Genomic DNA, 72,089 nt, shown 5'->3' with positions numbered 1-72,089 from the left:
ATCCTGTACCCCGAGTGTCAGCGTCATTATCCTGTACCCCGAGTGTCAGTGTCATTATCCTGTACCCCAAGTGTCAGCGTCATTATCCTGTACCCCGAGTGTCAGCGTCATTATCCTGTACCCCGAGTGTCAGCATCATTATCCTGTACCCCAAGTGTCACTATCCTGTACCCCAAGTGTCAGTGTCATTATTCTGTACCCCCAGTGTCAGTGTCATTATCCTGTACCCGGAGTGTCAGCATCATTATCCTGTACCCCAAGTGTCAGTGTCATTATCCTGTACCCTGAGTGTCAGTGTCATTATCCTGTACCCCGAGTGTCAGCGTCATTATCCTGTACCCCCAGTGTCAGCGTCATTATCCTGTACCCCGAGTGTCAGCGTCATTATCCTGTACCCCGAGTGTCAGCGTCATTATCCTGTACCCCGAATGTCAGCGTCATTATCCTGTACCCCAAGTGTCAGCGTCATTATCCTGTACCCCGAGTGTCAGCGTCATTATCCTGTACCCCAAGTGTCAGCGTCATTATCCTGTACCCCAAGTGTCAGTGTCATTATCCTGTACCCCGAGTGTCAGCGTCATTATCCTTTACCCCAAGTGTCGGCGTCATTATCCTGTACCCCAAGTGTCAGTGTCATTATCGTGTACCCCAAGTGTCAGCATCATTATCCTGTACCCCAAGTGTCAGTGTCATTATCCTGTACCCCGAGTGTCAGTGTCATTATCCTGTACCCCAAGTGTCAGTGTTCCATACCGGCTATGAGTCTCTCATGGATTTTTCGCACACTTACCTCCCCTTTCTCTGTTTTTACGGTGGCTTTGCCCCCTTCCTTACTGGTTAGTGTGCCCTTCACATAGGATTCCTTGGTATCCACCACAAACACAGACGTCTTTGCATCAAACGGTTTGTTCTGGGCCTCAATCCTCTCCTTCTCATTTTTCCTGAGGAAGTGAGCCGCCACCCCAAAAACCGCCATCTCCGCATCCGAACTCATGGTTGCGGTTTACAGGAGACTGCTTAGTGATGAAGCAGGTATGTGAATCCCTGAGTGAAGAATTAAGAGGAAGGAGATGAGCACATCACATACTGCTCTATGGGCTGGAAGTTATTAGGTGTGCATCAACATCTGGCCTTCAGAAGAGGTTGTCTACAAAGAGTGCTCCCTACTGACCATGGGCTTTGTCTGGTATTGCCAAATTCACTTGGATGAAGCTGAACTATAATACCAGACACAGCCCAATAACCCCAGTCGCTAGTCTCCACTAGGTGTCCGAGGCTTTGGTGCCTTGGGCCACCGGGGCTGTTTGCCCCAGTCCACTTAATGGCCCAGTGCAGTAACTGGATGGCACAGAATAAAACCTAGCATTGATCTATGGAGAAGCTGAGCAGGTCTGCATGATAGATATTGTCTGGGAGACTAATGGCCGATCTCTATGGTCAGGCAAACAATGGCGAAAACTGTAATTGACCAAAGAGAGCAGAGGCCGGGTGTCATATTCCAGGGCAAGAGGAATATATGGCTGAAAGCGATCAGATGTGAGCTCCATCCATCCAGCCACCTCAGACTGAAAAGTCCCTTCCCATATCTTCTTAGATTGGCAGAACCAGAGAAGAAATAATCCTCTGAAGTCTGCCCGCTCGGAATGTGTCAGCTGTCAGGGGTCGGCTATCCTCCAGGCCCCTACCCATTCAGCTGGCTTTAATAAAAATTCCCAACCCATACCCAACGCACACATGTCTATAGTCATATACATCTATAGTCATATACATCTATAGTCATACACATCTATAGTCACACACATCTATAGTCACACACATCTATAGTCACACACATCTATAGTCACACATCTATAGTCACACATCTATAGTCACACATCTATAGTCACACATATGTTCTCATGTGCACCTCCCTCCTCTACAAATATCAGCTGTTTGTCCTGAGGAAACAGGATATCATCCTATATCTTACCTCTGATGATTTCAGTTGAGAAGAGGACTGGGCAATCCTGAGAATATAAAGAGAATAATTAAGAGATACAATGTATCCCAGATTATATCATGGAGTCCTGGAGGGATTCAATGTATCCCAGGGTATGTAGCAGCATCCTAGAGAGATACAGTGTATCCCATAGTATATAATGGAGTGCTACGGAGATGCAATGTATCCCAGAGTATACAGGTGAAACTCGAAACATTAGAATATCGTGCAAGTTCATTTATTTCAGTAATGCAATTTAAAATTAGAATTTTGCGAAAATGTTCAATATTCTTGGCTCAAAGTGTCAGCCTGTAGTCAGCTAATTAATCCGTACCCCCTGAGCAAAGGGGACCTCAGATTCTGACTTTGGGGTTTCATAAGCTGTAAGCCATAATAATCCAGATTATACAAAATAAAGGCTTAAAATTCCTTGCTTTGCCTATAATGACTCTATCTCATATGTTAGCTTCACCTTTTAGGTTGCATTACTGAAATAAACAAACTTTGCACGATATTCAAATTTTTGGAGTTTCACCTGTACATGGAGTCCTAGAGAGATACAATGTATCCCAGAGTATATAACAGCATCCTAGAGAGATACAATGTATCCCAGAGTATATAACAGCATCCTAGAGAGATACAATGTATCCCAGAGTATATAACAGCATCCTAGAGAGATACAATGTATCCCAGAGTATATAACAGCATCCTAGAGAGATACAATGTATTCCAGGGTATATAACAGCATCCTAGAGAGATACAATGTATTCCATGGTATATAACAGCATCCTAGAGAGATACAATGTATCCCAGGGTATATGACAGCATCCTAGAAAGATACAATGTATCCCAGAGTATATAACAGCATCCTAGAGAGATACAATGTATCCCAGAGTATATAACAGCCTCCTAGAGAGATACAATGTATCCCAGGGTATATGACAGCATCCTAGAGAGATACAATGTATCCCAGAGTATATAACAGCATCCTAGAGAGATACAATGTATCCCAGGGTATATAACAGCATCCTAGAGAGATACAATGTATCCCAGAGTATATAACAGCATCCTAGAGAGATACAATGTATCCCAGAGTATATAACAGCATCCTAGAGAGATACAATGTATTCCAGGGTATATAACAGCATCCTAGAGAGATACAATGTATTCCAGGGTATATAACAGCATCCTAGAGAGATACAATGTATTCCAGGGTATATAACAGCATCCTAGAGAGATACAATGTATTCCAGGGTATATAACAGCATCCTAGAGAGATACAATGTATTCCAGGGTATATGACAGCATCCTAGAGAGATACAATGTATTCCAGAGTATGTAACAGCATCCTAGAGAGATACAATGTATCCCAGAGTATATAACAGCATCCTAGAGAGATACAATGTATCCCAGAGTATATAACAGCATCCTAGAGAGATACAATGTATCCCAGAGTATATAACAGCATCCTAGAGAGATACAATGTATCCCAGAGTATATAACAGCATCCTAGAGAGATACAATGTATTCCAGGGTATATAACAGCATCCTAGAGAGATACAATGTATTCCATGGTATATAACAGCATCCTAGAGAGATACAATGTATCCCAGGGTATATGACAGCATCCTAGAAAGATACAATGTATCCCAGAGTATATAACAGCATCCTAGAGAGATACAATGTATCCCAGAGTATATAACAGCCTCCTAGAGAGATACAATGTATCCCAGGGTATATGACAGCATCCTAGAGAGATACAATGTATCCCAGAGTATATAACAGCATCCTAGAGAGATACAATGTATTCCAGGGTATATAACAGCATCCTAGAGAGATACAATGTATTCCAGGGTATATAACAGCATCCTAGAGAGATACAATGTATTCCAGGGTATATAACAGCATCCTAGAGAGATACAATGTATTCCAGGGTATATAACAGCATCCTAGAGAGATACAATGTATCCCAGAGTATATAACAGCATCCTAGAGAGATACAATGTATCCCAGAGTATATAACAGCATCCTAGAGAGATACAATGTATCCCAGAGTATATAACAGCATCCTAGAGAGATACAATGTATCCCAGAGTATATAATAGCATCCTAGAGAGATACAATGTATTCCAGAGTATATAACAGCATCCTAGAGAGATACAATGTATCCCAGAGTATATAACAGCATCCTAGAGAGATACAATGTATCCCAGGGTATATGACAGCATCCTAGAGAGATACAATGTATCCCAGGGTATATAACAGCATCCTAGAGAGATACAATGTATTCCAGGGTATATAACAGCATCCTAGAGAGATACAATGTATTCCAGGGTATATAACAGCATCCTAGAGAGATACAATGTATTCCAGGGTATATAACAGCATCCTAGAGAGATACAATGTATTCCAGGGTATATAACAGCATCCTAGAGAGATACAATGTATTCCAGGGTATATGACAGCATCCTAGAGAGATACAATGTATTCCAGAGTATGTAACAGCATCCTAGAGAGATACAATGTATCCCAGAGTATATAACAGCATCCTAGAGAGATACAATGTATTCCAGGGTATATAACAGCATCCTAGAGAGATACAATGTATTCCAGGGTATATGACAGCATCCTAGAGAGATACAATGTATTCCAGGGTATATAACAGCATCCTAGAGGGATACAATGCATTCCAGAGTATATAACAGCATCCTAGACAGATACAATGTATGCCATAGTATATAACAGCATTCTAGAGGGACACAATGTATTCCAGAGGATATAATGGAGTCTTAGAGAGATACAATGTATCACAGGGTATATAACAGCATCCTAGAGAGATACAATGTATTCCAGGGTATATAACAGCATCCTAGAGAGATACAATGTATTCCATGGTATATAACAGCATCCTAGAGAGATACAATGTATCCCAGGGTATATCATGGAGTCCTACAGAGATACAATGTATCCCAGAGTATATAATGGAGTCCTACAGAGATACAATGTATCCCAGAGTATATGGCAGCATCCTAGAGAGATACAATGTATCCCAGAGTATATGGCAGCATCCTAGAGAGATACAATGTATCCCAGAATATATCATGGAGTCCTAGAGAGATACAATGTATCCCAAAGTAAATAATGGAGTCCTACAGAGATAAAATGTATCCCAGAGTATATAACAGCATCCTAGAGGGATACAATGTATCCAAGAGTATATAACAGCCTCCTAGAGAGATACAATGTATCCCAGAGTATATAATGGAGTCATACAGAGATACAATGTATCCCAGAGTATATAACAGCCTCCTAGAGATATACAATGTATCCCAGAGTATATAACAGCCTCCTAGAGAGATACAATGTATCCCAGAGTATATAATGGAGTCCTACAGAGATACAATGTATCCCAGGGTATATGGCAGCATCCTAGAGAGATACAATGTATGCCATAGTAAAATACAGCATCCGAGAGGTATCCGGCATCTCTCCTGCTCATCACCTACCTGGATGTCAGTACAGGAAGGACACGGAGCGCTGACATGAGCCTCTGATCTTTTTATAAGTGAGGGGCTTTGTGATATGATAGGGATCATCCTCCCCCCATTCTTAAAAAGGTCAAAACAATTTAGGCCCCGTTCCCCATCGCCATCCCTTGTGAATGTTATACAGCCCGGTTATATTTAGAAATGATTTTTTTCATGGCCCTATCTGAAGTTATCCCCTAAAAATAATTCCACAAGGTGAACCTCAAGGGAGAGCGACGATTGTGCCCTTTGCAAGACCGTCGTGGCGAATCCTTGTGTTGAATCTGGGCCCATAGTCTACATAGTTGTGTAACCAGATACATTACAATTATGTGGAGCACAAGGCGGCGGACCTCCTCAGCCCCGGGACTCCGCAAACGACTCTGTGCAGCCCAGAAAAAGGGCGTCTGGACTCCAGGGCTTCATCTGTGGAGGAGCCTTGATCACACATCCAGGTCAGAGGCTGCTGTTGTGCCGGGCGACGCTTATCAGCCACTTATCTCTGAGCCACTAACTAATTCTCTACTAATTATTAGTGATGGGACACTGCTTCAGTCTGTCATCATCCACAGCAGGGTTCAGTCCGGTGGGGAAAGTAGTGCTGCCTGCTTGTCTGGGACTGTATCACACATCCAGAGCTTAGATACACAGCTTAGCAGCACAATATCACACAATAGGCTTAGATACATGGTTCAGAAGACAGTATCACATGGGAGGCTTAGATACACAGCTCAGCAGACAGTATCACACAGGATAGGATTAGATACACAGCTCAGCAGTCAGTATCACACAGGATAGGATTAGATACACAGCTCAGCAGGCAGTATCACACAGGATAGGATTAGATACACAGCTCAGCAGACAGTATCACACAGGACAGGATTAGATACACAGCTCAGCAGACAGTATCACACAGGATAGGATTAGATACACAGCTCAGCAGACTGTATCACACAGGATAGGATTAGATACACAGCTCAGCAGGCAGTATCACACAGGATAGGATTAGATACACAGCTCAGCAGACAGTATCACACAGGATAGGATTAGATACACAGCTCAGCAGACAGTATCACACAGGAGAGGATTAGATACACAGCTCAGCAGGCAGTATCACACAGGATAGGATTAGATACACAGCTCAGCAGGCAGTATCACACAGGATAGGATTAGATACACAGCTCAGCAGGCAGTATCACACAGGATAGGATTAGATACACAGCTCAGCAGACTGTATCACACAGGGTAGGATTAGATACACAGCTCAGCAGACAGTATCACACAGGATAGGATTAGATACACAGCAGACTGTATCACACAGGATAGGATTAGATACACAGCTCAGCAGACAGTATCACACAGGATAGGATTAGATACACAGCAGACTGTATCACACAGGATCCGTTGGTGCGGCGCTCATTAGGGGCAGGTGCTGATTAGTGCTATGAGGAGGTGGCAGGGTGTGAAGGAAGCGAGGTTAACCGCTGGGTACAGGGCTCGGGACCTCCGACCTTGTATTGATAGGCGCCTGTAAACATATCTGTTGTGAAGAGCTCACGTTGCAGCAGGCGGCAGAGCGCGGCGAGGAGCAGAGGGCTGGTAAATCCATTAGCACCCAATTTAATATGTGCAGGTTCAATATGATGAGTGTTGTGTGAGGAATGATCTGATCCTGGAGGTCGAGGATGGTGAGAGGCAAAGAAGGGTCCATCAACCCCTGCAGCTGAGATACACCGAGTGTCAGCTCTGAGGTCTCCTACGTGAAATCAGCAGACAGTATCATACATTATAGGATTAGATACACAGCTCAGCAGACAGTATCACACAGGATAGGATTAGATACACAGCTCAGCAGACAGTATCACACAGGATAGGATTAGATACACAGCTCAGCAGACAGTATCACACAGGATAGGATTAGATACACATCTCAGCAGACTGTATCACACAGGATAGGATTAGATACACAGCTCAGCAGACAGTATCACACAGGATAGGATTAGATACACAGCTCAGCAGACAGTATCACACAGGACAGGATTAGATACACAGCTCAGCAGACAGTATCACACAGGAGAGGATTAGATACACAGCTCAGCAGACAGTATCACACAGGATAGGATTAGATACACAGCTCAGCAGACAGTATCACACAGGACAGGATTAGATACACAGCTCAGCAGACAGTATCACACAGGACAGGATTAGATATACAGCTCAGCAGACAGTATCACACAGGACAGGATTAGATACAGGACTCAGCAGACAGTATTACACAGGACAGGATTAGATACACAGCTCAGCAGACAGTATCACACAGGGGAGGATTAGATACACAGGTCAGCAGACAGTATCACACAGGATAGGATTAGATACACAGCTCAGCAGACAGTATCACACAGGAGAGGATTAGATACACAGCTCAGCAGACTGTATCACACAGGATAGGATTAGATACACAGCTCAGCAGACAGTATCACACAGGATAGGATTAGATACACAGCTCAGCAGGCAGTATCACACAGGATAGGATTAGATACACCGCTCAGCAGACAGTATCACACAGGATAGGATTAGATACACAGCTCAGCAGGCAGTATCACACAGGACAGGATTAGATACACAGCTCAGCAGGCAGTATCACACAGGATAGGATTAGATACACAGCTCAGCAGGCAGTATCACACAGGATAGGATTAGATACACAGCTCAGCAGGCAGTATCACACAGGGTAGGATTAGATACACAGCTCAGCAGACAGTATCACACAGGATAGGATTAGATACACAGCTCAGCAGACAGTATCACACAGGATAGGATTAGATACACAGCTCAGCAGACAGTATCACACAGGATAGGATTAGATACACAGCTCAGCAGACAGTATCACACAGGATAGGATTAGATACACATCTCAGCAGACTGTATCACACAGGATAGGATTAGATACACAGCTCAGCAGACAGTATCACACAGGATAGGATTAGATACACAGCTCAGCAGACAGTATCACACAGGACAGGATTAGATACACAGCTCAGCAGACAGTATCACACAGGAGAGGATTAGATACACAGCTCAGCAGACAGTATCACACAGGATAGGATTAGATACACAGCTCAGCAGACAGTATCACACAGGATAGGATTAGATACACAGCTCAGCAGGCAGTATTACACAGGACAGGATTAGATACACAGCTCAGCAGACAGTATCACACAGGGGAGGATTAGATACACAGGTCAGCAGACAGTATCACACAGGATAGGATTAGATACACAGCTCAGCAGACAGTATCACACAGGAGAGGATTAGATACACAGCTCAGCAGACTGTATCACACAGGATAGGATTAGATACACAGCTCAGCAGACAGTATCACACAGGATAGGATTAGATACACAGCTCAGCAGGCAGTATCACACAGGATAGGATTAGATACACCGCTCAGCAGACAGTATCACACAGGATAGGATTAGATACACAGCTCAGCAGACAGTATCACACAGGATAGGATTAGATACACAGCTCAGCAGGCAGTATCACACAGGACAGGATTAGATACACAGCTCAGCAGGCAGTATCACACAGGATAGGATTAGATACACAGCTCAGCAGGCAGTATCACACAGGATAGGATTAGATACACAGCTCAGCAGGCAGTATCACACAGGGTAGGATTAGATACACAGCTCAGCAGACAGTATCACACAGGATAGGATTAGATACACAGCTCAGCAGACAGTATCACACAGGATAGGATTAGATACACAGCTCAGCAGACAGTATCACACAGGATAGGATTAGATACACAGCTCAGCAGACAGTATCACACAGGGTAGGATTAGATACACAGCTCAGCAGACAGTATCACACAGGATAGGATTAGATACACAGCTCAGCAGGCAATATCACACAGGAGAGGATTAGATACACAGCTCAGCAGACTGTATCACACAGGAGAGGATTAGATACACAGCTCAGCAGACAGTATCACACAGGATTAGATACACAGCTCAGCAGACAGTATCACACAGGATAGGATTAGATACACAGCCCAGCAGACAGTATCACACAGGATAGGATTAGATACACAGCTCAGCAGACAGTATCACACAGGACAGGATTAGATACACAGCTCAGCAGACAGTATCATACATTATAGGATTAGATACACAGCTCAGCAGACAGTATCACACAGGGTAGGATTAGATACACAGCTCAGCAAACAGTATCACACAGGAGAGGATTAGATACACAGCTCAGCAGGATTAGATACAGTAGACTGTATCACACATAAGTAATAGTATTAATGCTGGAGTGCTGTAGAGCATCTTTTCTTATGGCTCTTAAAGGGAACCTGTCACCGGGATTTTGGGTATAGAGCTGAGGACATGGGCTGCTAGATGGCCGCTAGCACATCCGCAATACCCAGTCCCCATAACTCTGTGTGCTTTTATTGTGTAAAAAACAAAACGATTTGAAACATATGCAAATTACCCTGAGATGAGTCCTGTAGGTGAGATGATTCAGGGACAGGACTCATCTCAGGATAATTTGCATATGTATCAAATCGTTTTTTTTACACAATAAAAGCACACAGAGCTATGGGGACTGGATATTGCGGATGTGCTAGCGGCCACCTAGCAGCCCATGTCCTCAGCTCTATACACAAAATCCAGGTGACAGGTTCCCTTTAAAGGGACACCAACCTTTTTAATATTATTTTGGCTGTTTATTAACCCATTAAGAGGTCTGCCCCCCTTCCACCCCCCCCTGCTATCTAGAAATGATTGATTCATACTGTGACGGGGCGCCATCCTGAATACATTAGCAGGACCCTAAGAGAAGGAGCTGCAGCCACCATGGGAAGCCGTAAATCTCAGTGGACCTCCAGGACCTGAGGACCCTTACTACTTACCCTGACACTGTTTCAAGCACTGTCCGCTTTCCATCTTTTCATTTCTATTTTTATTATATTTTACTAATATTGCCACCTGGACAGTCAAAATGCAACAGAAAAATTGAAGCAGTAATATAGTTCTTTAGTGAAAGGTGTGATCCAGTGATTGATGTGAAATAAATGAGAATCAGGCATCATATAGAACACATGACAACATCCTTCTTACAAAGCTAGAACCAGCCCTGTACCTCACATGGATCCAGAGATCTCCCCATTCATTGCTCAGCTAGATTTATATCAAGATGGCAGCTCAGGGGTGTGTCCTTTCTGCTGCAGCTTTCTCTCTATGAGAACTCAGGGGCATGTCCTGCTCAGAAGAAATAGAGGGAAGTTTTTATTATTATTATTATTATTATTATTATTATTATTATTATTATTATGGAGAGCGCCTAGTATGCATATTATGTGTGTGGAGAATTGTAGACAAGGCAATGTTCCTCTGGGTTTCTGGGAAAGATATATTTTTCATAGATTTTTCCCAAAAACCCAGAAGAGCATTGATTGGCTTACGGCATCCTCCATAAGGAGAAATAGTTCCCCAACTAAGGCCTCTCAGGCCTTAGTTTTCATTGCTTAGCTCTGCTAAAGGGTAGTTACCCAGAACAGGCTGTGTTCCTGGTATGAGACACTCAGTATTTTTTTCTGTTGGGAATGGATACTAGCTTACATATTTCTTTGCCAGAGAAACATTATATGAGATGCAGGCACATCAATAAATCAAAAATGTTATTAGAAAAAAAGGACTGGATTGAACAGTTTGAGGCTACCACCAGGGGAAAATCATATTATGAAAAAGCACTGACTGAACAGTTTGAGGCTACCACCAAAAACTTAGTGGAATCAAATATTAAGAGAACATTGATATATATAAGAGATACATATAAGAGATGAGCAAATCAACTCTATCAATTTTGAATAAATCCTGAGTTTTCCCAAACAAATTTGGATTTTAACTTAAGATGAGCAAACTTCTTCAAATTTGTTTCTGGTCCAATTTTATCAAACTTTTTCAAAAGTTCAAACATGGACTTATTAAACAGGCTCCAATTAACCTAAAACTGGTTATTTACACCTTTTAGCCTACAAAGACACATTTTTTCTAAAAAGCCTGTGCAAGTAAACATAAGTCTAAAAGAGTAAATAGCTAAGCCAGCCTCACATCTGCAACCAACACTTTCCAGAGAAAAGCCCATATATATATATATATATATATATATATATATATAAATATATAAATAAATAAACTTTTCTAGTTGAGAGGCCTTGGGGGTACCTCTAAGGGGTACAATTTCTATTATGGAGACCAGTGATACATGATGACTATTGTAGGCTAGAAAACACTCCTCTTGGTTTCTGGGGAAAATATATGCAAATTAATATGTCTAAAATCATCTGGCATCAGAAAGAATTACCTTTCTTATCTTTTTTGTCAGACAGTTTTCTTCTTTTAGTATTTGAAGGTACACGGTTTGCACTTTGAAGGACACCATCCCACTCCTCAAAATCCACTTTCCTCACTATATAATGGATCCACTGGAGCCTCTTCCACATACCCGATGTTCTGGTCTACGGCTGTTCTCCACATATCATATACGAATTACAGCAGCTTAATACTATTATAATATTTTATATATTTCCCTTCTCCTTTTTTTTTTTCCCTTCTCTTCTTCTTTCTGGTGTTAACTCCTGGCTTCCCAGGCTCTTTTCCACATAACATTTTTATGTATGAATTTTTAAGTATTTTTTATGGTACTTTCTATGGTGGTATAAGAATTAAATATATAATTCATTATATTTACACTGATAATATGGATTTAAAAGTTATTATTTATAGTGTTTATTCGCCAATAAATCACAGTATAGAATATTATTTTTCCTTTTTAGGTATCATTTTATGTTATTTGATGATACATTATTATTTATTTATTGTTGATTCTTTATTTGCTATCGCATTGTATTTCATTTTGTCTCGGACTATACATATTGTGTCCTTATTTGTGGACTTTGGTGAATGCTGTGTTTGTGTTTGGTTTTACTCTTACCAGCACATGGTTTATTGTATACAATAAAAAATAAAATGTATGTATGTCTATGTAGTCTAATAAAATTGCTATATTGATTTGATACTTTATGGCTATGCACATTATTACAGTCTCTGGGCCTTGTGGCTTTGTTTTTGTGTCTCAAACTGATTTGCTCATCTATTTATATTCATACACACCTCCTTGTGCTCCATAGATTAATTTTCCCATTTTTCCCCACTAAGTTTTTGGTGGCAGCCTCAAACTGTTCAATCAATACTTTTTCATAATAAGATCTTTTATCTATTGCTGTGCTTGTATCCCTACATAATGCTTCTCTGGAAAAGAAACATGCAAACTAGTCTTCTTTCCAAAAAGAAGGTAAAACTGTATAATATCAGGAATCTAGCTCTTTCTTGGTACTGATCCTTTAACAGAGCTGAACAAAGAACCTTTGCTTGGCTGCCTGAGAGGCCTTGGTTGGGGTACTATTTCTTCTCATGGAGGGCGCCGAGTATGCATGCATGGGCAGTATTGTAAGCCAGTCAACGTTCCTCTGGATTTATAGGAAAAATATATGAAAATATGCTGACACCAGATAGGCTTAGAAAAGCTCAGAAAAATCATATGTACCCAAAAATAGTACTAATAAAACTGGCACCTTATCCCCTAGTTTCCAAAATGGGGTCACTTCTTGGGAGTTTCTACTGTAAGGGTGCATCAGGGGGCTTCAAATGGGACATGGCATCTAAAACCATGTGGAGTTCCTTTTCTTCTGCACCCTGCCGTGTGCCCATACAGCAGTTTATGACCACATGTGGGGTGTTTCTGTAAACCGCAGAATCTGGGTAATAAATATTGAGTTTTGTTTGGCTGTTAACCATCGATGTGTTAAAGAAAAAATTGGATTAAAATGGAAAATCTGCCAAAAAAGTGAAATTTAAAAATTCGATCTCCATTTTCCTTTAATTCTTGTGGAACCCATAAAGGGTTAACAAAGTTTGTAAAATCAGTTTTGAGTAACTTGAGGGGTGTAGTTTCTACAATGGGGTCATTTATGGGGGTATCCACTATGTAGGCCCCACAAAGTGACTTCAGACCTGAACTGGTCCTTATAAAGTGGGTTTTGGCAATTTTCTTAAAAATTTGAAGAATTTCTTCTAAACTTCTAAGCCTTCTAACGTCCTAAAAAAATAAAATGACATTTCCAAAATGATGCCAACATAAAGTAGACATATGGGGAATGTTAAGTAATAAATAATTTATGAGGTATCACTTTCTGTTTTAAAAGCAGAGAAATTGAAATTGAGAAAATTGCAAATTTTTCAAATTTTTGGGTAAATTTGGGATTTTTTCATAAATAAAGGTGAAATATTTTGACTCAAATTTATGACGAAGTACAATGTGTCACGAGAAAACAGTCTCTGAATGACTTGGATAAATAAAGGTGTTCCAAAGTTATTACGACATGAAGTGAGATATGTTAGTTTTGCAAAATTAGGCCTGGTCAGGAAGGGGGCAAATGGCCCAGATGGGAAGTGGTTAAGAGCAGGTGGCATTGCATTGACTTTGTTATTCTGTTATATGCACTTTTTGCAGTGTTTTGTATTGAATTATTGGATTTGTATCTGTATAACTTTCTGTTTGTAGGAGAGAAGATAAGAAGAATGTGCATTACGAGCCAGAAACGGGCAATTGAGTTTATAAGATGTTTCTCTGGAAGCTCTGAATAGCTGTGTGCGAATGTGTTATTGAGTTACGGAAAAGCTGGGTACTTATATGACAGAAAGGAAAGTGTGTGTGCATACTAACAATAAGGCATATTAACAGCACGGAAAAAGTGAATGCATAAACTTTGGCGCTAATTATGTGGAGAGAAACCGCTTAGAAATATAATGTTTTATGTGTGTTATGGATTGTGCAGGGGTGTTATTTATTGTATCGGAGCTTCAAAGACTGCAGATGTGTGTGGCACAGGCCCTTTACGTCTGTCTGTTTCTATGTCTGTTCAATTACATGTTGAATGTTATGTTTGTTACTCAATATATGTGGGCCGTTGATCTGTCCTCATACAGTGCTAAGTGGACAATGACTGGTGGAGAGAGGATCACACAGCCCAACCAGGAGGGGCGGGAGGAGAAAAGGTGGACAACACAGACCCAAACCCCTGCTGCTCATTCTTTAACTACAAGTCTGATGTGTACACACCCGATACGGCACATACACTCAGTGATGTCAGGTGTATTGTGAAGAGAGATATATATATATTTGTTCTTATGGAAAACTACAAAGTTTTTAACTAATGATATAACATAGGGAAACTGGGTACATCGCCAAACAAAATACCAAAGGATATAAAGCAGGCATCCTCAATGCCCTGCTGTAGGCTGATCGGGCATGCTGGGAGCTGTAGTTTTGCAACAGATGGAGGGCCACAGTTTGAGGATGCCTCATATAAAGTATGAACCAATATACAAGATATTCCTGAATAAATGTGTATTAATAATCGGGTTAATAGCCAAGGTTATATAATGATCAAGAAGCATTTAAGAAGATCCTAAATAAATAAACTCTTGTTATCGTAGAACAGAGAGTACTGGCTTACTTGGATGAGAGGCCAAGTCAGGATTTGGGGGGGTACTATCTCACCTTGGGGAGAGTGCCTAAATCGACGTGAGGAGACTGATAGGCCATACAGATTCGGAAGAAAGGGATGCAAATGAACTCTTACCAAGCTAACCCAGTTATGCCAGTACTTTCTGCTCTGCAGTGATGAGGGGCAATCACCCTGAAACAGCTGTCTGCAGATTAGGTGCCGGCTTATTTAATATCCGAGTCATGTCTCAAGGCCTATTTAAAGGGTCGAACATTGACTTATAGGATAGCTGCCTTGCATCTGGTGAATCAGAGGTAGAGCTTGGCAAGAGCTGATTTGCATCCTTTTCATCCCAGAATTCCAGAGGAGCATGTATGGCCTATAAGCCTCCTCACGCCAATTAAGGAACTCTCTCCCGAAGATGAGATAGTAACTCCCAAATCCTGACTTGGCCTCACCCAGTTAGGCCAGTACGCTCTGCTCTGCACTAATGAGGGGCAATCACCCTGAAACAGCTGTCTGTAGATGAGGTGCTGGCTTATTTTATATCAGAGGAAAAAGGAAGAATCCATGGCCTCAACCTCAACCTCCAAGCCTCCCAAGATCAAGAGAAATGCGAAAGAAGGAAGAAAGGCCATGGAAGAGGCCCACCAGGACCCTTCAGCCTCCACATTATCGGCTACTGACCCGGCGGCACCCGCTCCTCTAAAGCAACAGGAGGGCAAGAAGCCCAGCCCCGGCTCCCCACCCCTAGAGCCATGAATGAGACAGACCGTTGTCCTGAAGCTGAAGCAAGTGGACGGGAGAGTGCCGGACATGAGCCAGCATGTGTTTGGCAAGAAGATAGTCCTCGAATAGGGATTCGCAAAGCCAGAAGTGGTGAGCATCCATTTGTTCTTCGCAGGGATGTTCTGGATCACTTTTGCCTTCGTGGCCATCTGAAAAAGGTACTGGGAGGTGCACCATGGTGAGGGATCCCACCCACATCTTTGATGGAAAAGGCTTCTGGACTGGAAAGTGGTCTGTCATCCTCCGCCTCAACAAAGACCCTTCAGACCCGGATGGTGCACAGCACCTGCCACAGTCATTCTCCTTGGGAAAATCCTCGGCCCTCATCTACTACCCCGATATGCCGCAGGTCTGCATAAAATGCATCAAGAAGGGCCACCAGATGGAGGACGCCTGTAGGATCTGTCATGTGGCAGGGCACAACTTCAAGGAGTTCCCCAAGAAGTCTCCCACGTCTACAAGGACTGCCCGAGGAGGGAACGCACCTGGGCAGCCATCGCAGCCAGGGCTCCAGCCAGCTGGACCCCTAACCCAGCCTCAATTCCGCCAGTGACCAAACCCAGCTAGGAAGGAGGGTAAACCACCAAGGAAGTAGGGTAAGCAGACACCTGCCCTAGGCCACGATCCCGTGCCCTCCCCTCCCCACCCATCCTCCTCCTGCCCCATCATCACCACCACTGAGGATATCCATATCCATCTGCCCATTACCTCAGTGGCACCTTCAACCGCCCCCAGCTCAACCCACTCCATTGACACCACTGTAAGAGCATTAACCCCTCTTCCAGCTGCTTCAGCCCTCTCTATGGAGAAATTTCCCCCTCTTGCATCCCCAGGTGTCAGCCTTAGAAAAGGGATGAGAAAAGAGAGGGACAGCCCCGTCGCTGACCACTCCAAGAAGAAGATGGTCGAGAAAGTGGAAGTTCCCCTGACTGACAAAGAAGAGGAAGAAATGGAGCAGCAAGTGAAGGAACAGGCGGTCGCCAACGGGGCCCTCGAGCAGCAAGGCCCCCGGACCACCGAAACCCTCGATGAGACCAACGTGAAGGAACCGGCGACCATCTTTCAAACCCCACGCTGCAAGACCTCCAGACCGCCAAACTCTTCGACGAGCTCGACATCAAGTGCCAGCTATTGCAGAGGCCACCCACAGACAGCGGTCAAGAAAAAGAGAAGCCGCCGGACGACCGGAGTGGTAACTGAGTTGTATCGTGTCCGCTAACCTATTTCTCTGTCTTACATGATCGCAAATTTTAACCTTTTTTCCATTGATGTTAGGAGCATTAGGGATGGGTCCAGATGTCAGATTGTACTAACCTTTCTTGGTCTCTCAGGTCACCGACGTGTACATGTTGCAGGAGTGTGCTTTGCCCCCCTCTAGGTCTCACAACCATCTGGCCAGGCAGTGGTCCATCTCTCTCCTGAACATGGACTACAAAATCCTCGCCAAGGTGCTAGTCAACCGTCTGTAGGTTGTCATCGGTGGAATCGTACACCCAGATCAGACCTGCGGCATTCCTGGCCGCAGGAACGCAGACAGTCTCGCTCTCATGAGAGACATGGTACAATACATTAAAGACCGCCATGTACACGCGGCCCTGGTCAGCCTTGATCAGGAGAAGGCCTTTGACCGAGTGTGTCATGAATTCATGGGCAGGGCTTTGCACAAGCTGGGTCTGGGCAGGAGTTTCTGTTTGTTTTTTAACCTGATGCACCTTGACATTTGAAGCACAGTGTTGGTGAACGGCTGGAAGACTGACCCCTTTCCAGTGCGCTCTGGGGTCAGACAAGGCTGCCCTTTCTCACCTCTCCTTTTTGTTTGTGTTATAGAATCCTTCGCAGAGTCTATCCGGCAGAATGGAGGAGAGATCAGAGGGATCACCGCACCAGGACCTGGACACAAAGAGGTCAAGTGCTCGCTGTACATGAACATCGTGACTGTCTTCTGCTCTGACCGGCGTTCAGTGACTGCACTCGTCCAGACCTGCGAGGAGTTCGGACAAGCTTCAGGGGTCGAAGTCAACTGTGGCAAGTCAGAAGCCATGCTCTTCGGGGACTGGCAAATGGCCTCTTTTGCCCCCTTCCCATTTACCATCAAATCGGACTTCATCAAAATCCTCGGAGCCTGGTTCGGGAAGGAAGGAGCAGCCCTCATGTCTTGGGAAGAACGCTTGGCCAAGGTCAATCAAAGAATCGGACTGTGGAGCCTCAAACAGCTCACGATTGAAGGCAAAGCACTCGTCCTGCGTAATAAAGTTCTGCCTGTGCTCCAGTACACCACACAGGCATGGCCTCCTCTTGCCACCATTTCCAGGGCTATCACGACAGTGTTTCGCTTCGTCTGGGGATCCAAGGTGGAAAGAAGGAAGCGAGCCATCATGTACAAAGAGCCCCGCAAGGGCGGAAAGAGCATTCCAAACCTGCCCACTTTAATGCGGATCTCCTTTGTTTGTGACAGCGTTCTTCGGACTCTGAGAACAGCCAATGACTCTCCTGCCCCTCTGGAGGGGCCTGGGCTGGGACAAGTGGGACAGCTCCCTCCCTTACAACTAGCACGCTCCCTGGTATTATGGAGATATCGTCAAGTTTGTGAGCCAACATCATCTGGAGAGGTCTCAAGCCCAACTTGTGGAAACCAAAGACTATCCACAAGCACATCAGAGCAAAGGATGCGGTGGAGTAAATTCCAGGGATCCATGATGACACCGTAGAGACAGTTTGGACTAATGTGTCGCCAGAAAGGTTAACCAACGGGCACAAGGACTTGTCATGGATGGCCGTACAGGGAGGACTGCCATTTCGGTCATTCATGCACGCCCGCAACCTGTGCAAAACCCGGTACTGCCCCAGGTGTCCCTTCATGGAGGAAACATCGTACCACTTGTTTTGGGAGTGCCCCCTTGCGCAGGGCCTGTTGGATGCCCTGGAACATGAACTCAATGACTCTGCCCAGAAACAGCCTGTAATGCACTTTGGCGCTGTACTGACTATTTCCTGGGATTCATACTGTAGGAGCCATCCAGGAGGCCTGGCGCCTTATAAACTGCTTTAAGGATGCTAAATGGTTTGCCAGGAATCGGCTCATTCTCAGGAGGGAGAATAAGTCCGTCCTTGACTGCTGCAGATTTATCCACAGTCTGCTGCGGGATTACAACATCTTGGACGTTGACGACAAAGAAGAGGACTAAAACCCCTCTCCTTCCTCCTCCCTCCTACCCCCAGTTTGTTTCTGTCTTCTCAATAAAGCTGAGGACATGTGATTTCCCCTCCCTACCCCTCCTTCCCAACCCCCTCCCCTCATCAATGTCTAAATGCTTTGTTGGAAGGTTTTGTGATTGAATAGGTATGCTAGTGTAGCATCCATTGTGATGTATAGTGTAGGTTAGTCTGTGCGCTACATAACAATGCCATGCTCGCAAAGATTACTGTAAGTAATTTATTAAGTGCTGACTCGTGGCCTGTGCTACGTCACAGTACTAAATATCTGTAAAGAATAAATCAAGGCAACTTGACTTACTGTAGATTTCTTGAAAACGTTTCACTCGTTCTTCCAACGAGCTTTCTGAATTCTGAATCTCAGAATTGAGAAAGCTCGTTGGAAGAACGAGTGAAAAGTTTTCAAGAAATCTACAGTAAGTCCAGTTGCCTTGATTTATTCTTTACAGATATATACCATGACCTGGATAAATGAGAACCTTCACAGACATGTCACAGTACTAAGGTATGCATGTATAGCGATTGTAATAAAGGTGTTTTCAATAAAAAAATCAGAGTCATGTCTTATGGCCTACTGAACATTGATTTCCAGGACAGCTGCCTTACATCTGGTGGCATCAGCGGCAGAGCTTAGTAAGAGCTCATTTTCATTCCTTTCTTCCTCGAGTTTTCTTTTTTTTTTTTTCTTGAGAAGCCCAGTGGTGCCATGGTGGTTTCCTCTTAAACACTTAGGGGCAGTATTCTTTAAAGAATAGTGTTGATAGCTGAAGTAGAGTAGGTCACTTATGCTGTAGATACCTTTATGGAATTTGCTTAGAAACTAAGGTATACCACAGTGTAATAGCCTTTGCATATATTTATACATATTTTTCACTTCAAGACAGATTGAGATGAATTAAAGTGGAAGAATCAGGGGTGGAATGTAAAGCGTTAATGTTTTTAATTGGTTCTTCCCCTTTAGGCTACATGCACACGACCGTATGTGTTTTGGGGTCCGCCCAAAAAAAACTGATGATGTTCGTATGCCACCAGTTTTTTTTTTGTGGATCCATTGTAACAATCCCTCAAACGGACAAGAATAGGACATTTTCAATTTTTTTTGCGGGGCTACGGAATGGATATACTGATGCAGATAGCACACTGTGTGCTGTCCGCATTTTTTGCGGACCCATTCAAATGAGAGCGTCCGCATCCTATCCGCAAAAGATAAGGAAACAAACAACATTCGTGTGCATGTAGCCTTAACTTCATTAAGTTATTTAACTATACCTGGCCACTTTTCTGCAGCATGAGGTAACTGTACATGCGTACTGACCTTTTAGGTAGGGCTAGGAGGGGCCAGGAGACTAGAAACCTTACTAGCTATATAACAAAGAGCTCAGCTCCATTGAAGACATCATCAGGGTAAGATGTCTTGCTACCATCACCTCTCTTTGCATTATATGGACGTTGGCCGAGTGTCATGTTGGGCACTGGTCGATGGAGCCTGCCCATCTGTCTGATGACTTGATGACTTCTACTTTCTTTGTATATAACTTTTATCTATTAGTAAACTCTTTGTGCACCTAAGTTGTGCTAAGTTTATTTTTCCCCCAAACCTCTGGTCCCACGATAATACACACACTGTCTGGGGGCCCTTAAAGTGGCATCACAATGTGTAGGGACTTATACTGTACTGACCTCATAATGGGGAATCATAAAGTGTGGGGGGCACATATGGGTCCATCAAACCGTGTGTGTGGTATTTACGTGGCCATTATATTATGTTGAGGACACTAAGAGGCGAAAGCACTAAAGATGGATCCTACCGGGTACAGGAAAGGCACAAAGGGCCACTGTTACTATGTGGGAGGACTGGGTGGGGTTGAGTGGATAGGGATTGAGTGGGGTTAGAGGCTTAGCATAATTTAAAAACATTTCTGCTGTGCTTTATGCATGCCACTGGCACTTTCTCTTTAATTTCTATAAGTTTGCAGGTATCTGACAAAAAGAATAATGAGGATAAACATGGCTGTAAGCTGTCCTGAAATTTCAGAAACAGTCCCTACAAATTTACGATGTCTGGGGCCAAAAAAGGGGTGGTGTTTTTGTAAACCCGACCAATAAATGGGTCCTGTTTGAAGTGTTCCCAGGGTCAAGGCCTGTTTGTTCAAAATATACCAGCTGTAAAGTAGGTAAGTATGGAGTAAGACGAGGAGGATGATAATATTAAAAGTATGATGAAGGAGATGAAGAGGAGGATGATAACATGGAAGATTATGAGAAGTATAATGATGATGATGTGAAGGAGGAGGAAGAAAAGTATGGTGATGATGAAGAGGAGGATAATAACATTGAAGATAATGAAAAGTATAATGATGATGTGGAGGAGGAGGATGAGAAGTATGATGATCAGAAGACAGAGTATGAGAAGCATGATGATGATGAAGAGGAGGATGATAACATGGAAGATGATGAGAAGAATAATGCTGATGATGTGGAGAAGGAGGAGGATGAGATGTATGATGATGAAGAGGATAATGAGAAGCATGATAATGGTGAGGAGGAGCAAAAGAAGTATGATGACGAGGGATGAGAAGTATGAGGATAAGAAGAAGTATGAGGAATATGATGAGAAGCAGAAGCAATGAGGAGGAGGGGAAATATGACGATGGGGAGGAGGAGAAGTATCATAATAATTAGAGATGAGCGAATCGAAGTTGACGAAGTGGAATTCGATCCGAATTTCAGGAAAAATTTGATTTGCACCGAAGTCGATCTTTCTCGTGCTTTGTGGTAAAGAATAAAAATTTTTCCTAAAATGGCTGCTGCACGTTTGAGGACATGGAGAAAGGAACTCAGAGAAGGCGGGATTACCCATAATGCCATGCATGCAACCAATCAGCAGCCAGCCAGTCCTGTGATGTCACAGCCCAATAAATAGCGTCAGCCATCTTAGATTCTGCCATTTACCAGTGTACTTAATGCAGGGAGAGACGTCTGCAGGCACTAGGGACTAGGAATGTATCAGTGCCGGATCCGACATTCAAAATACCGGAGTGAGCAGACCGGTAAAAATGTGAAAAAATATAGAAACTGATCCATTTGTCTGTATGACAAACGGACAGACGGATCTGTTCTTTAAATGCATTTGTGAGACAGATCCGCATCAGTCTACAAATGTTGTCCGGTTGCATGCAGATTGCCTGATCCGGCAAGCAGTTTCAGCGACGGAACTGCTTGCCGGATCACTTTGCCACGAGTGTGAAAGTACCCTTACCTCCAGCGTGAAATCACACATACAATGGGAGGAGGAAGAAGGCTGTGAGTCCCACTTATCACTGACTTATGTGACGCAGGCTACACAGGTGCACCTAGGTACTACTCAACCTGGAGTTGCCACACCTCCAGAGACACATATACAAACAAACTAACAGAACAGAGTGGCCACAAAAGGCAGAAAAATGCTTAAAACCCGAAATGCTGTTGCTCATTTTAAGCTGCACCGCTGACTGGCAAATATATTTTTAGTTTGCCACTAATACAAAGCAAAAATGGATTTAGAACAGATAACAGCACCACTGAGGGACCACAACCCTACGTACCTCCCCGAAGCGGCCAGGAAAGCCGACGAATATATGGATGCCCGCAGGCAACTGAAACCTGTACCAGCTAGAACAGTAGTAAGACCCATCGTGAGGACTACCTACCCCACCGGCCCAGCAGCACCACCTCAGCAGCTTCCACCCCCAGCTACCCCACAATAGCGGTTCCGGCAATCCAACCCCGGACAGTGCCACCAGTGCCAGAAACTGGGGCACTGCAAGAGAGACTGCCCGCAACTCTGAGACCGACCACCATGGATCTGGCCAGGCCCACCACCACCACCACCCCGAGCAGCAGCACACTATTACCAGAGACACCAGCCCCAACCGTAGAACAGTGGGAAGTGCTACATGAAGCCAATCCACTCCAGGCAGAGACAGATAATCCCCAACACCACCCGCAGACGGTCTTTTTGGAGGGAAAAGCAGCACAAGGGCTCCGCGACTTGGGAGCCACCATAACACTGGCAAAGAGCCACCTAGTGCCCAACCATGCCAGAATCAAAAAAACTGTGGCCGTAAGGGTAGCCATGGGAGCAGTATACCGGCTACCCACAGCAAGGGTACATTTGCATTGGGGAGCGGGGTCTGGAAATGTGAAAGTGGGGTTAATGCCGCAACTACTGGCAGATGTTTTGTTGGGGAACGATCTGGGCAAGCTCACCTCCGCTTTTGAGCCCCAGACCACCGCCATTGGAGAAGCACACCCAGTTGTCACTCGGCAACAGGCCCGCACCCATTACCACAAGCACACCCGGAGGTTCAGGTAAGAGATCCATCCTCTTCCTTAGAGTGTGTCCCCTGGGCTCCCCCTAGTGAATTTGAAGCAGAGGTGATCACTGACCCCACATTACAAGTATATAGAGATAAGGTCACCTCTGACCAACCCGTGGCGGATAGGAAGAGATTTGCATGGGACAAGACATTTTTATACCGGGAGTCTGAGAATAGAGTAGGCTGGTCAGACCCAATTATCATTAGGCAGCTGGTGGTACCGCAGCGGTACCACTCAATGTTGCTCCAGATAGCACATGATAATTCCACTATCCGGACATTTAGGGGTCAGTCGCACCCGGTATTGATTGACCGAGAGTTTCTTCTGTCCAGGAATCAGTCAAGAAGTTAGGAAGTACTGCATTACCTGTGACACATGCCAGAGAGTAGGGAAGAGGGGGGACCACTGGAAAGCCAAGTTACACCCCTTACCCATAACTGAGGAACCGTTCGGCCAAGTAGTGGTGGATATAGTGGGTTCCTTAACCAAGCCTAGCCCCTCTGGCAAGAGATTTATCTTGATAGTGGTGGACTACGCTACCAGATATCCAGAGGCGATGACTCTAACTAATATCCATGCTGAAATGGTAGCAGAGGCTCTCATGCGGATTTTCTCCAGGATGGGGTTACCCAAGGAGATTATCTTGGATCGGGTACTTAGTTCACCGCATTAAGCCAATAGTTAGTGCCCCCTACCATCCCCAGACCAATGGCCTATGCAAAAGATTTAATGAAACGCTGAAACAGAAGCTCTGAACCTTCGCCGAGACCCATCAGGTGCGATTCCTGCCCTATCTCCTCTTTGCATACCGAGAGGTGCCGCAGGAATCCACAGGGTTCGCCCCATTTGAGTTGTTAATTGGGAGGTGGGTGTGAAGTCCCCTAGATCTTATCAAGGAACATTGGGAGGGAGGCTATAGCACAGATGGTACCCCCATCATACCATATGTGCTGGAGTTTCGGGACCGACTGGAAGAATTAACCAGGTTGGTACGGGAAAACCTTCAGGAGGCCCAGACTTGTCAGTGCACATGGTATGATCGGGGAGCGAGGAACCATAGCTTTCAGGTCAGTCACCAAGTTTTGGTCTTAAAACTGGTCCGACATGATAGGCTACAGGCTGCCTGGCAAGGCCCTTACAAAGTGTTGGAACAGAGATGTGACACCACCTATATATTCGGTCCATGTGCAGGGTCAGGGGGGCAACGCATGCTCCATGTGAACATGATGAAGCCCTACCAGGAGCGCTCCGAGGAGGTGACTGCTATATGTGCACCCACATCTGAGGAGTTTGACAGTCTTCCCCTTTCAGACCTCCTGGGGGACAGAAGTTTATCTAGTGACATAGAGGAGTTCAAACTAAGAGATCGGTTGAGCCCACAGGAGCGTATTGAGGTACAACAACTGTTCAAAGAGACCCAAGCCACCTTCTCTAATGCACCTGGTTACACTCCTCTGGCCACTCATCGAGTAGAGACACCAGGTCAACCCTCACTGTGGGGAAGGACCACCTACCGCCTCCCTGAGGCGGTACGGGAAAACATGCCTAAGGAGATCAACAAGATGCTTCAACTGGGGGTGATTGAGCCGTTGGACAGCCCCTGGGCCTCCCCAGTAGTCCTCGTACCCAAGCGGGACAGTACGACCTGCTTCTGCGTGGACTACCGGAGGTTAAACAAAAAGACAGTGTCCGACGCCTACCCTATGCTGAGGATAGACGAACTGCTGGATCGGATGGCCAGGAGACAATACCTCACTACCATTGATCTCTGTAAGGGGTATTGGCAGATCCATTTGGCCCCAGATGCCATACCTAAGTCTGCCTTTCTCACCCCATTCGGTTTATACCAATTTAAGGTAATGCCGTTTGGAATGATGAAACGCTATGGCTACCTTACAAAGGATGGTGGACCGGCTCCTAGATGGGTCCCAGGGCTACACCTGTGCCTACTTAGATGACATTGCCATCTTTAGCAATATCTGGCAGGAGCACCTGGCCCATATAGGAGCGGTTCTAGACAGGATTAGGGAAGCAGGCTTAATGCTGAAGCCTGGCAAATGCAACATAGGAATGGCCAAGGTCCAGTACCTTGGGCATCGAGTAGGCTGTGGGAAGCAGAAGCCTGAGCCTGCTAAAGTAGAGGCTGTAGCCCAGTGGCCAACCCCCAGAACCAAGACATAGGTTTTAGCTTTTCTAGGGATGGCCGGGTATTATAGAAAGTTTGTTCCCAACTATAGGGCCCTGGCCAAACCCCTTACTGATCTTACCTGGAAAAACCTTCCCCACCAAGTAACCTGGACCCCTAAGTGTGAGCAGGCATTCCAACAATTGAAAAATGCACTTATAAATGTACCTGTCTTGGCAGCTCCCGATCCAACCAATCGTTCCTTGTTCACACAGACGCTTATATGTTTGGATTTGGGGCAGTACTGAGCCAAGTTGGGGCCGATGGCCGGAGAACATCCCATGGCTTACATAAGTCGGAAGCTGTTACCCAGAGAAGTAAGCTACGCCGCCATCGAGAAGGAGTGCCTGGCTGTGGTGTGGGCCGTGAAAAAGTTACAACCCTACTTGTATGGATAGCCCTTTTCTTTGCTCACAGATCACAACACGCTGGTCTGGCTAAACCGGGTGGCTGGGGAAAATGCCCGGCTGCTACGCTGGAGTTTGGCGTTGCAGCCATTTGACTTCAACATCCAGTACCTCCCGGGAAAACAAAACGGAAACGCTGACAGGTTGTCTAGACAAACTGACTTTGAAAAATGATCCGTGAGCAACCCTTGACACCCCCAAGCAGATCCGTGATGGATCAGACTGTGTATGCCCGCTTGTGGGCAAGGGGGAGCAGCGTAGCGGATTGAGTTTGGCTACAATGGATGTTTCAAATGGACTATTGATTAGATTTCTTCTCAGGCTGAGGGGAGGGGATGTGTGGGCTGTAACCAGTCTGTGATTGAAGAATGGATAATTTTCTGGAGGTGTCTCCCTTGCATGGGAGAGTGGCATAAAAGTAGGGTATGTGGCAATGAACAGTGTCCTGGTCCTGATACTGTGTGTCGTCCAGTTATTGGGAAGCGTGATGGGATATTCGTGGATGGTTTTATTTACTACTGATGCTGTGCTTCCTGTGCTAATAACCTGATCCTGATGTAACCCTTGGAATACCGGCGGAGAAAGCCAATGTCGCACTAGCACTCATCTCTAATAAGAATGATAAGTAGAACGTTGATGATGTGAAGGATGATGATTATACGAATTATGATGTGGAGGATTATGGTAGCCATACCAAGTTCAGCAGAGATACATTGAGGGAAGTGCATTAGTAGGCAGATTTCTCATCCTGGATTCTTCGAGAGCTGGGTGAGCATGTTTTCATATTGTTCAGCCATATTGTCCTTTTTTATTAACTGCTTTCAGCATGTCGTATAATTACTGCCCGACAATCAGCAGATATGAGTTCTTCCTTTCAGCATGATCCACTAATGACTTTATAATTGGTACAGACGGATGTGCTAGTGATAACTGCTTGACCCTGGTTTATAGACTCTTAGAAAAGTTGTGTATCATAGTTGGCTGTAAATCTCCCTGTGACAGGTGAAATGTTCTCTTTGGTTTGGCATCGATCCCAGGGAGACAGCCTGACACTAAACAAATTCTCCATGCAGCCGATCTCTTGACAGGTCTAGAGGCCGGAGACCGACGACTTTACCAGATGTCCCTGAAACAGCAGGATTAAAGGGGTTGTCTCTTTTCCTGTATTGATGACCTATCCTCACTATAGGTCATCAATATCAGATCAGCGGGGGACTGACGAGTGGCATCCCACCGATAAGCTTCCTGCTTCAGTGGGAAGGACCCTCCATCTGCTCCTTCCCATTGAAGTGAATGGGGGTGAAGCAGCTGTTATTACACTGTTCATCACTACGATGTTGATGTCAGGAGAGGTCATCAATATATTAAACCAGCTAACCCCTTTAATGGCACTTAAAGGGAACCTGTCAGCTTAAACACCAGCATGTTTTAGAGTAGGAGAAGCTGAGAAAATTGGTTTTATAGTACCAGATTCAGCATAAGGACCCTTCCATGTGCACAGGATTTGTGCAGCCGAGCCTCAAAAGATAGGACATGTCAATGGGTCCGTACCGAGATGTGGGGTGCACAAAGCAGGTGTCCAACTGCAAAACAGACATGGTCGTGTGAATGGACCCTACCTTGTATTTCAGTCATTAAATTAAATGAGACTGGTAGTAGCAGCAGTATAGTTGGTGTAGGGGTGGTAGTAGCAGCAGTACAGTATGGAACTTTATGAACAAGGAAGGAGACTTACGGCTGCATTGGGGCAGTAGTAGCAAGCAGAAGAAGTACAGCATCTGTAGGAGTGGTAGTAGCAGCAGTACAACATGGATTATCATGGACAAGGCAGGAGATGTGCAGCATTGTAGGCATAGTGGTAGCAAGCAGCAGCAGTACAGCATGGAACATAATTGACAAGGCAAGAGATGTGTGGCTTTTTAGAAGTGGTAGTAGTGACAGTACAGTATGGAACATGATGGAAAGGGCAGTAGGTGTACAGCTGTGTAGCGGTAGAACTAGCAGCTGTAGTACAGTATGAAACACAATGCACAGGGCAAGAGTTGTGTGGCTGTGTAGTGGTAGTAGTAATGGCAACAGCAGTACAGTATGGAACATGACGGACAGGGCATGAGATGTGTGGCTGTGTAGGTGGTTAGTAGGACAATGCTGCTGTCAGTGTGGAGGGGCTGGTTAGTGGGACAATGCTGCTGTCGGGGGGGTTTGTAGAACAATGCTGCTGTCAGTGGAGTCGGGACTAGTTAGTAGGACAATGCTGCAGTCAGAGGGGGTGGTTAGTAGAACAATGCTGCTGTCAGTGTGGAGGGGCTGGTTAGTGGGACAATGCTGCTGTCAGTGGAGGCAGGGCTGGTTAGTAGGACAATGCTGCTGTCAGTGTGGGGGGGCTGGTTAGTGGGACAATGCTGCTGTCGGGGGGTTTGTCGGGCAATGCTGCTGTCAGTGGAGTCAGGGCTAGTTAGTAGGACAATGCTGCAGTCAGAGGGGGTGGTTAGTAGGACAATGCTGCTGTCAGTGTGGAGGGGCTGGTTAGTGGGACAATGCTGCTGTCAGTGGAGGCGGGGCTGGTTAGTAGGACAATGCTGCTGTAGGAGGGGTGGTTAGGAGGTCAATGGTGCTGTCAGTGTGGGGGGGTTGGTTAGTGGGGCAATGCTGCTGTCAGGGGGGTTAGTAGGATAATGCTGCTGTCAGTGGAGGCAGGGCTGTTTAGTAGGACAATACTGCTGCTGGGGGGGTTAGTAGGACAATGGTGCTGTCAGTGTGGGGGGGCTGGTTAGTGGGACAATGCTGCTGTCAGGGGGGGTTAGTAGGATAATGCTGCTGTCAGTGGAGGTGGGGCTGGTAAGTAGGACAATACTGCTGCAGTACCACTTGTAACCGCCATGCTTCAGAACCACATTGTACTACCACTTGTAACCTCCAGGCTTCAGAACTACATTGTACTGCCACTTGTAACCTCCACACTTCAGAACCACATTGTACTACCACTTCTAACCTCCATGCTTCAGAACCACATTGTAGTACCACTTGTAACCGCCATGCTTCAGAACCACATTGTACTACCACTTTTAACCTCCAGGCTTCAGAACCACATTGTACTACCACTTGTAACCGCCATGCTTCAGAACTACATTGTAGTACCACTTGTAACCTTCACACTTCAGAACCACATTGTAGTACCACTTGTAACCTTCACACTTCAGAACCACATTGTAGTACCACTTGTAACCGCCATGCTTCAGAACCACATTGTAGTACCACTTGTAACCTTCACACTTCAGAACTACATTGTACTACCACTTGTAACCTCCATGCTTTAGAGCCACATTGTAGTACCACTTGTAACCGCCATGCTTCGGAGCCACATTGTAGTACCACTTGTAACCGCCATGCTTCGGAGCCACATTGTACTACCACTTTTAACCTCCAGGCTTCAGAACCACATTGTACTACCACTTGTAACCGCCATGCTTCAGAACTACATTGTACTACCACTTGTAACCGCCATGCTTTGGAGCCACATTGTAGTACCACTTGTAACCGCCATGCTTCGGAGCCACATTGTAGTGACTAGAGAAGACAATCCATCATTTAGCAGGTTTTCCAGACTGAGATTGCACATGTGGGAGTATTAATAGTAATTATATAACATCACCCAGCTTCCCCATAATCCTGAATGGCAATTGTAGTGAAATTGAAACGTATATTTATACCCAATATACCCTGGTGGGTGGTCATATGATGGCATAAGTCTTTAAAGGGTTAATAGAGCAGTTCTCCTTACCTCTGGCTCTAGTCCAGGCGATGTCATTAATTATATCGCCACCTGATGCTCATGTCCCAGCTCTGGGCACAGAAGGTCACCACCAGGTCAGCATCTCCGTCCTAGCGTCATACAGCAGCCCCAGGGGAGAGTTCATCATTGTTTCCCACCGCCAACCAACCCGGGGACAGTAGACGAGCCTCCACTATAGCGCCAATACTAACCATAGTATACACTGCCTGGTGATCTGTGTCATCCCGTAAGGTGCCCGAACAACAATGCTATACAGTGATACCACCAGCATACATTGCAAGCTACATAGTAGTACCACACAATACCACTGTATAGTGAGAATATAATAATGCCATATACTGTAGTGTATCCTACCATATAGTAAGCAAGTAATACCGCTATATACCAGGGGCGGACTGGCCATTCGGGCACTCGTGCATGGACCGACGGCTCGCGGCCACTAAGGGACCCGCTCACTCCTTAAAACGGGTACAACGAATACTTTTATTAGGGGTTAAAAAAATAATGCCCCCATAGTGTTCCGCAGCCAACAACAAAAAAGAAACTCATCCACTTGGATCGCGGTGCGACAGTCTCTTCTCTCTTCATTGAGCAGGACCTGCTGAAGGACCTGCGATGTGCATGGTGACGTAACCACGTGGGAGAGTGCAGTGACGTCATCGCGCACATCGCTGGTCCTGTACAGAATCTATAAGAGATTGCTGCAGCGCGAGCAAGGTTAGTGTTTTTTAATTATTTTTTGTAAAATAAACAAAACAAAAACAGCGATGGGCCATTATGGGGGCATTATTTAAACCATGGGGGAAATTATTTAAGATGGGGGCATTAAAAAAATTATTACTACACTATGGTGGACATTATTCCAGGTGGGGACCTACATTGGGGGCATTATTAAAGCTGGGGGCACTATAAAATAATTATTTACACTGTGGGAAACATTATTTTAGTTGGGAGCCGACCACCCTGTGGGTTTTCTCAGAAAGGTGGGTCTAGAAATAACTGCCAATCAAACTAATCGATTTTTCACGTACGTTTTTAATGGACATGAAAAACTGATGCAAAACAGTCATTAAAAACGGACACAGACTTAACAGACTTTTTTTTCACTGTCGTGTGCATGTAGCCTAAAGGAGAGCATGGCGTGCTGTCCAAGGACCCTGGGGAGCCGCAAACTCATGTGACTGGACTGGTCTGAGAGAAAAGCTGACCCTGCCCCCTTCCCGACTGGCAGTGAAATGCCCGGCCTGTCAGTCTTCAAGTAAGGGATTCCCCCCTCCCCCAATCATGGTTCCGTCCAGTCTCACAGTTCTCTGCTTCTCTGCTCCCCCCTCCTCCTGTCACCCCACTAGTGTCCCTGCTCCCTCCTCCTCCTTGTCACCCCACTAGTAACCCTGCTCCCACTCTTCCTGTCACCCCACTAGAGACCCTGCTCCCACTCCTCCTGTCACCCCACTAGAGACCCTGCTCCCACTCCTCCTGTCACCCCACTAGAGACCCTGCTCCCCCCTTCTATCACCCCACTAGTAACCCTGCTCCCCCCTCCTCCTGTCACCCCACTAGTAACCCTGCTTCCCCCTCCTCCTGTCACCCCACTAGTAACCCTGCTCCCCCCTCAGCCTGTCACCCCACTAGTAACCCTGCTCCCCCTCCTCCTGTCACCCCACTAGTAACCCTGCTCCCTCCTCCTCCTGTCACCCCACTAGAGACCCTGATCCCCCTCCTCCTGTCACCCCACTAGAGACCCTGATCCCCCTCCTCCTGTCACCCCACTAGTGACCATGCTCCCCCCTCCTCCTGTCACCCCATTAGTAACACTGCTCCCCCCTCCTCCTTTCACCCCACTAGTAACCCTGATCCCCCTCCTCCTATCACCCCACTAGAGACCCTGCTCCCCCCTTCTATCACCCCACTAGTAACCCTGCTCCCCCCTCCTCCTGTCACCCCACTAGTAACCCTGCTTCCCCCTCCTCCTGTCACCCCACTAGTAACACTGCTCCCCCCTCCTCCTGTCACCCCATTAGTAACACTGCTCCCCCCTCCTCCTGTCACCCCACTAGTAACCCTGTTTTCCCCTCCTCCTGTCACCCCACTAGTAACCCTGCTCCCCCCTTCTATCACCCCACTAGTAACCCTGCTCCCCCCTCCTCCTGTCACCCCACTAGTAACCCTGCTCCCCCTCCTCCTGTCACCCCACTAGTAACCCTGCTCCGCCCTCCTCCTGTCACCCCATTAGTAACACTGCTCCCCCTCCTCCTGTCACCCCACTAGTAACCCTGCTCTCCCCTCCTCCTGTCACCCCACTAGTAACCCTGCTCCCCCCTCCTCCTGACCCCACTAGTAACACTGCTCCCCCCTCCTCCTGTCACCCCATTAGTAACACTGCTCCCCCCTCCTCCTGTCACCCCACTAGTAACCCTGTTTTCCCCTCCTCCTGTCACCCCACTAGTAACCCTGCTCCCCCCTTCTATCACCCCACTAGTAACCCTGCTCCCCCCTCCTCCTGTCACCCCACTAGTAACCCTGCTCCCCCTCCTCCTGTCACCCCACTAGTAACCCTGCTCTGCCCTCCTCCTGTCACCCCATTAGTAACACTGCTCCCCCTCCTCCTGTCACCCCACTAGTAACCCTGCTCTCCCCTCCTCCTGTCACCCCACTAGTAACCCTGCTCCCCCCTCCTCCTGACCCCACTAGTAACCCTGCTCCCCCCTTCTATCACCCCACTAGTAACCCTGCTCCCCCTCCTCCTGTCACCCCACTAGTAACCCTGCTCCCCCTCCTCCTCCTGTCACCCCACTAGTAACCCTGCTCCCCCCTTCTATCACCCCACTAGTAACCCTGCTCCCCCCTCCTCCTGTCACCCCACTAGTAACCCTGCTCCCCCTTCTCCTGTCACCCCACTAGTAACCCTGCTCCCCCTCCTCCTGTCACCCCACTAGTGACCCTGCTCCCCCCTTCTCCTTTCACCCCACTAGTAACCCTGCTCCGCCCTCCTCCTGTCACCCCATTAGTAACACTGCTCCCCCTCCTCCTGTCACCCCACTAGTAACCCTGCTCCCCCTCCTCCTCCTGTCACCCCACTAGTAACCCTGCTCCCCCCTTCTATCACCCCACTAGTAACCCTGCTCCCCCCTCCTCCTGTCACCCCATTAGTAACCCTGCTCCGCCCTCCTCCTGTCACCCCATTAGTAACACTGCTCCCCCTCCTCCTGTCACCCCACTAGTGACCCTGCTCCCCCCTCCTCCTATCATCCCACTAGAGACCCTGCTCCCCCTCCTCCTGTCACCCCATTAGTAACCCTGCTCCGCCCTCCTCCTGTCACCCCATTAGTAACACTGCTCCCCCTCCTCCTGTCACCCCACTAGTGACCCTGCTCCCCCCTTCTCCTTTCACCCCCACTAGTAACCCTGCTCCGCCCTCCTCCTGTCACCCCATTAGTAACACTGCTCCCCCTCCTCCTGTCACCCCACTAGTAACCCTGCTCCGCCCTCCTCCTGTCACCCCATTAGTAACACTGCTCCCCCTCCTCCTGTCCCCCACTAGTAACCCTGCTCCCCTCCACCTGTCACCCCACTAGTAACCCTGCTCCCCCTCCTCCTGTCACCCGCACTAGTAAACCCTGCTCCCCTCCTCCTGTCACCCCACTAGTAACACCCTGCTCCCCTCCTCCTGTCACCCCACTTAGTACCCTGCTCCACCTCCTCCTGTCACCCCCACTAGTAACCCTGCTACCACTCCTCCTGTCACCCCACTAGTCACCCTGCTCCCCCTCCTCCTGTCACCCCACTAGTAACCCTGCTCCCCACTCCTCCTGTCACCCCACTAGTAACCCTGCTCCCCCTTCTATCACCCCACTAGTAACCCTGCTCCCCCTCCTCCTGTCACGCCACTAGTAACCCTGCTCCCCCCACTAGTAACACTGCTGGGTAAGTAATTCAGCCATATAATACTGTCACATAGTGAGCAAATAACATAATACATAAAGTAACTGAATAGAATTCTCTATATAATAATGTTACTATGAATATCTAGATTCATGGTGGTCTCGCCTCTCTGCAGTGCCCCTTTAGTACACCCTAGGGCCAGCCCTGCCTCACACCCCTTTAGGCTACATGCACCCAAGCGTTGTGTGCTTTACGGTCCGCAAATTGCGGATCTGCAAAACGTGGATGGCGCCCGTGTGCGTTCTGCAATTTGCGGAACGGCACAGACAGCCATTAATATAACTGCCTATTCTTGTCTGCCTATTCTTCAGGACCACGGAACAGAGCAACGGATGCGGAGAGCACACGGAGTGCTGTCCGCATCTTTTGCGGCCCAATTGAAGTCAATGGGTCCGTATCCAAAAATGGGTCCGCATCCAAAAACTGCGGATCGGATGAGGACCAAAACAACGGTCGTGTGTATGTAGCCTTAGCCTGTGACATACTGAGCGGTATGCGCTGTCTGAGGGGGAGAAGGAGCCGCCATCATGGATGATGTGAGGCTATTACAAGCATCTCCCTGGTCAGCACTTCTCCTCCTCAGCACGACATATGGTCAGCGGAGCCGCGGCCGCCCCCTCATCACGTCTTATATTAAGGGAAAGACACTTATCACCTCCAGATCACCACCAAAGCGGGAGGGAACCCGACCCCCCTCTATATATAATCACCCACGTACCGCTCTGCCGCCAGGGATGATGGGAGTAGTATGTGTGAGATTATAAACTCATGGATGAGGGCTGATGGGGGTTATGTGTGAAATAGGAAGATCAGAGTCTGAGGGATGATGGGAGTATTAGGCCCCTTTCACACGAACGAGTTTTCCGCGCGGGTGCAATGAGTGACGTGAACGCATAGCACCCGCACTGAATGCTGACCCATTCATTTCAATGGGTCTGTGTACATGAGCGTTGTTTTTCACGCATCAGTTCTGCGTTGCGTGAAAATTGCAGCATGTTCTATATTCTGCGTTTTTCACGCAGCCCTGGCCCCATAGAAGTGAATGGGGCTGTGTGAAAAACGCATCGCATCCGCAAGCAAGTGTGGGTGCGATGCGTTTTTCACTGATGGTTGCTAGGAGATGTTGTTTGTAAACCTTCCGTTTTTTACCACGCGCGTGAAAAACGCATCAAAATGCATTGCACCCGCGCGGAAAAAACTGAACAACTGAACGCAATCGCAGACAAAACTGACTGAACTCGCTTGCAAAATGGTGCGAGTTTCACTGAACGCACCCTGAACGCATCCGGACCTAATCCGTCACGCTCGTGTGAAAGAGGCCTTATGTGTGAGATTATAAACTCATGGGCGAGGGGTGATGTGTGATATAGGGAGATTAGAGAGTGAGCTCCTCGGGACAGGGATGATGGGAGTCATACATTGTGAGATCAGAGCAGTAGATTGTGAGCTCCTGGGGTCAGGGATGATGGGAGTGATACATTATGTATGAGATAGGGAGATTACAGTGCAAGGTCCTGGGATCTGGAATGATGGGAGTGATACATTATGTGTGAGATAGGGAGAGTAGAGTGAGAACTACTGGGGCAAGGAGGATGGGAGTCATACACTTTGAGATCAGAGCAGTAGATTTTGAGCTCCTGTGGTCAGGGATGATGGGAGTAATATCTAGTGTGTGAGATGTAGAGATTAAAGTGTGCACTCCTGCAGAGAGTGATGATGGGAGTGATACGAATGTAGCAGAGTTAACACACACTTCTAGTGAACGCGTTATGACGCTCCTGCAGAGAGTGATGATGGGAGTTATACTTTGTGTGAGATTACCACCGGTCAGATTTGTCCTTTGGGTTTGTGAAGAGCAGGGTGACAACTGACAACCCGTCTGGGAGCTGCGGCCATATTAGAGGTCACGGTGTGTAATAATGTCATCACTGTCGTCTCACAGCTTCACCGCAGCCCGCCGTGTACCTGACCCTGTGACCCGTCATTAGCGCTGAGTGAAGCGGGCGCAGGGGGTCACATATTATTAGTGTATAGGCATGTATAGGGCGTGCCCCTCATATGTAAGTGATGGGGCCGCCCTGACACCTCTCTGATATGAGTGCCCAGCTGGTGGGAGCAGTAAACACTGAGCGGACAGCGCTGTATACGGCCTGCGGGGGGCGCACCACCTGTAAATGTCATCACTGGCCTCCTCATTAACTCATTACATGCCAGGGCTTCCCAGATGGCTTCAATTCTGACAAATATTGGGGGCTCCCCAGTTATCATTACACCCCTGCCCCTATAGCGGTGGCTTCACGTAACGTTTTTGTCATCTGTTTAACGTACAGTACAGACCAAAAGTTTGGACGCACCTTCTCATTCAAAGAGTTTTCTTTATTTTCATGACTATGGAAATTGTAGATTCACACTGAAGGCATCAAAACTATGAATTATCACATGTGGAATTATATACATAACAAAGAAACTGGCTGACATGCGGACCACCCCAGGAAAGGAAGAGCAAGAGTCACCTCTGCTGCGGAGGATAAGTTCATCCGAGTCACCAGCCTCAGAAATTGCAGGTTAACAGCAGCTCAGATTAGAGACCAGGTCAATGCCACACAGAGTTCTAGCAGCAGACACATCTCTAGAACAACTGTTAAGAGTAGACTGTGTGAATCAGGCCTTCATGGTAGAAGATCTGCTAGGAAACCACTGCTAAGGACAGGCAACAAGCAGAAGAGACTTGTTTGGGCTAAAGAACACAAGGAATGGACTGTATATGTTGGGAAAATGGGATAGAAAAGCGTAGCACACTGCAATTTTCCTACGAGGCTACACGTAAGAGGGACTCTGTCTGTAGATAGGGACCAGTGTTTAAAAGGAGAGACTAACGGTCTGTAAATAGGCACCAGTGTTTTCTAGGAGGGACTCTGCCAGACCGTAGATAAGGACCAGTGTTTAGCAGGAGGGACTCTGCCAGTCTGTAGATAGGGACCAGTGTTTAGCAGGAGGGACTCTGCCAGACCGTAGATAAGGACCAGTGTTTAGCAGGAGGGACTCTGCCAGTCTGTAGATAGGGACCAGTGTTTAAAAGGAGAGACTAACGGTCTGTAAATAGGCACCAGTGTTTTCTAGGAGGGACTCTGCCAGACCGTAGATAAGGACCAGTGTTTAGCAGGAGGGACTCTGCCAGTCTGTAGATAGGGACCAGTGTTTAGCAGGAAGGACTCTGCCAGTCTGTAGATAGGGACCAGTGTTTAGCAGGAGGGACTCTGACAGTTTGTAGATAGGGACCAGTGTTTAGCAGGAGGGACTCTGCCAGTCTGTAGATAGGGACCAGTGTTTAGCAGGAAGGACTCTGCCAGTCTGTAGATAGAGACCAGTGTTTAGTAGGAGAGACTCTGCCAGTCTGCAGATAGGGACCAGTGTTTAGCAGGAGGGACTCTGCCAGTCTGTAGATAGGGACCAGTGTTTAGTAGGAGAGACTCTGCCAGTCTGCAGATAGGGACCAGTGTTTAGCAGGAAGGACTCTGCCAGATGACAGATAGGGACCTGTGTTAGGTAGGAGAGACTATGCCATTCTTCAGATAGGGACCAGTGTTTAAAAGGAGAGACTAACGGTCTGTAAATAGGCACCAGTGTTTTCTAGGAGGGACTCTGCCAGACCGTAGATAAGGACCAGTGTTTAGCAGGAGGGACTCTGCCAGTCTGTAGATAGGGACCAGTGTTTAGCAGGAAGGACTCTGCCAGTCTGTAGATAGGGACCAGTGTTTAGCAGGAGGGACTCTGACAGTTTGTAGATAGGGACCAGTGTTTAGCAGGAGGGACTCTGCCAGTCTGTAGATAGGGACCAGTGTTTAGCAGGAAGGACTCTGCCAGTCTGTAGATAGAGACCAGTGTTTAGTAGGAGAGACTCTGCCAGTCTGCAGATAGGGACCAGTGTTTAGCAGGAGGGACTCTGCCAGTCTGTAGATAGGGACCAGTGTTTAGTAGGAGAGACTCTGCCAGTCTGCAGATAGGGACCAGTGTTTAGCAGGAAGGACTCTGCCAGATGACAGATAGGGACCTGTGTTAGGTAGGAGAGACTATGCCATTCTTCAGATAGGGACCAGTGTTTAAAAGGAGAGACTAACGGTCTGTAAATAGGCACCAGTGTTTTGTAGGAGGGAGTCTGCCAGACCGTAGATAAGGACCATTGTTTAGTAGGAGAGACTCTGCCAGTCTGTAGATAGGGACCAGTGTTTAGCAGGAAGGACTCTGCCAGTCTGTAGATAGGGACCAGTGTTTAGCAGGAGGGACTCTGCCAGTCTGTAGATAGGGACCAGTGTTTAGCAGGAAGGACTCTGCCAGTCTGTAGATAGGGACCAGTGTTTAGCAGGAGGGACTCTGCCAGTCTGTAGATAGGGACCAGTGTTTAGCAGGAGGGACTCTGCCAGTCTGTAGATAGGGACCAGTGTTTAGCAGGAAGGACTCTGCCAGTCTGTAGATAGGGACCAGTGTTTAGCAGGAGGGACTCTGCCAGTCTGTAGATAGGGACCAGTATTTTGTAGGAGGGAGTCTGCCAGACCGTAGATAAGGACCATTGTTTAGTAGGAGAGACTCTGCCAGTCTGTAATAGGGACCAGTGTTTAGCAGAAGGGACTCTGCCAGTCTGTAGATAGGGACCAGTGTTTAGCAGGAAGGACTCTGCCAGTCTGTAGATAGGGACCAGTGTTTAGCAGGAGGGACTCTGACAGTTTGTAGATAGGGACCAGTGTTTAGCAGGAGGGACTCTGCCAGTCTGTAGATAGGGACCAGTGTTTAGCAGGAAGGACTCTGCCAGTCTGTAGATAGGGACCAGTGTTTAGTAGGAGAGACTCTGCCAGTCTGCAGATAGGGACCAGTGTTTAGCAGGAGGGACTCTGCCAGTCTGTAGATAGGGACCAGTGTTTAGTAGGAGAGACTCTGCCAGTCTGCAGATAGGGACCAGTGTTTAGCAGGAAGGACTCTGCCAGATGACAGATAGGGACCTGTGTTAGGTAGGAGAGGACTATGCCATTCTTCAGATAGGGACCAGTGTTTAAAAGGAGAGACTAACGGTCTGTAAATAGGCACCAGTGTTTTGTAGGAGGGAGTCTGCCAGACCGTAGATAAGGACCATTGTTTAGTAGGAGAGACTCTGCCAGTCTGTAGATAGGGACCAGTGTTTAGCAGGAAGGACTCTGCCAGTCTGTAGATAGGGACCAGTGTTTAGCAGGAGGGACTCTGCCAGTCTGTAGATAGGGACCAGTGTTTAGCAGGAAGGACTCTGCCAGTCTGTAGATAGGGACCAGTGTTTAGCAGGAGGGACTCTGCCAGTCTGTAGATAGGGACCAGTGTTTAGCAGGAGGGACTCTGCCAGTCTGTAGATAGGGACCAGTGTTTAGCAGGAAGGACTCTGCCAGTCTGTAGATAGGGACCAGTGTTTAGCAGGAGGGACTCTGCCAGTCTGTAGATAGGGACCAGTATTTTGTAGGAGGGAGTCTGCCAGACCGTAGATAAGGACCATTGTTTAGTAGGAGAGACTCTGCCAGTCTGTAATAGGGACCAGTGTTTAGCAGAAGGGACTCTGCCAGTCTGTAGATAGGGACCAGTGTTTAGCAGGAAGGACTCTGCCAGTCTGTAGATAGGGACCAGTGTTTAGCAGGAGGGACTCTGACAGTTTGTAGATAGGGACCAGTGTTTAGCAGGAGGGACTCTGCCAGTCTGTAGATAGGGACCAGTGTTTAGCAGGAAGGACTCTGCCAGTCTGTAGATAGGGACCAGTGTTTAGTAGGAGAGACTCTGCCAGTCTGCAGATAGGGACCAGTGTTTAGCAGGAGGGACTCTGCCAGTCTGTAGATAGGGACCAGTGTTTAGTAGGAGAGACTCTGCCAGTCTGCAGATAGGGACCAGTGTTTAGCAGGAAGGACTCTGCCAGATGACAGATAGGGACCTGTGTTAGGTAGGAGAGACTATGCCATTCTTCAGATAGGGACCAGTGTTTAAAAGGAGAGACTAACGGTCTGTAAATAGGCACCAGTGTTTTGTAGGAGGGAGTCTGCCAGACCGTAGATAAGGACCATTGTTTAGTAGGAGAGACTCTGCCAGTCTGTAGATAGGGACCAGTGTTTAGCAGGAGGGACTCTGCCAGTCTGTAGATAGGGACCAGTGTTTAGCAGGAGGGACTCTGCCAGTCTGTAGATAGGGACCAGTGTTTAGCAGGAGGGACTCTGCCAGTCTGTAGATAGGGACCAGTGTTTAGCAGGAGGGACTCTGCCAGTCTGTAGATAGGGACCAGTGTTTAGCAGGAGGGACTCTGCCAGTCTGTAGATAGGGACCAGTGTTTAGCAGGAGGGACTCTGCCAGTCTGTAGATAGGGACCAGTGTTTAGCAGGAGGGACTCTGCCAGTCTGTAGATAGGGACCAGTGTTTAGCAGGAGGGACTCTGCCAGTCTGTAGATAGGGACCAGTGTTTAGTAGGAGAGACTCTGCCAGTCTGCAGATAGGGACCAGTGTTTAGCAGGAGGGACTCTGCCAGTCTGTAGATAGGGACCAGTGTTTAGTAGGAGAGACTCTGCCAGTCTGTAGATAGGGACCAGTGTTTAGTAGGAGAGACTCTGCCAGTCTGTAGATAGGGACCAGTGTTTAGTAGGAGAGACTCTGCCAGTCTGTAGATAGGGACCAGTGTTTAGTAGGAGAGACTCTGCCAGTCTGTAGATAGGGACCAGTGTTTAGTAGGAGAGACTGTGCCAATCTGCAGATAGGGACCAGTGTTATAGAATAGATGTTCCTGTAGTATAAGGTGTGTGGATCTCATGTCTGATCACATGTCATTATACCAGTGATGTCATCAGCAGGGGGCGGGGCTGTGACTACCTCTCAGACACAACATACAGGCAGGTTGTCGGCAGTAATAGATGAATAGATGTTCCTGTAGTATAAAGAGTGTGGATCTCATGTCTGATCACATGTCAGTATATCAGTGATGTCATCAGCAGGGGGCGGGGCTGTGACTACCTCTCAGACATGATATACAGGCAGGTTGTCAGCAGTAATAGATGTTCCTGTAGTATAAGGTGTGTGGATCTCATGTCTGATCACATGTCATTATATCAGTGATGTCATCAGCAGGGGGCGGGGCTGTGACTACCTCTCAGACATGATATACAGGCAGGTTGTCAGCAGTAATAGATGTTCCTGTAGTATAAGGTGTGTGGATCTCATGTCTGATCACATGTCATTATATCAGTGATGTCATCAGCAGGGGGCGGGGCTGTGACTACCTCTCAGACATGATATACAGGCAGATTGTCAGCAGTAATAAATGAATACTATAATGTAAGGTGTATAACAGACGCTGTTGTCCTCAGGGTACAGGACGCGTTTCATTCCCTTCGAGGTTTCGTCTCATGAAGTTGAGTGACGATTCTCGGGTTACAGATAGGAAATGTCAGCTCTGCGGCCTCCAGATGCTCCACATTCTCCATGCACTTTCATTGTTCCTCCGACCCCATGACAACAATGGTGAGTTGTGTTATCAGAAGATCTGACAACTCTGCCATAACCAGAGGATTTCTCAGTATCTTTGAGCAGAAGACATACAGGACACATTGCAGTCTGCGCCACACAGCGTGATTATGTGAGGAGGAATCTGGGAGAAGACAAGGATATTATCCTCAAGCTGCCCCTGGTACTTACTGTAGTGCCACCCTTCCCAGGACTTACAGCAGTGCCACCCTCTGCAGTACTTATGTAATGTCCGACAGCGGCAAAGGGTCCCTTTAAGAAATATTCGTGACGCCAGTTGCAGTGAAACAACAACGGAACAGAGTCGCTTTAAGAAATGGTGTTGGTTGTGGTACCCAAGTGTAGGAATGGCCGAGTGGTATAGGGTGGCCTACAATGTCCCTTACTGTTTTGTATGTGTCACGGTGCTCCTACATGGATACACTGGACCCAAGGCATTGTCTTCCGAAGCAGCAAATAAGGGGGGTGGTTATCTTGAGGCTGAAGAATAAATTGAGTCCAGACCTTGTGATGAGGTTCAATAACAGCTTTATTTGTGCAACGGTTCAACTTCTGGGGTATCCCTCGCCCCTTAGGAGGTTTCTACGAAATATTTCCCTCTTATAGAGCAAGTTAACGTGACGCCAGCTGCGGTTAAGCAGCGGAAGCTCAAGGTTTCCTTTGTAGATGGTAATGTTGGTACCCAGAGGTAGGATTGCCAGAGTGGTGCAGGGTGGCCTGCAATCTCTGTAGATGTTATGCACACGTCTCACAGTGTTCCTACCTGGATATCCGTGGATCCCAGACGTGATGTGGTCCGAAGCAGTGCAAAAGGGGCAGGTGAACTTCGATGGTGGATGAGTAGAATAAATGGAGTCCAGACTTTGTAGTAACGTTGAACAGTTGCTTTTACTTGGCATGAATTGGCAATCCAAACAGCTTCTAAACAGTATCTTGGTCATCAGCAGGTATTGGTTTAACTTTGGCAGACAAATACTTCTCTGCAACAATATTAGCTCTGCTATGTGGTAGCTCTCTCAGCTCTGCTATGCTTGGCTGGATAATAAGGAAACTCTTCCTCTTCTGCTGGAACTTAAGTTAGCTGTGATCTGTAGTCCTGTCTCTTACTTATAGTCCTAGGAACTTCTTGTCCTGTATCTACAGTACCTCAAGATTCGGCTCAGCTTGGGCAAAGGCAATGTGAACCCAGAAGGGGTCAAGCAACCATGTAGATATCGCAGGCAGGGCCTGCAGGCCTAGCAGAGCAGGCAGTGCTCTGCTAGCCAGCACACAACCTCTCCCTAAGGAGGGTAGACTAGACATGACCTGTCCCCAAGGAGGGGGAAAGCTGAATTGCCACTAACTTCTCCCTAACACAGAACTCCTCCCTCTAGCTACAGAGGACTTGAAGGAAGCAGAAGGTTCCTCTCCAGAGAAACTAATACTGTCAATGTTGACGCCATCTGCTGGTGGACCAGGTTATTACACTTGAACATAACAGTTTCAGGAATATGACATAAAATACATTAGACATTATACGTTAACACATAGGAAATGGTAGCAAGGTGTCAAAAGAAGTGGTAATGGCACCCCGGGTCATTTCACATGGCATAAACGTCTCTCCAAGTGGGTTACAGACTTTGTCTTGGTTCCAGCAGGCTTTAACATTAAAACTCTGGCAGGCAAACTCGTCTCTGTCTGTCTCTTAATTATGCCAAGGAACTCTCCTCCTGGCTCCTGAGGCTCTGAGCTGTGGCCTCCACATCCAGCAGAGCTGATGGTGCTCTGGCTGGCTTGGCTTGCCCCGGGCACGTCCAGCAGAGACCTGCCAGCACTTGCTTCCTTCCCCTAGCAGCCCACTTCTCCACAGAGGGGGGGTTAGAATGTAATAGAAGGTTCTATTCTACCTAAATGCAGCTCTGCCATGTTTGCTGCCACCTGCTGGTGAACCAGGCATATTACATTTGAACATAACAGTTACATAGAAATTGAAATGTACATTGTGAAGGACTTGGAATAAATGCACAAGATGACATGACGTTAACCAATAAAAACAGTAGCGGGTGCAGAAGGGGTAATGCCACTCTGGGGCGTTACACTTACAGCAGTGCCACCCTCCCCGGTACTTACAGCAGTGCCCCCCTCCTTGGTGCTTACAGCAGTGCCCCCCTCCTCAGTGCTTACAGCAGTGCCACCCTCCCCGGTACTTACAGCAGTGCCCCCCTCCTCAGTGCTTACAGCAGTGCCCCCCTCCTCGGTGCTTACAGCAGTGCCCCCCTCCTCGGTACTTACAGCAGTGCTCCCCTCCTCGGTGCTTACAGCAGTGCCCCCCTCCTCAGTGCTTACAGCAGTGCCACCCTCCTCGGAGCTTACAGCAGTGCCACCCTCCTCGGAGCTTACAGCAGTGCCACCCTCCTTGGTGTTTACAGCATTGCCACGCTCCCCTGTAGTTACAGTAGTGGCATCCTCCACGGTACTTGCAGCAGTGCTCCCCTCCCTGGTACTTACAGCAGTGCCACTCTCCCCGATACTTACAGCAGTGCCACCCTCCCCGGTATTTACAGCAGTGCCATCATTGTTGATGCTTACAGCAGTGCCACCATCCCCTGTAGTTATAGCAGTGCCATCCTCCATGGTACTTGCAGCAGTGCTACCCTCTCTGGTACTTACAACAGTGCCATCCTCCCCAGTACTTACAGCAGTGCCACCATCCTTGATGCTTATGGCAGTGCCATCCCCCCAGTGGGGAGGGTGGCACTGATGTAACAGTACCAGGGGCAGCTCGATTCTAACTACTAGTACTTAAAGGGAACCTGTCATGTGGATATTTGATTATAATCTAACTAATTATATACAATCATTAACTACTACAAAGTACCTTAGATGTATTCACTGACTGGTGTGACAGATGGTTACCTCATAATATACACACAAAGATGCCACATGCTAATGAGCTGATTTGAGTCCAGCGTGATGTCAGTGAGTCCAGCGTATATTTAATCAGAGCTATAGCCCCTCCCCTGCCCACCTGCTGCTGGTTCCTATGGAAACAAACTGTCATTCAGCTGCAGGTGGGCGGGGAGAGTCAGGAGCTCATGAATATTCATGACTCATCATTATCAGCTGGAGCTTTTCAATACAAGATGTTGGCAGATTGACTGGGTCAATTAAAGAAAGTGACCCAGCATTTTGCTAAGAGAATCAGTCACTTATTTATGTTGCCCTTAGTTAGGACACCATAAAACTGGTGACAGGTTCCCTTTAAAGCAGCCTCCATCCAGTATATACCATCCCTGACCCCAGTACTTACAGAAGCTTTATGGAGTTGTGACCTGCAGCAGTCCTATGCAACAGCACAGATCATGGAGTTGCGACCTGCAGTTCTATGTAACACCATAGATCATTCAGTATTTGTGACCTGCAGTCCTATGTAACAGCACAGATCATGGAGTTGTGATCTACAGTCCTATGTAACACCACAGATTATTTAGTAGTTGTGACCTGCAGTCCTATGTAACAGCACAGATCATAGAGTTGTGACCTGCAGTCCTATGTAATACCACAGATCATGTAGTTGTCACCTGCAGTCCTATGTAACACCACAGATCATGTAGTTGTCACCTGCAGTCCGAAGTAAAACCTCAGTTAACGTAGTAGTTGTATTCTGCAGCCCTATGTAACACCACAAATCATGTAGTTGTAACCTGCAGTCCTATGTAACACCACATATAAGACAGTGATAACTCTGTGAGTACAGATAAATCAGTAGTTATGACATGCAGTCCTATGTAACACTACAGATAATGCAGTAGTTGTGACTTGCAGTCCTATGTAACATCACAGATCATGTAGTTGTAAGCTGCTGTCCTATGTAACGCCACAGATCATGCAGTGGTTGTGACCTGCAGTCCTATGTAACACCACAGATCATGCAGTAGTTGTGACCTGCAGTCCTATGTAACACCACAGATCATGCAGTAGTTGTGACCTGCAGTCCTATGTAACAGCATGGATCATGGAGCTGTGACCTGCAGTCCTATGTAACATTTAGTTTACTGTGGTGTAGTAACAGTATTGCTGGTGTTTTGCACCGTTCTCCATTGACCCGTAGCTGTGAGGTATAAGACATCTTGGGGGGCGGGGGGTCCCTCAGGGGATATTTTTAGGCGCAGCTTTCGTCCACAGTTGTCAGGACTTGGGTTACGCGCTGGGATCTTGGCCTCCGTCCTCGGGAGATTATCCCGGATATATTTTTAATAAATTGTCTTATGTTTCCTATTTGTGAGACAGAACATTCCGGAGACTCTCATGTCTATATATGAGCAGGCTGAGAATAGCGCCGGGGCCCCGGCCGACAACTCTCCGTACAAATAACAGGGGACAGCGGCCGTGGGAGCCACATCACGGCAAACGCTGCCACAGACCTGTGTACCTCAGGGGAGAGCAGACAATGGTAGAGCAGGGGAGAGGGAGGATCTGCTGATAGCAGCCAATCAGGTGACAGCTAACATTATCCAATCAGAACCTGAGAAATAAGAGCTGGAGTCTGATTGGTTGCTATGGGATAGATGAGGAATAAGAGCTGGAGTCTGATTGGTTGCTATGGGATAAATGAGGAATAAGATATGGAGTCTGATTGGTTGCTATGGGATAAATGAGGATTAAGAGCTGGAGTCTGATTGGTTGCTATGGGATAAATGAGTAATAAAAGCTGGAGTCTGATTGGTTGCTTTCTAGGTGAATAAAAGATAAAACTGTGATCTGATTGGTTCCTGTGTGGCTATGGAGAAATAAACTGAATTGTGTCTGGTTGCTATGGGAGCGCCTGAGAAATAAAAGCTGGATTCTGATTGGATGCTTTGGTGCCAATAAGACACACTGGAATCTGACTGGGTGCAGTGGGCGACGTCTCCACCTTCTGTCTTCCCACAACTACTACAGCAGTGATCTCCAACTTCTGTGAAACTACAACTCCCAGCCTGCACATCCTGAGAGTTGTAGTTGCACAAGTGGAGTTTTCTATGTAAGAACACTGTACTACAAGTTGGGGTGTATGTACGCCCATCCTATTACCAAAACGAGCGCAAGCTCTGCAGGAGAATAGAGCTGATCCGTGACAGTGCTGCAGCGCCCTCTGATGGCAGGATCTGTAAATGACACAAGGCACAATGTACCAAATCATCTGAAGGGTTAATATAAAATAATCCAACGCTCATTGCGTTAATATTCACCCCCTGTCAGCTGTTGGGGGGCACTGTCGGTGTGAGCGGCCTTCAGGCTGTATAGCCGTGCTAAGTCCCCGATGTCCGGCAGGGCGGTATAACACACGCGTGTGTATATTTATACAAATAGGCGACAACTCGATTAAAGGAGCCGCCATCCGTTTTTACACATTAAGTTTATTTCAGGGACACTAGCCGCCGCAGCGTGAAGGGTGCTCTACACGGCAGGACCAAACAAATTAGCGGCAGGGGTCTGCGATCAGGGATAACACCGATCGCAGACATTTAACCCCTCAGATGCCTTGGTCTATTGCAACCACAAGATCTGTGGCGGGTTTTTCTGGGAGTGCTGCGCTCTTGGAATCCAAATGGCTCCCACACGGGACGATCAGGTGGATGTTCCTTCCTTGTGGTAGCCTCAGTTCCTCGGAAGGATCCAAACAGGGAATACGTGCGTGCACATTTCCGACACGGTATTATCACTAATGCTTCCTTCTTTCCTCCGCAGAGAGATGGCTGCAACGTGGGAAAGCTGTGGGACGCAGTTCATGCTTAAAGTCTCTCGCTTCATCTTCGTTCTTCTGCCATCCGGAAATCCTGGGCCCCTGACGTCGCTGACGTGATCCCACATTCATCAATATATCTCCTCAGTGAATTTAGGCCTCATGCACACGACCGTGTCCATGCGCCGTCCACATTCTTTTTGCAGATCCACTGACTTCAATGGGTCCGTGGTACTGCATTTGCCAACATATTCTATCTTTTTACGGATGCGGAAAACAGATGAATCACTCCGTAAAAATATAGAACATGTGAACATTTGGTGGCAAAATGCGGACCACAAAGTTAATGTGTCCACCAAAAACAGAAAACAGATGCAACACGGACATCCACGTTTTGCGGACCACACGGTTCGTGTGCACGAGGCCTGAGATGAAGGCTCAGACGGGCCGAAACGCGTCCGGATGTATGTTATAACCTACAATACAAGAATATTACCAACTACAGCGAGTGGCGGGGAATTCTTTCTACTGTATAGGGTTAATAGAGCAGTCTGTGTCTGGTCCGCACCGCATAGAACAAGTCCGATATTTGTCTGCAAAGTGCATACCGCCGCAACTAATGCACATGGAGAGCGTCCATATTCTGCGAATCCATGGTTTTCAGGCCGCAGAACGGACATGGTCATGTGCACGAGGCCAAATACCGCCATTCAATGATTAAATAACACTTAACACTTACATATAGTAAAGAAATGATACTGCCATATAGTAATCAAACATTTACACCATACAGTGATGTAGGTTGCAAATAATATCTGCATACAGTGACCAAATAATGCCTTTATATAGTGATCAAATTATACCGCAATATCACAATATAGAGATTAAACAAAAATGCCACATATTTTATCTAATAATGCCAACATATAGTAATCAAGTAATACTAACGTATAGTGTTCAAACAATACCATTTAGTGATCAAATGATATGCCATGCAGTGAGTTAATAATATAGCCATATAGTGATACAAATACAATTATGAAATAATACCACTATCTATAGTGACATACTGTATAAAGAAGAAATTATACTGCCATGTAGTTAACAAATATTACCAGTACCACCATATTATGAGCAAATAAAGCCACCATATAGTGATCAAATTATATGGCCATATGGTAGACAAATAATACCACCAAATAGTAAGCAAATACTATCGTTTTACAGTGAAAAAATAATACCACAATATGGTGATCAAACCAATTATATCTCCACACATGATCACATTATACCGCCAAATAGTGATCAGATATTAATGTTCTACTGATTAAATACAATTTCCCTAAAATGATTAAAAATACTGCCAAATAGTGAGCAAATAATAGCAATATATAAAACATACTGCTCTATAGTGATCAAACAATATTGTCCTTTATAGTGTTGTGGCAGCACAACATCAGCGTCTGCCTGAGCCTCGTCTTTCTCCGCCAGCACAGGAAAAACGTAAAACACTGGTCTTTGTAAATGACCCCCAGTATGTTCAGTCAAGGGGATACTAAGCATTTGAAGAGGAGTGCTGCGGTTTCCTCAATACCAATTAAATAATACCACTGTATACTTAGCAAATAATACCGCCATATAGTAATCAAATCATACTTCCATAAGGTCTTCAAATTATACTGAAATAAGGTAAATAATTATTACCACCAATTGTTAGGCAAATACCTCCATGCAGTGAGGACATAATACAGTATAGTGAATAAATTCTACCGCCATATAGTGGTCAAATGTTATTGCCATACAGCCAAATAATAATATTGCCATACATCCTCATAGATTGTAAGCTCTTGCGAGCAGGGCCCTCACTCCCAGTGATTCAGTTCTATATTAGCCAGTTGTGATGTATTTTGATTTGAACCTTCTGAATTGTAAAGAGCTGCAGTATATGGCGGCACTATATATAAAGATTATTAGTGATTAAATAACTGCCCTCCGCATAAAGTGACCCTAACAGCGGTGCTATCTGTAGAATTAGCTGCGGTCTCGCCTCTCTGCGGTGCCCCTTTGGCACACCCTAGGGCCAGCCCTGCCTCTCACCCCTTTAGCCTGTGACATACTGAGCGGTATGCGCTGTCTGAGGGGGAGAAGGCAGCCGCCATCATGGATGATGTGAGGCTATTACAAGCATCTCCCTGGTCAGCACTTCTCCTCCTCAGCACGACATATGGTCAGCGGAGCCGCGGCCGCCCCCTCGTCACGGCTTATATTAATGGAAAGACACTTATCACCTCCAGATCACCACCAAAGCGGGAGGGAACCCGACCCCCCTCTATATATAATCAGCCACGTACCGCTCTGCCGCCAGGGATGATGGGAGTAGTATGTGTGAGATTATAAACTCATGGGTGAGGGATGATGGGAGTGATACGAATGTGGACGCGTTATGATGCTCCTGCAGAGAGTGATGATGGGAGTTATACTTTGTGTGAGATTACCACCGGTCAGATTTGTCCTTTGGGTTTGTGGAGAGCAGGGTGACAACTGACAACCCGTCTGGGAGCTGCGGCCATATTAGAGGTCACGGTGTGTAATAATGTCATCACTGTCGTCTCACAGCTTCACCGCAGCCCGCCGTGTACCTGACCCTGTGACCCGTCATTAGCGCTGAGTGAAGCGGGCGCAGGGGGTCACATATTATTAGTGTATAGGCATGTATAGGGCGTGCCCCTCATATGTAAGTGATGGGGCCGCCCTGACACCTCTCTGATATGAGTGCCCAGCTGGTGGGAGCAGTAAACACTGAGCGGACAGCGCTGTATACGGCCTGCGGGGGGCGCACCACCTGCATATGTCATCACTGGCCTCCTCATTAACTCATTACATGCCAGGGCTTCCCAGATGGCTTCACTTCCAGAGATGGACTGGACATAGACCATACAGAGAAATTTCCCGGTGGGCCAATTCTCAAGGGGCCATCTGAGCCGTCCTCACAGCTGCTGGCCGGGTACATAACGGTCTGATGCTCTGAGCATTAATTAATGCAAGGAGCACCAGGTACTTATGCCCCTGGCCGCAGGTGCCCTCCAGTGATACAGATGAATTCTGTGGCATAGGTGGCAGTACATTGTGTTTTACTGTGGTACCTGGTTCTGCTGGGGCGGTATATTGTGCTGCACTGTGGTATCTGGTTCTGCTGGGGCAGTATATTGTGCTGCACTGTGGTATCTGGTTCTGCTGGGGCAGTATAGTGTGCTGCACTGTGGTATCTGGTTCTGCTGGGGCAGTATATTGTGCTGCACTGTGGTATCTGGTTCTGCTGGGGCAGTATAGTGTGCTGCACTGTGGTATCTGGTTCTGCTGGGGCAGTATAGTGTGCTGAACTGTGGTATCTGGTTCTGCTGGGGCAGTATATTGTGCTGCACTGTGGTATCTGGTTCTGCTGGGGCAGTATAGTGTGCTGCACTGTGGTATCTGGTTCTGCTGGGGCAGTATATTGTGCTGCACTGTGGTATCTGGTTCTGCTGGGGCAGTATAGTGTGCTGCACTGTGGTATCTGGTTCTGCTGGGGCAGTATAGTGTGCTGAACTGTGGTATCTGGTTCTGCTGGGGCAGTATATTGTGCTGCACTGTGGTATCTGGTTCTGCTGGGGCGGTATATTGTGCTGCACTGTGGTATCTGGTTCTGCTGGGGCAGTATATTGTGCTGCACTGTGGTGTCTGGTTCTGCTGGGGCAGTATATTGTGCTGCACTGTGGTATCTGGTTCTGCTGGGGCAGTATATTGTGCTGCACTGTGGTATCTGGTTCTGCTGGGGCGGTATATTGTGCTGCACTGTGGTGTCTGGTTCTGCTGGGGCAGTATATTGTGCTGCACTGTGGTATCTGGTTCTGCTGGGGCAGTATATTGTGCTGCACTGTGGCATCTGGTTCTGCTGGGGCGGTATATTGTGCTGCACTGTGGTATCTGGTTCTGCTGGGGCAGTATATTGTGCTGCACTGTGGTATCTGGTTCTGCTGGGGCGGTATATTGTGCTGCACTGTGGTATCTGGTTCTGCTGGGGCAGTATATTGTGCTGCACTGTGGTATCTGGTTCTGCTGGGGCAGTATATTGTGCTGCACTGCGGTATCTGGTTCTGCTGGGGCAGTATATTGTGCTGCACTGTGGTATCTGGTTCTGCTGGGGCGGTATATTGTGCTGCACTGTGGTATCTGGTTCTGCTGGGGCAGTATATTGTGCTGCACTGTGGTATCTGGTTCTGCTGGGGCAGTATATTTTGCCAATATCCTATTTATTGTAATAGTCCCTTTCAATGATGTCATCAGCAGGGGGCGGGTCTGTGACAACCTCTCAGACATGATATACAGGCAGGTTGTCAGCAGTAAAAGATGTTCCTGTAGTATAAGGTGTGTGGGTCTCATGTCTGATCACATGTCATTATATCAGTGATGTCATCAGCAGGGGGCGGGGCTGTGACTACCTCTCAGACAGGATATACAGGCAGGTTGTCAGCAGTAATAGATGTTCCTGTAGTATAAGGTGTGTGGGTCTCATGTCTGATCACATGTCATTATATCAGTGATGTCATCAGCATGGGGCGGGGCTGTGACAACCTCTCAGACATGATATACAGGCAGGTTGTCAGCAGTAAAAGATGTTCCTGTAGTATAAGGAGTGTGGATCTCATGTCTGATCACATGTCATTATATCAATGATGTCATCAGCAGGGGGCGGGTCTGTGACAACCTCTCAGACATGATATACAGGCAGGTTGTCAGCAGTAAAAGATGTTCCTGTAGTATAAGGTGTGTGGGTCTCATGTCTGATCACATGTCATTATATCAGTGATGTCATCAGCAGGGGGCGGGGCTGTGACTACCTCTCAGACAGGATATACAGGCAGGTTGTCAGCAGTAATAGATGTTCCTGTAGTATAAGGAGTGTGGATCTCATGTCTGATCACATGTCATTATATCAGTGATGTCATCAGCAGGGGGCGGGGCTGTGACTACCTCTCAGACATGATATACAGGCAGGTTGTCAGCAGTAATAGATTAATACTATAATGTAAGGTGTATAACAGACGCTGTTGTCCTCAGGGCACAGGACGCGTTTCATTCCCTTTGAGGTTTCGTCTCATGAAGTTCAGGACGTTTCTCGGGTTACAGATAGGAAATGTCAGCTCCGCGGCCTCTGCTGCTCCAGATGCTCCACATTCCTCATGCACTTAATGTTCCCCAGTACAGGACACATTGCAGTCTACGCTGCGCACCGTGGGAGAAGACAAGGAAACCGATGGCTGCCTGCAGGACACCAGGAGCGGTGAAATGCTGTGAGGAGTGAGTCTGGAGGTATACAGTTTTGTCTGCAGCATCTCAATAATAAATAATTTAAAGGGATTCTCCACAGTGGGAAAGGAGGTTTTCTGTCTCCAGCAGTCTGTGCACCTAGAACTAAATCTACACTAACTGGTGTAAATTGTGTACTACATGTACTGTACTGCCCTCTACCTGTACTACATGCACTGTACTGCCCTCTACCTGTACTACATGTACTGTACTGCCCTCTACCTGTACTACATGCACTGTACTGCCCTCTACCTGTACTACATGTACTGTACTGCCCTCTACCTGTACTACATGCACTGTACTGCCCTCTACCTGTACTACATGTACTGTACTGCCCTCTACCTGTACTACATGCACTGTACTGCCCTCTACCTGTACTACATGCACTGTACTGCCCTCTACCTGTACTACATGTACTGTACTGCCCTCTACCTGTACTACATGCACTGTACTGCCCTCTACCTGTACTACATGCACTGTACTGCCCTCTACCTGTACTACATGTACTGTACTGCCCTCTACCTGTACTACATGTACTGTACTGCCCTCTACCTGTACTACATGCACTGTACTGCCCTCTACCTGTACTACATGTACTGTACTGCCCTCTACCTGTACTACATGCACTGTACTGCCCTCTACCTGTACTACATGTACTGTACTGCCCTCTACCTGTACTACATGCACTGTACTGCCCTCTACCTGTACTACATGTACTGTACTGCCCTCTACCAGTACTACATGTATTGTACTACCCTCTACCTGTACTACATGCACTGTACTACTCTCTACCTGTACTACATGTACTGTACTGCCCTCTACCTGTACTACATGTATTGCTACTTGTACTACATTTACTGTACTGCTCTCTACCTGTACTACATGTACTGTACTGCTCTCTACCTGTACTACATGTATTGTACTGCCCTCTACCTGTACTACATTTACTGTACTGCTCTCTACCTGTACTACATGTACTGTACTGCCCTCTACCTGTACTACATGTATTGTACTGCCCTCTACCTGTACTACATTTACTGTACTGCTCTCTACCTGTACTACATGTACTGTACTGCCCTCTACCTGTACTACATGTACTGTACTACCCTCTACCTGTACTACATGTACTGTACTGCCCTCTACCTGTACTACATGTATTGTACTGCTCTCTACCTGTACTACATGTACTGTACTTGCCCTCTACCTGTACTACATGTACTGTACTGCTATCTACCTGTACTACATGCACTGTACTGCTCTCTACATGTACTGTACTGCTCTCTACCTGTCCTACATCACAGATAACAGAGGTAACTTTGAGTACAAATAATGTAGTAGATGTTGTCTGCAGTCCTACGTAACACCACACATAATGTAGTATTTGTGTCTTGTAGTCCTATGTAACACAACAGATAATGTTGTTTTTGTGTCTTGCAGTCATATATAGCACCACAGATCATATAGTAGTTGTGACCTACAGTCCTATGTAACGCCACAGATCATGCAGTAGTTGTGATCTGCAGTCCTATGTAACACCACACATCATAAAATTGTGACCTGCAGTCCTATGTAACAGCACAGATCATGGAGATGTGACCTGCAGTCCTATGTAACATTTAGTTTACTCTGGTGTAGTTACAGTATTGCTGGTGTTTTGCACCGTTCTCCATTGACCTATAGCCCGCGTCTTCAGGTGAAGTATAAGACATCTTGGGGGGCGGGGGGTCCCTCAGGGGATATTTTTAGGCGCAGCTTTCGTCCACAGTTGTCAGGACTTGGGTTACGCGCTGGGATCTTGGCCTCCGTCCTCGGGAGATTATCCCAGATATATTTTTAATAAATTGTCTTATGTTTCCTCCTTGTGAGACAGAACATTCCGGAGACTCTCATGTCTATATATGAGCAGGCTGAGAATAGCGCCGGGGCCCCGGCCGACAACTCTCCGTACAAATAACAGGGGACGGCGGCAGCAGCGACAACACGGCAACCGCTGCCCCAGACCTGTGTACCACAGGGGAGAGCGGACAATGGTAATGCAAGGGAGAGGGAGGATCCACTGATAGCAGCCAATCAGGTTACAGCTAACATTAGAGCTGGAGTCTGATTGGTTGCTATGGGATAAATGAGGAATAAGAGCTGGAGTCTGATTGGTTGCTATGGGATAAATGAGGAATGAGAGCTGGAGTCTGATTGGTTGCTATGGGATAAATGAGGAATACGAGCTGGAGTCTCATTGGTTGCTATGGGATATATGAGGAATGAGAGCTGGAGTCTGATTGGTTGCTATGGGATAAATGAGGAATGAGAGCTGGAGTCTGATTGGTTGCTATGTGATAAATGAGGAATAAGAGCTGGAGTCTGATTGGTTGCAGTGTGATAGATGTGGAATAGGAGCTGGAGTCTGATTGGTTGCTGTGTGATAGATGTGGAATAGGAGCTGGAGTCTGATTGGTTGCTGTGTGATAGATGTGGAATAGGAGCTGGAGTCTGACTGGTGGCTGTGGGATAAATAAGGAGTAAGATCTGGAGTCTGATTGGTTTCTATGGGATAAATGAGGAATACGAGCTGGAGTCTGATTGGTTGTTGTGTGATAGATGTGGAATAGGAGCTGGAGTCTGATTGGTTGCTATGTGCAAATGTGGAATAGATGCAGGAGTCTGATTGGTTGCCAGGGTCCAGTTAAGAGATAAGAGCTTAAATCTGACTGGTTGCCATGGCTGGTAATGGAAAATAAGGACTGATATCTGATTGGCTGCTTTGGGATAAAGAGCTGTTCTCACATTGGTTGGTCCCTAAAAATATGACCTGAAATTTGATTGGTTGCTATGGGAGCAAATGAGAAATAAGGGCTAAAATCTGATTGGTCGCTATAGTCCTAATAAACAATAAAAGCTGCCGGTAAGGCACAGTTCACACCAGCGTTTCCCGTTCTGATCTTCAGAAGAACTTGAAAACAAAGAAAAAAACGGATCCTGAGCATCCATCATTCACATTTCCGTCTAGGATCTGTTTTTATAGAAGGAAAAAAAAGTCCTGCATGGCGGCTAACGATGGAAAACCAAATGTGCAGAAGAGATGCGCAGGATCCGTTTTTTTGTATAGGTTCCGTTTTTTTTTCTGTTCTTCTGAAGAATCATAAGAACAGTGATGTGAACTCTCCCTAAAACGAGTGTAAGCTCTGCGGGAGAGCGAGGCTGGTCAGGGACAGCTCTGGAGCTCCCTCCGGTGGCACGGCGTTTTAGGGGGAGTTCACACAATATTTGCTATACGCCTCCCACTGATTTCAATGGGAAAAAGATGTGCTCATTTACATGGGGTGTTTCTTTTTCTTGCTCGCAATTTTTAAAAACCACATTCCGCCTCAAATCCGCATCGAAAGTTTGGCTGTATAGCCGTGCTAAGCCGCCGATGTCCGGCAGGGCGGTATAACGCGTGTGTATATTTATACAAACAGGCGACAACTCGATTAAAGGAGCAGCCATCAGTTTTTACACCTTTATTTCGGGGACACTGGCGGCCGCAGCGTGAAGGGCGCCCTACACGGCCGGACCTAATAAATTAGCGGCAGGGGTCGGTGGCTCTCATTATTAGAGGGTTTAGCGTAATGAGGACCCCCCAGGGCAGTGATGCTGGCTCACCCGGAATCATGGCCGCACACACCGTCACCCCCATCATCCGGAGACTGGCGCAATCCCTTTGCTGCTGGATGCACTTCCTTTGACTTCTATGGGGTGAGGCTGTGAAGGTAGTGACCAATGTCACCCGCCATACTGCGCCTCTGTACTCCGTCCTCACCGAGCCGTTAATTTATTCTGGTCCTGTGGATGCAGGCCGCGCCCTCCGGGGTAATACACATTATGTGCACCTCAGCGCCGCCATCTTCCCGTCTGCGGCTTATTCCTGGGTCGTCATAAAAACCTTAAAAACACAAAGGAAACAGATTAAAAAAAGCAACCGAAGCCCATAATGTACAGCAAGGAAACATAATGGATCTCACCCTTATACTCTAGTCACATCAAGAGCAGCATTCACAATTCTAATACTCCAGTAACAACCAGAGCTGCATTCACAATTATTTTACTCCAGTCACAACCAGAGCTGCATTCCATTTTTTTTAATACTGCAATCTAATCCAAAGCTGCATTTACAATTGGTATATTCCAGTTCATTACACAACTGCATTCACAATTACTATACTCCAACTGCATCCAGAGCTACAGCCACAACTTTTTATACTTTAGTCACACCCAGAGCTGCAGTAACAATTCTTATTAAACTCCAGTCACACCTAACAATTCTTATACTCCAGTCACACTCAGAGCTGCAGTAACAATTATTATATTCGTCACACCCAGAGCTGTAGTAGCAATAATTATATTCCCTGTCACACCCAGAGCTGTAGTACCAATTATTATACTCCAGTCACATCCAGAGCTGTAGTAACAATTATTATACTCTCTATCACACCCAGAGCTGCAGTAACAATGATTATACTCTGTATCAAGCCCAGAGCTACAGTAACAATTCTTATACTCCAGTCACACCCAGAGCTACATTCTCAGTTCTTATTCTACAGTCACAACCAGAATTACTTTCACAATTATTGTACTCCAGTCACATGCAGTTCTGCACTCCCAATGATTTCACAATGTTTTTTTTGCTCAGTTTTACACCTTATTCACACCCAGAGCTGCACTCACAATTAGTTTTTTGCTCAGTTTGCTCCTCATTAAAATTGCAGTTTTCCAGTTTTCTCCATGAATCGTGGCAAGAACTGTGACACAGCTGCACCTGCTGAAGGACCTACAGGTGGTCACATGACCTCTAAGGGCTGTTTCACACGAGCAGATGCCGTGCGTGACACCCGCTGCGTGACTGACAGCCAAGCCCGGCTCCGGACAGCAGAGACACGGAGAGTAACATGATTGATAATGCTCCGTGCTTCTCTGTGACCTCTTTACTATGAAATCACAGAGAGATAAAGCTGTCACCGTGATTTCGTAGTAAAGAGATCACAGAGAGGCGCGGAGCGTTATCAGTCATGTTACTGCTCCGTGTCTCTGCTGTCCGGAACGGGGCTTGGCTCTCATTCACGCAGCGGATGTCACGTACGGCATCCGCTCGTGTGAAACAGCCCTAAAGGTCCTCAAGGGACAGGAGGGAGGAGGAGCCGCTGGGAGGATCTGGTGCCTGACATCAGGGGGCTTTAGGGGTCCGCCCTGGGTCCATGCCCTATTTGCAAATCGTGAATACTGTGTGCCTCAATTTTACTTTTATATATATTGGCTATCTATAGCCCGTGATTGGCACCTGAACGCTGAGTACCAGAGTGCGGTTCTCATATCTCTTCTAATTATTTAGGGGGTCCGCCCTGGGCCATTATTTTGGGGTCCGCCCTGGGTCATTATTTAGGGGGTCCCCCTGGGTCATTATTTAGGCGGTCCCCCCTGGGCCATTTTTTAGGGGGTCCCCCCTGGGCCATTATTTAGGGTGTCTGCCCATGGTCATTATTTAGGGGGTCCGCCCTGGGCCATTATTTAGGCGGTCCACCCTGGGCCATTATTTAGGGGGTCCATCCTGGGCCATTATTTAGGGGGTCCATCCTGGGCCATTATTTAGGGGGTCCATCCTGGGCCATTATTTAGGGGGTCCATCCTGGGCCATTATTTAGGGGGTCCCCCCTGGGTCATTATTCATTATTTGGGGGATTCCGCCCTGGGCCATTATTTAGGGGGTCCGCCCTGGGTCATTATATAGGGGGTCCGCCCTGGGCCATTATTTAGGGGGTCCGCCCTGGGCCATCATTTAGGGGGTCCGCCCATTATTTAGGAGGGTCCCCCCTGGGTCATTATTTAGGGGGTCCCCCCTGGGTCATTATTTAGAGGGTCCATCCTGGGCCATTATTTAGGGGGTCCGCCCTGGGTCATTATTTAGGGGGTCCATCCTGGGCCATTATTTAGGGGGTCCATCCTGGGCCATTATTTAGGGGGTCCATCCTGGGCCATTATTTAGGGGGTCCGCCCTGGGCCATTATTTAGGGGTCCGCCCTGGGTCATTATTTAGGGGGTCTGCCCTGGGTCATTATTTAGGGGGTCCGCCCTGGGTCATTATTTAGGGGGTCCGCCCTGGGCCATTATTTAGGGGGTCCCCCCTGGGCCATTATTTAGGGGGTCCGCCCTGGGCCATTATTTAGGGGGTCCCCCTGGGCCATTATTTAGGGGGTCCCCCTGGGCCATTATTTAGGCGGTCCGCCCTGGGCCATTATTTAGGGGGTCCGCCCTGGGCCATTATTTAGGGGGTCCCCCCTGGGCCATTATTTAGGGGGTTCCCCCTGGGTCATTATTTAGGGGCTCCGCTCTGGGTCATTATTTAGGGGGTCCACCATGGGTGATTTATGGGTGTTAATTTGTGCCACGGACTCATTGTGGATTCTGGTAGAAATTAGTGGCACGGAAAAGTTCCAGCATGGCAGGGTAAGGCCTCATGCACACGAACGAATTTTCTTTCCATGTCCGTTCCTTTTATTTTTTTACGGACCATATACGGAACCATTAATTTCAACAGGTCTGCAAAAAAAAAAACGGAAGGTACTCCGTGTGCATTCCATTTCCGTATGTCTGTATTTCCGTTCCGCAACTGTTCTGTTAGGGTCGGCTGTTCCATTCCGCAAAATACAGAATGCACACGCACGTCATCCATATGTTTTGCGGACCGCAAAATACATACGGTCATGTGCATGAGGCCTAAGGAGAAGAGGGAGGTCTGGGAGGAGTGTAAGGCCTATGGTCTATGTAGTCCACCACTGCAGAGCCGTGCACAGGTCCTCCCTCACCAGGCGGGGGCGCTGTACATCCACTACTGCTCCTCATTACTGCTGCTGAGCAAAGGGAACCTACTTTTGTGGTGACGGTTTCTCGAGTCTTCAGCCGCAGCTTGTTGACTTGGGACTCGGCGATGTCCGCCCGCTCCTCGGCCTCCTCCAGTTCGTGCTGGACCCTTCTGCACTTAGACAAGTGGGTGTTGGTACTTTCTTCCTGCAGACAGTAAAGAAAACATGAAAGGGTTAATCAGCGGCATCAATACATAATGCTGAGCAAGTACTGATCCTGAATGACATAATCTACTCTAGTCACATCCAGAGCTGAATTCACAATTCTTATTCTCCAGTCACAGCCAGAGCTGCACTCATGGTTTAAAACCGCAGTCACATCCAGAGCTGTGCTCAGTATTCCACCACTACAGGAGCTTTCACTGCCGCCTGCTGCCGATACAGCATACGTGTAGTGATGTAGAAAGCCAGTCATTAATAATCTCCAAATGCAGTGTAATAAAGCATCAGGTAATTAAGCTACTGCGTGCAGCTCTCTGTGCAACTGTATACTAAAACAATGTGAATTGTGAATGCAGCTCTGGATGTGAATGGATTATAAAAGATAATGTAACTGCAGAATTTGAATAGCAGATCTGATTGTAACAAGATGATCTAATTGCAGAATTAAGATTGCAGCTCTGGATGTGATTGGACTATAAGCCATAAGGTAACAGCAGAATTATTATTGCAGCTTTGGATGTGACTGGACTATAAAACATAATGTACCAGCAGAATTATGAATTCAGCTCTGGATGTGACTGGATTGTAAAACGCGATGCAACTGCAGGATTATGATAGCAGCTCTGAATGTAACTAGCCTATGAGACATGATGTAATTGTAGAATTATTATTGCAGCTCTGGATGTCACTGGATAAGACACAATGTAGCTGCACAGTTATGAATGCAGCTCTGGATGTGACTGCAGTATAAACTGTGGTCTAATGCAGGAATAGTAAAAGCAGTTAGTGAACGTTCCTGAAGATTTAACCCCTGAGATGCTGTTCAGTGGAGTCTTCTGAAGCTGTGGGTCCCCTCACTGCTCGTACTCACCGCCTCCTCGGTCAGCCTCTTGTAGGCCTTCACTTTCAGCTGCAGCTTATCAACCAGATCCTGGAGCCTCATATTGTTCTTCCTGTCCTCCTCAGCCTGAAGAAAAGGAGGAGAACGATAATAAGACGTCCTGAAGGAGAATAAAAAAAGATCCCCGAAATATATCTTACCTGGAAGGAGAGCTCCTTCACCCGTCTCTCAAACTTCCTCATGCCCTTAATGAAATCTGCACTTCTCCTCTGCTCCAAATCCAACTCTGACTCCAGTTCTCTCACCTGCAGGACAAGAAGGGAGTAGTGAGATGGAAGAAGAAGCAGCCCACAGGGGGCGGTTTTAGTGCACTTATACACTTGTACATAGGAGGCGGTATTATAGTAGTTATATTCCTGTACATAGGAGGCAGTATTATAGTAGTTATATTCCTGTACATAGGAGCAGTATTATAGTAGTTATATTCCTGTACATAGAGGCAGTATTATAGTAGTTATATTCTTGTACATAGGAGGCAGTATTATAGTAGTTATATTCTTGTACATAGAAGCAGTATTATAGTAGTTATATTCCTGTACATAGGAGCAGTATTATAGTAGTTATATTCCTGTACATAGGAGGCAGTATTATAGTAGTTATACTCTTGTACATAGGAGCAGTATTATAGTAGTTATATTCTTGTACATAGGAGGCAGTATTATAGTAGTTATATTCTTGTACATAGGAGGCAGTATTATAGTAGTTATATTCTTGTACATAGGAGCAGTATTATAGTAGTTATATTCTTGCACATAGGAGCAGTATTATAGTAGTTATATTCTTGTACATAGGAGGCAGTATTGTAGTAGTTATATTCTTGTACATAGGAGGCAGTATTATAGTAGTTATATTCTTGTACATAGGAGGCAGTATTATAGTAGTTATATTCTTGTACATAGGAGCAGTATTATAGTAGTTATATTCTTGTACATAGGAGGCAGTATTATAGCAGTTATATTCCTGTACATAGGAGCAGTATTATAGTAGTTATATTCTTGTACATAGGAGCAGTAGTATAGTAGTTATATTCTTGTACATAGGAGCAGTATTATAGTAGGTATATTCTTGTACATAGATACTGTATTATAGTAGTTATATTCTTGTACATATGAGCAGTATTATAGTAGTTATATTCTTGCACATAGGAGCAGTATTATAGTAGTTATATTCCTGCACATAGATACTGTATTATAGTAGTTATATTCTTGTACATATGAGCAGTATTATAGTAGTTATATTCTTGTACATAGAGGCAGTATTATAGTAGTTATATTCTTGTATATAGGAGCAGTATTATAGTAGTTATATTCTTGCACATAGGAGCAGTATTATAGCAGTTATATTCTTGTACATAGGGGGCAGTATTATAGTAGTTATATTCTTGTACATAGGAGCAGTATTATAGTAGTTATATTCTTGTACATAGGAGGCAGTATTATAGTAGATATATTCTTGTACATAGGAGCAGTATTATAGTAGATTATATCTTGTATCATAGGAGCAGTATAGTAGTTATATTCTTGTACATAGGAGCAGTATTATAGTAGTTATATTCTTGTACATAGGAGCAGTATTATAGTAGTATATATTCTTGTACATAGGAGCAGTATTATAGTACTGTAGTTATATTCTTGTACATAGGAGCAGTATTTATAGTAGTTATATTCTTGTACATAGGAGCAGTATTATAGTAGTATATTCTTGTACATAGGAGCAGTATTATAGTAGATATATTCTTGTACATAGGAGCAGTATTATAGTAGTTATATTCTTGTACATAGGAGCAGTATTATAGTAGTTATATCTTGTACATAGGAGCAGTATTATAGTAGTTATATTCTTGTACATAGGAGCAGTATTATAGTAGTTATATTCTTGTACATAGGAGCAGTATTATAGTAGTATATTCTTGTACATAGGAGCAGTATTATAGTAGTTATATTCTTGTACATAGGAGCAGTATTATAGTAGTTATATTCTTGTACATAGGAGCAGTATTATAGTAGTTATATTCTTGTACATAGGAGCAGTATTATAGTAGTATATTCTTGTACATAGGAGCAGTATTATAGTAGTTATATTCTTGTACATAGGAGCAGTATTATAGTAGTTATATTCTTGTACATAGGAGCAGTATTATAGTAGTTATATTCTTGTACATAGGAGCAGTATTATAGTATATATTCTTGTACATAGGCGCAGTATTATAGTAGTTATATTCTTGTACATAGGAGCAGTATTATAGTAGTTATATTCTTGCTACATAGGAGCAGTATTATAGTAGTTATATTCTTGTACATAGGAGCAGTATTATAGTAGTTATATTCTTGTACATAGGAGCAGTATTATAGTAGTTATATTCTTGTACATAGGAGCAGTATTATAGTAGTTATATTCTTGTACATAGGAGCAGTATTATAGTAGTTATATTCTTGTACATAGGAGCAGTATTATAGTAGTTATATTCTTGTACATAGGAGCAGTATTATAGTAGTTATATTCTTGTACATAGGAGCAGTGTTATAGTAGTTATATTCTTGTACATAGGAGCAGTATTATAGTAGTTATATTCTTGTACATAGGAGCAGTATTATAGTAGTTATATTCTTGTACATAGGAGCAGTATTATAGTAGTTATATTCTTGTACATAGGAGGTAGTATTATAGTAGTTATATTCTTGTACATAGGAGGCAGTATTATAGTAGTTATATTCTTGTACATAGGAGGCAGTATTATAGTAGTTATATTCTTGTACATAGGAGCAGTATTATAGTAGTTATATTCTTTTAAATTAGGGGGGGGTAGTATTATATCAATTATTCTCTGCTACTTACTCTAGCCTCCAGCTTCTGAAGTTGTTTCTTGCCACCCTTCAGAGCCAACTGTTCAGCTTCCTCCAGACGCAGCTGAAGATCCTTTACAGACTGATCCAGATTCTTCTTCATCCTCTCGAGGTGGGCACTGGTGTCTTGCTCTTTCTTCAGTTCCTCAGCCATCATAGCAGCCTGAAAGTTTTAAAGGACAATAATTGACGTTAAAGTGGCCAGTAATAGACAGTTTATAACTCCATTGTGTAAGAATCAAAACAAGTCTTACATCAGTGATGGCTTTCTTTGCTTTCTCCTCAGCGTTTATGGCCTCCTTGGTCACGTCCTCAATATCCCCTTGGAGTTGTGAGATATCAGTCTCCAACTTCTTCTTGGTGGTGATGAGACTTGTGTTCTGGTGAAAAAAACCATCACAATTAAAAGTCACCCCATGACGCCAGAGCTAGACAAGGGGGCGCTATCTTGGTCACTAACCACCATTCAACAAGTTTTTATGAAGATGGAGACAATCACAGCATTGTGAACACATCACTGAAGGATCTGGAGGTGCACCAGTAATGAAGTCACTGGGAATCATCCTGACCTATGTGTAATACATTGTGAAGTCATCCCTGTACCTGAGAGTGCAGGAGCTGAACGCGCTCAGTGGCATCCAGGAGCTCTTGTTCCGCCACCTTCCTGGACCTCTCGGTCTGTTCTAGAGAAGCTCTCAGCTCTTCGATCTCGGCCAGCATCAGGTTGTTTCTACGTTCAGCAATGGCAAGCTGTTCCTTGAGGTCCTCCTGACTACGGAGAGCATCATCAAGCTGGATCTGAGCATCCTATCAGGAGAGAAAGGACAAGAATGTCCATCAGTTACAAGCTTGTCTCTGTGGCTGAGATCTACAGGGTTCTGCCTTCATGATTTTTCATGAAGAGCTGTGATGACTGAACTAGACTTAACCTCAGAGGAGCTAAGCTTATCGTCAGTGGTCAACCATCCAAGAAAGAGGGTAGTACCATACTGCATTTATTGTGGGGACAACTGTGAGCCGGACATAATTTACTATGATAGAGATTATAACTATATTAGGTGATCGAGTAGTCACCATCCTCTACCCTGAATACTGCATGGACACATGAGATTTACCTTGAGTTGTCCCTGAACGGTCCTCAGGTATTTCTGAGCCTCTGCTGCGAGGCGGTTCGAGTGACTGAGCTGTATCTCCATCTCGTTCAGGTCACCCTCCATCTTCTTCTTAATTCTGATTGCCTCATTCCTGCTTCTTATCTCAGAGTCCAGGGCCGACTGCATGGTCTCAATGGTCCTCTGGTAATTCCTCTTCATCTGGTCGATCTCCTCGTCTTTCTCTGCCACCCTGCGCTCAATGTCAGCCTTCACTTGGGTGAGTTCCAGCTGGATGCGAAGGATCTTGGCCTCTTCGTGCTCCAGAGCTGCCTTCAAGTGTGAAATAGGGGGTCAGTTATATAATATCACATCAACTCAATAGCATCATGGGGGTTAAAGGAGCATGAAAAGAACACGTGAGCGAAATCCTGGTTCTATCCTTACAGACATTGGGGTCCAGTGGTGGACTCATTTACCATAAAGTTAGAAGATAACATTGGTAGGGTGTGGGATCCCCAATAATTGCAGACAAAAGGGGACCAGTCCTTAGTAAAGCCACCTACCCCCTTTGCCTCTACTCAGAATTCTTCAGAGGAACCATTTGTCACAATGGTGCTGTGCCAGAGTAGTCTTCATGGGTCTGTATAACCCATTAATGAGGTTTAACAGAGCCATTGACTCACAATCAGCACTACTGCAACACAATTGCAGTGGCTCAATGGGTTTTCATGGTGACAGGGTCTAACAGGATACCTGTCAGCCCAGGGATGACTGGCATAATACACTGTAATACATAAGTATTACAGTGCATTATGCTAGTGATGAAGCTTCCTAGCCCCATACTGGGAAAAGGAACTTAAAATGTTTAAAAATATATAATGCAAAGACAAAACTAAATTCCGCCACAACACTATTTCCCAATAAAAATAATTTATTAGATGTCAAAATAAAAATACTATACAAAATGATGGCTTTTGGAATGTGACAAATGAACAAAATCACATCATCCTTAAGGAGTTGGAGGACTTCACCGCCCTCTTCCTGAGGAGAGACAGTACTGCAGCCATAATCCACTGTAGTACTAGTCAGAAGTTACCTCGGCTTCCTCTAGTGAAGCCTGCATTTCACTCTTCTCCATCTCGACTTGCTTCTTGGCCTTCTCCAGCTCGTGAATGGTCTTACTGCTCATGACCACCTGCTCAGTGAGGTCCGAGATCTCCTCTGTGTAAGATGATAAGATGCATGATGAGGGTATTTCCCACAATTCCTAGTTCTACAGACCAGATGTGATGGTTGCCCACCCTTGGGTGTTGTACTCACGCTGCAGGTTCTTGTTTTCCCTCTTTATCGTCTCCAGTTGGTCCAGGGTCTCCTCATAAGCATTCTTCATTTTAAAGAGTTCTGTACTCAAAGATCTGGATTCTTTCAAAGAGGATTCAAGTTCAGACTGAGATTCCTCGTACTTCTGGCGCCACTCAGCCAGAATCTAAACATGGGGAGGAGAATTACAACCAAGATCATATTATAACCTCTGAGCTCTGACCTATTATCTCAGATTCTCACCTCAAATGTCATATTATTTAAGAGTCCTGAACATCTGTTATCACACAGCCAAGGCGTATTATCTCACATTCTGACCTCATATCTGACATTACAGCACAGCCTTTACTTATTATATCACGTCCTGACATCTTATCTGATGTTATCACCTAGTCCTGACTTATATCTCACGTCCTGACCTGTTGTCTGATGTTATCACACAGCCCTGACTTATTATCTCACGTCCGACCTGTTATCTGATGATATTACACAGCTCTGACTTATTATCTCACGTCTTGACCTATTATCTGATGTTATCACACAGCTCTGACTTATTATCTCACGTCTTGACCTATTATCTGATGTTATCACACGGCTCTGACTTATTATCTCACGTCCTGACCTGTTATCTGATGTTATCACACAGCCCTGACTTATTATATCACATCCTGACATCTTATCTGATGTTATCACCTAGTCCTGACTTATATCTCACGTCCTGACCCCTTGTCTGATGTTATCACACAGCTCTGACTTATTATCTCACGTCTTGACCTATTATCTGATGTTATCACACAGCTCTGACTTATTATCTCACGTCCTGACCTGTTATCTGATGTTATCACACAGCCCTGACTTATTATCTCACGTCCTGACCTCTTATCTGATGTTATCACACAGCCTTTACTTATTATCTCACGTCCTGACCTGTTATCTGATGTTATCACACAGCCTTTACTTATTATCTCATGTCATTACCTCTTACTGATCTGATCACACCGTCCTAACTTATTATCTCACGTCATTACCTCTTACTGATGTTATCACACAGCCCTGACTTACTATCTCACTTCTTTACCTCTTATCTCAGATCCTGGCTATTTTTTCAGCATTCTGACTCCTGACTTACTATCTCACCCCTGCCATCTTTTACATTGCCCAGGCCTATCATATCAGAGTCCAGGCCTATTATATCAGAGCCCAGGCCTATTATTACAGATGTTATCTCACAGGTCTGCATTTTCATCTTAAAGCTATGACTTAAGGTGACCATACACATTAGAAAGCTTCAGAACCCTTGTTCAGCAAACAGTTTTTCCTCCCACTTTCTCCATAATCATACGAGTGCCCAATGGATCAGGCATTGTGAACTCCACCATGCCCCATCCATCCTTCATCACGAGACCATTAGGGCTCCCCACACACATTAGATGGTTGGATGATCCCACCTACACCAGCTAGTTTGGACCCTTTGCATGTAATATGTGTCCAGCTTTATAATGTCAGATTTGATCTCCTCAGTTTACACATTTGGATACCTTGTCAAAGTTCCTCTGCTTTTTGTCCAGAGCAGCAGCCAGGGAGTTTGCCCTCTCCACATCGATCATTAAGTCTTCCACCTCTCCCTGAAGCCTCTGCTTTGTCTTCTCCAGGGAGGCACACTTAGAATTCACAGCCTCAATGTGTTCCTCTGCCTCCTGGAGGCGCTGTGCCAACTTCTTCCTAAAGAGCAGTATGGATCATTGTCATCACTGGTCCATGTTGCTGTATATTGCAGGTTACATTGTATTTCCTCTACTTTTATGATGTATATACTGAATTATACTGCTCTAACCGCTGAGACTCCCAACAAGATACTGCATTCACACACACTACATATCAGTATGCTGCAGGCTCTCTGACTGGAAGCATTTACATTAGTGATGAATGTGACGTCAGCTTCTCTAGATTCATATTATGCATTATACTGCTCTACCCGTGGAGACTCCCAGCAAATAGACTTTCAGCAGTGTACTTCATATATGCTGTATAATCCATACTGCTCTAACCATTGAGACTCCTGACAACAGCACCTTAAATCCAATAGTATCCAGAATTTAACTTTACAAATGCCTATACCAGTTATAATATTAAGGAGTGCTTACTTGGCTTCTTCCAGCTCCTCAGTGCGCTGAATGGCATCAGTCTCATATTTTGTCCTCCATTGCGCCACTTCACCGTTGGCCTTTGACAAAGATCTCTGTAGCTCTGATTTGGCCTCCTGCTCCTCTTCATATTGTTCCCTCAGGAGATCACAGTCATGACGAGATGACTGCAAGCTGTGAGCCAAGGCATTTTTGGCCTGGTGGAAGGAAAGGATCAGAGAAGAGCAGCAATTAGATGAGTCGCAAGAGCGGCAATTAGAGGTTATAGTCTACACCCATTCCTCCATCTCACCTTCACTTCTTCCTCCAGACTTCTCTTCAGCTGCTCCATCTGCTGGGTGAAAGCTTGTTTCGATCTGGTCAGCTGAGACAGCAGAGACTCCTTCTCTTCCAGCTGTCGAGCCAGCTCACCTGAAATCAAACACAGGGCATGAAATTCTAGTGTCTGTCATCCCCCAATCCTCTTGAGCCCACTAGCATAAGCCTGTGCCTACCACCATAAGTCTGGGCACACCACCATATGTCTGGGCACACCACCATATGTCTGGGCACACTACCATATGTCTGGGCCCACCACCATAAGCCTGAGCCCACCACCATATGCCTGGGCACACCACCAAATGCTTGGGCACACCACTATAAACCTGACCCCATTACCATAGGCCTGAGCCCACCATCATAAGCCTCAGCCCACCACCATAAGCCTGAACCCACCACCATAAGCCTGAGCCCACCACCATAAGCCTGGGCACACCACCATAAGCCTGGGCCTACCACCAAAAACCTGAACCCATCACTATAAGCCTGGGCCCACCACCATAAGCCTGGGCACACCCCCATATGCCTGAGCCCACCACCGTAAGCCTGAGCCCACCACCATAAGCCTGAGCGCACCACCATAAGCCTGAGCCCACCAACATATGCCTGGGCACACCATCATATGCTTGGGCAAACCACCATATGTCTGAGGCCACCACCATAAGCCTGGGCACATCACCATAAGCATGAAACCACCACCATATGCTTGGGCAAACCACCATGTACATGGGCCCATCACCATAAGCCTCAGCCCACCACCATTTGTCTGGGAACACCACCATAAGCTTTGGCACACCACTATATCACTGGGCCCACCACCATAGGCCTGGGCACACCACCATAAGCCTGAGCCCATCACCATATTTCTGGGCACACCACCATAAGCCTGGGCACACCACCATATGCCTGAGCCCATCACCATAAGCCTGAGCCCACCACCATAAGCCTGAACCCACCAACATATGCCTGGGCACACCACCATATGCTTGGGCAAACCACCATATGTCTGAGGCCACCACCATAAGCCTGGGCAAATCACCATAAGCCTGAAACCACCACCATAAGCCTGAGCCCACCAGCATAAGCCTGGGCACACCACCATATGCCTGAGCTCATCACCATTAGCCTCAGCCCACCACCATAAGCCTGTGCCCACCACCATAAGCCTGTGCCCACCACCATAAGCCTGTGCCCACCACCATAAGCCTGAGCCCACCAGCATAAGCCTGGGCACACCACCATAAGCCTGGGCACACCATCATATGCCAGAGCTCATCACCATAAGCCTCCGCCCACCACCATAAGCATAAGCCCACCACCATAAGCATGAGCCCAGCACCATAGGCATGAGCCCACCACCATAAGCCTTGGCACACCAATATACTGTAAGCCTAAGTTCCGGCTCCATGACTGGCACAAGTATGGTATTTTTACCTGTTTCGGTCTGGAGACGAGCCTTGGCCATGGTGAGATCAGCCACCGACCTTTGGTTCTCCTCAGTCTTGGACTTGAATTCGCTCAGTTGGTCTTCTAGGGTGCGGCAGATCTTCTCCAGGTTCACCTAAGAGGTTGTCAGATTCGGAAGAGACGTTTAGAGGCAAATATTCCTTACAAATTCTAGCTCGTCATTGTTCGCAGCCCGCAGACCAATCAGAACCCATAAAAAAATTTCACTTTAACATTGGTCTCTTTGGGCAACTGAATGAATATTTTAGTAGTGTTACATGAGGCCCTTTAACTACATTCAGCCCACAGAGGTAGCAGAGGCGACTTTGTCATTTGGCAACAAGGTCTTGCAATGTGTGATCTTTGTCTTTCCATAGGACTACATTTGAACCTACTGCACTTAAAGGGGCAGAAGAGTGATCCAGTAGGCCGGTGTCCCAGTGACTAGAGTCCTGCCCCATGGTCAGCTGTTTGCTGAGGGATCCACTGAGCTGGGGCACCCCTGCCCTGCTGGGATGCTGTGTATTACAACAAGTCACTGAGGTAAATGTCTAGCTGTCCTCCAGAGTACAATAACCCCCAATATTAACCCCAATAGGGTATGAAAAAGAGACATCCTGTGATGATCACAAACTCATCTCTGCTACATCCATACAATTCAAATGGACATAACTCACTTACTGCAGCAGGTAAGTTTCATCATTGTATCATAAAGAGTGCTGTAACTTCAATCCTGTTTTTCCATTTTAAATATATCTGCTTGATGTTAGTGAATGGAAACACTTCTTCCTGACCTAGTCTGACTCCAACAACTAAGGGTTTGTTACAATGTATCAGTCTGGGTAATCCTCTGTGGTCTATGTACAGCTCTTCAGCCTATCCTGATAATGTGTTACAATGTATCAGTCTGGAGTCCAGGCCATATAGTTCATATAAGATACAACTGTAACAAAACCTCAGCTGTGAGAAATATTAGGTCTGGATAGATTCTGGGTATAAACAAGACTCAATGACTGCAAGCAGAGATCTTGAACTCTAAAACACCCAGCCTTATTGCTGAACTTTCCATAATACATTGACAAAGCTTTATTTACAGGAGACTGGCCCTTTAATGCCCCCCTTGTACTCTTCGCACTCCACACTGCCCCCCGGTGGTCACTGCCGGTCTCCCCTGTCCTGACCTTAGACTTTGTCATGGACTCCAGGTTGCTGTTGATGTCATCGATCTCCATCCTCATCTCGCTCTTCTCCTTTTCCAGCTTCTGCTTCACGCGCTGCAGGTTGTCGATCTGCTCCCCGAACTCGGCGGCGCTGTCGGCGTGCTTCTTGCGCAGTGCCGCCACTGTGGCTTCATGCTGCAGGGAGACCTCCTCCAGATCCCTGCGCATCTTCTGGAATTCGGTCTCCCTCTTCTTGTTGAGCTCCAGCTGAGTAGCGGTCACCCCCCCGGCCTCCTCCAACCTCTCGCTGATCTCTTCCAGCTCCCGGGACAATTCCGATCGCTGCTTTTCGGCCTTGGCCCTGAGTCGCCCTCTCAGATTCAATCTCCTCCTCGAGTTCTTCAATACGAGACTAGAATATAATAATCGGGGGCAGATGTGTCAATGACGACCATAAAGCGGGATATGACGTCACATTTTAAAAGGATATCAATGACCATAAAGCAGTATATGATGTCACATTTTAACCACTTAAGGACCACAGGTTTATACCCCCCTAGTGACCAGGCCCTTTTTTACAAATCGGCACTCCACAACTTTAGCGGTTTATTGCTCGGTCATGCAACTTACCACTCAAATTAATTTTACCTCCTTTTCTTCTCACTAATGGAGCTTTCATATGGTGGTATTTCATTGCTGCTGACATTTTTACTTTTTTTGTTATTAATCGAAATTTAACGATTTTTTTGCAAAAAAATGACATTTTTCACTTTCTGCAGTAAAATTTTGCAAAAAAAACGACATCCATATATAACTTTTTCGCTAAATTTATTGTTCTACATGTCTTTGATAAAAAGAAAATGTTTGGGTAAAAAAAAAATGGTTTGGGTAAAAGTTATAGCGTTTACAAACTATGGTACAAAAATGTGAATTTCCGCTTTTTGAAGCAGCTCTGACTTTCTGAGCACCTGTCATGTTTCCTGAGGTTCTACAATGCCCAGACAGTACAAACACCCCACAAATAACCCCATTTCGGAAAGTAGACACCCTAAGGTATTCGCTGATGGGCATAGTGAGTTCATAGAACTTTTTATTTTTTGTCACAAGTTAGCGGAAAATGATGATTTATTTTTTATTTTTTTTTTCTTACAAAGTCTCATATTCCACTAACTTGTGACAAAAAATAAAAACTTCCATGAACTCACTATGCCCATCACGAAATACCTTGGGGTGTCTTCTTTCCAAAATGGGGTCACTTGTGGCGTAGTTATACTGCCCTGGCATTCTAGGGGCCCTAATGTGTGGTTAGTAGTTTGAAATCAAAATGTGTAAAAAATGGCCTGTGAAATCCGAAAGGTGCACTTTGGAATATGTGCCCCTTTGCCCACCTAGGCTGCAAAAAAGTGTCACACATGTAGTATCACCGTACTCGGGAGAAGTTCGGGAATGTGTTTTGGGGTGTCATTTTACATATAC

The 72,089-nt window shown here is 46.1% G+C and overlaps 1 protein-coding gene and 1 pseudogene across 1 annotated transcript in view; both read right to left on the bottom strand.

The window, feature by feature from the left end:
- The window catches only part of LOC122923787 (myosin-4-like), a gene marked incomplete at its 3' end in the record, with an annotated part of 9,047 nt that extends 3,449 nt beyond the window's left edge, over positions 1-5,598 (bottom strand). Inside the window, exons 1-3 of the mRNA XM_044274627.1 lie at positions 5,485-5,598; positions 1,970-2,006; positions 791-1,044 (exon numbers count right to left, since the gene is read on the bottom strand). Coding sequence (XP_044130562.1) covers positions 791-994 — 204 coding nt within the window. The remainder of the gene's footprint in view (positions 1-790; positions 1,045-1,969; positions 2,007-5,484) is intronic.
- A 50,219-nt stretch (positions 5,599-55,817) lies between these two features.
- LOC122923786 lies at positions 55,818-71,025 on the bottom strand (annotated as a pseudogene).
- Between the last annotated feature and the right edge of the window lie 1,064 nt (positions 71,026-72,089).

Source organism: Bufo gargarizans, unplaced genomic scaffold (assembly GCF_014858855.1).
Source record: "Bufo gargarizans isolate SCDJY-AF-19 unplaced genomic scaffold, ASM1485885v1 original_scaffold_1918_pilon, whole genome shotgun sequence".
Lineage (NCBI taxonomy): Eukaryota > Metazoa > Chordata > Amphibia > Anura > Bufonidae > Bufo > Bufo gargarizans.
This window is presented reverse-complemented; position numbering and strand designations above follow the sequence as displayed.